A 69,710-nucleotide genomic window follows, 5' to 3' on the forward strand; every position below is an offset into this window, starting at 1 on the left:
TATCCCTGGATTCCCTTAACATTCAGAAATCTATCTATCTCAAAGCCTGAGCCTCCACAGCCCTCTGGGACAGTGAATTCCAGAGATTCACCATCCTCTGTTGAAGAAATTCCTCCTCATCTCTGACCCCTTATCCTGAGACTGTGACCCCTGGTTCTAGACTCCCCAGCCCGGGGGGAAACACTCTCCCTGCATCTACCCTGTCAAACCCTGTAAGAATTGTGTATGTTTCAATGAGATCACCTCTCATTCTTCTAACCTTCTTCTTCGGCAGTCCCTCGAAGCGAGGGTGACTTGTTTCCACGCCAGAAAGGGCTGAGTTCACAGGTGTTGCAATGAAGGACCTGACATTCCTGGTCCCGAACTACATGTTGTAAGAATTCCGCAAAAACATCGACAGCAAAAGCCTATTTTTTCGGACCTAAAGTTTTAGACATTGTTTTTAACTTGGTTGTTACTGCACAAGGGCAGGCAGCCTGAGTGGGACAGGTCCAAACATGTCCCACAGGAATACACGTCCGGTGGACATGGGGCAATGGCTGAAATGGCAGGAAGATGGTTGATGAGGGAGGGGTCCCTTTGTTATGTAATTGGTCGGTGCTCAGGACACATAGGGAGCTATTGGACCAGCCAGACTGGTTGGAGCCTTATCGAGGAAACAGCCAGTAACAAAGGACCAGGGCGAGGACATGAATTTTTGCTCTTTCAGTCGTCCTGCCTCAGGCGAAAGGACAGTTGAACTTTTGGCGTGAGAAGAAGCATTTTACAGGTATAAGTGTGGCAGGTTTCAGCCATCTCTCTCGCGCTCTCTTCCCCCTCTTCGCCGCTTACTCGTTTCGTTCAACACACAAAGACTGGGCACTCCGTCTGGGACAGAGAGAAGAAACACCATCTACGAGCAGAGAGAACCTCGCTACTTCATCTGGGAGGCTGATCCTGAGACTGGACTTGAATACCACAGAGTGGTACACAACCAGAAGATACGCCTCATCGGGAGAAGCAGCGAGTAAGCCAGAGGGGTAATTGATGAGCATTTATCCCAGCCCACACATCTTTAAGACCACCACATAGTGTGTGAAAGGGTGTCGTGTGTCCCAACCAAGCCTTAGGGGTTTAGTGGGGAGGTTTTCTGCACGGATCATAGGCGAACGCACAATTCTGTTGGATAGATTCGGTGGTGCACTTTTGAATCCGAGCGAGGGGTGTTTTAGACGTGGGTACTTTGCGTTAGGGACCTGTTCAGATGGGCCAGGGTTGTGTGTTGTACTGTGTGTGTTTGCTTTACACCATCAGGGTGTGTTTTACTGGGTGCATGCATGTGCTTTAACTTGAATAAAAGCATTGTGACGATTGAGACCGAAAGATCTGGCTATAACTGTATTTCTGTTCACCACTGTAATTCCGTTGTCTAGAACTGTTATAAGGGGGGTGATTCGAAACCACCAAGGGCAAAAAACACTTACAATGTTGAAGGGTGGAAGATGCCTGTGGGTGGATTGTTTTAATGTGGGGTGACCGTTGCACACCAGCCACCACACGGGCTTGACAGAGCGAGGTCTTGGTCCAGTGGCAAGGGTTAACCAGGACGACTGGAGACCAGCTCTGCTGCACAGACCTAGTGCGCTCACATATCGCAGTGTGGGCTGGTCCGTGCTGCCCCTGGGGCCCAAACTAGGAGCAGTACAGGTAAGAATCCCCCTTCTAATTTTCCAATGCTGAATTCTGATCCCTTTCCTTTCCTAAGGCTGGAATTACTGTTATAAATGTTGCACTGCTGCACAAAGTGTCTTTCCATCTCCCCAAACACACCAGAATTGGAGCAGTTCAGAGAAGGTTCACTCGGTTGATTCCAGAGATGAGGGGGTTGACTTATGAGGAAAGGTTGAGTAGGTTGGGCCTCTACTCATTGGAATTCAGAAGAATGAGAGGTGATCTTATTGAAACGTATAAGATTATGAGGGGGCTTGACAAGGTGGGATGCAGAGAGGATGTTTCCACTGATGGGGGGAGACTAGAACTAGGGGGCATGGTCTTAGAATAAGGGGCCGCCCATTTAAAACTGAGATGAAGAGAAATTTCTGTAAATCTGTGGAATTTGCTGAGTTGTGGAAGCTGGGACATTGAATAAATTTAAGACAGAAATAGACAGTTTCTTAACCGATAAGGGGATAAGGGGTTATGGGGAGCGGGCGGGGAAGTGGAGCTGAGTCCATAATCGGATCAGCCATGATCGTATTAAATGGCGGAGCAGGCTCGAGGGTCCGAATGGCCGACTCCTGCTCCTATTTCTTATGTTCTTAGCTGCCTGGCTTGTTCCATTCTCTCATGGAGCTAAGTGCCTGTGCTGGTATTATAGAATCATATTCAGTATCAGAAACATGTACAGCTACATTTTTACACATGATATTTTGACAAAATGTTTCTGTTTTGAAAACTGCAAAGGGTATTCAATACTCACTGGATTAAAATCAGGTTCTTGAAACACACGGTTCAAATGAAATGTAGCAGTGATCCAGGAACTAAAAGGTTTACTGCTATAATTTATTAAGCTTATACTGTTGTCATTTTAATAATTTCGTGCATGATGTAACCCTTGCATAAATGGAGAATGAGGTAATTTTACTGAGAGCCTACGGTTTGGCTCTTCAACATGTTCTTCAGTGACAAGCTTTCAGTTAATTGTGATATTCCTTCGTCAAGAAACACTCGTGCATTATTAATCAGGGTCATGCAGTACCACGAGCCGTACGCCTACTCAGGAGTTGCTGAAGTCTAGTGCAGTCTTTGCTTCTCTTAGTCTGCCACTGCCACATTTTGCCAGCCTCGCAGAAAAAGAGCAGACAGCAGAGTCCCAATGATATTTGTGTCTGTGCGTGTAAAAATGGCACAAGTTACAATTATGCTATTCCTTATTCGTGGGAAAAAGTTCATAGCGCATTGCACAGACCCACTGGTCATAAAGTGTTGCTAAATGGTCATCGTAGTCCTTGAGATCGATATGGATGTAACCTGGAACTGATTTACTGACAGGTACTTTGTACCTTTTCACCTGCTGCTAGTCATCATCATCTTCATCATCAGAGGTGGTCCCTCGAACGAGGATGACTTGCTTCCACAAGAGTTCACAGATGTTTCAATGACCTAATATTCCGGATCCCGAACTACATCCTGAAGGGTGGAAGATGCCTGTGGGTGGATTGTTTTAACGTGGGGTGACCGTTGCACACCAGCCACCACACGGGGCTTGACAGAGCGAGGTCTTGGTCCAGGGGTAAGGGTTAACCAGGACGACTGGAGACCTGCTCTGCTGCACGGACCCAGTGCGCTCACATATCGCAGTGTGGGCTGGGCCCGTGCTGCCCCTGGGCCCTCGCCTCTCCCGGGCCCCGATCACGTCCCTCTACGATCTCTCGCCGCTTCTTCGCCCCGACCTCACCGCTCCCGCTGTACCTGCCCGCGCTCCAATCACCGACCTGGACCTTGCTGACGTCGCTCTTTTCGCTGCCGTTGCTCTCCTGCTTCAGCACGTGCTGCTCCCTGGAGCGGTACGCTGTCACACGGCTCCCCCCACTCCCCGGCCTGTCCCAATGGTGCTCGCAGGCCGGGGGCCACTCAGCCTGCTGGGCTAGGCCGCCCCGCTGCTCACTCCACTCCCCGGCCTGTCCCAATGGTGTTCGCAGGCTGGGGGTCGCTCAGCCTGCTGGGCTAGGCCGCCCCACTGCTCCCCCCACTCTCCGACCTGTCCCAATGGTGTTCGCAGGCTGGGGGTCGCTCAGCCTGCTGGGCTAGGCCGCCCCACTGCTCCCCCCACTCTACGACCTGTCCCAATGGTGCTTGCAGGCCGGGGGTTGCTCAGCCTGCTGGGCTAGGCCGCCCCGCTGCTCACTCCACTCCCCGGCCTGTCCCAATGGTGCTTGCAGGCCGGGGGTTGCTCAGCCTGCTGGGCTAGGCCGCCCCGCTGCTCATCCCACTCTCCGGCCTGTCCCAATGGTGCTCGTAGGCCAGGGGTCGCTCAGCCTGCTGGGCTAGGCCGCCCCACTGCTCCCCCTGTTCCCCGACCTGCTCCGATAGGAACACATATACATGTCGCGGCCCAATGACACAATTGAGGCCTGACTGTAATTTTAACTCAGGCCTGAGTGGGGTAATCCACCTGGAGTTCAAATCAGGGTCGCATGCCAGTTTCAGGCTTTAGCTCATTAACGCCCAGCATTTTTTAGATTGTTTTGTATCTGTAGCAAGGTGCATCAATCTGCTTATGTTGATGTTCAACTACATTACTATTCCGTGATGTTCCATAAACCACAAATAGCCTACTAGCAAGTTTAGTATGCTATAGTTTATGTTTTAGAATATAAATGAAGCTGCCTTAGATAATAAGGCGTGTAGGTTTGCAGTAGGAGCAGGGCATCATTGTCAGTGCATTCTATTCCAGCAGAAACAAACAAACTATGGCCTATGGACCGTAGGAGCATAATGTGTGCACTGGGTCCGTGCAGCAGAGCAGGTCTCCAGCAGTCCTGGTTAACCCTTGCCCCTGGACCAAGACCTCGCTCTGTCAAGCCCGTGTGGTGGCTGGTGTGCAACGGTCACCCCACGTTAAAACAATCCACCCACAGGCATCTTCCACCCTTCAGGATGTAGTTCGGGATCTGGAATATCGGGTCCTTCATTAAAACACCTGTGAACTCATCCCTTTTTGATGTGGAAGCAAGTCACCCTCGATACGAGGGACGGCCTAATATAATTCTATTTCAGAAGCTTTTATTAAAATAATGAGCTCCTGGGGGGAAGAAATTAGTGTTGGTTTTGAATAAAATTGTATCTATATATACGTGCAGAACCCAACAATTATATGTTACATATAGGTTCATCCATTGTACACAACCCCATCAACTAACAGAACACTTCTGTCATCGTGTTATCTCTATATCTGATACCTGATATCTGGATCAGCACAATTAACTGGCCTATAAATAAAACATGATTTACACTCTGTTGATATAAAACGCTGTCATTAAAACGCATCAAAATTTAATCCTCAAGGAGCATGCGCTACAGATGTCACTGCCCTTGCTGTGCTAAGGTGTATTTATTTAGTTGTCACGGTTTAATTGTTCATTCTCAAGATTATCCGGGCAGCTCAGTTTCTGAAGTCTCCTTGAGATAACGAAGAATAACGAATGGAGAGTGTAGGGTACGTGCTGCATTAAATCAATCCTTCCACATCATCATTAACTGGAGAACAGCTCTCACAACTTTAATATTGTAGCGGGCACGGGTGCTTCTTTATGAATGTGGATATGTTAGAAACACCACAATAACAAAGTACGTTGGGAAACAAGTTGCCCACTCTCAGATTGCAATAAAGGCCTCTGCATCTCTTTCCCCATTTACCGCTCTCCTGATCTCTCACAACCTTATATGGGTATCATTTCCCGAGTCGCTAATGGAAACAAAAAAAGAAGTGTAAATATAAAGTGGGTTTCTTGGAAACTTGGAAGAAGGGACCGAGTGTAAGATTGCTGATGATACAAAGGTGGGAGGAAAAGCAATGTGTGAGGAGGACACAAAAAATCTGCAAAAGGACATAGACAGGCTAAGTGAGTGGGCAAAAATTTGTCAGATGGAGTATAATGTTGGAAAGTGTGAGGTCATGCACTTGGGCAGAAAAAAATCAAAGAGCCGAGTTATTATTTAAATGGAGAAAGATTGCAAAGTGCAGCGGGACCTGGGGGTATTTGTGCATGAAACACAAAAGGTTAGTATGCAGGTTGTAAGGAGAGCTTGGGGTGTGGGTTCGAATCCACACTCCCCTGGGGTTCTGTACGTGTGATTTATGAGGGTGGGTGAGTAACGAGGCACTAGACGCAGTGGGTAAGAGAACAAAATGGCTCATGTTGTTTATTTAGAATAGTAAACACAAAGATAGAGGGCATAGGAAGAGGTCGTAAATAGCAGCAATGGCACAATCTCACTCAACAACACGAAAAGTTCTCGCAACAGGGAAGGGGAAGATAAGAGGTTGAAACATTCCACTCACAGAACCTCCCACTTCCACCCTTCTTACCAATTCCTATCCTAAATTGAGTCTGTGAGGGGGTTTGGGCAATACTCACAATCCTATCCACTCCGGGGTTCTGGGGGCACTTATTTCAGCTCGGGGTCCCTCTGGGGTGGGTTTTACGTTGTTGGTCGGTTCGGTTTTCCTCCTCGATGTTGTGTCGGTTTCTTCTCTTTGCCTCTCGGTTGGCTCCTATGCAACATGCTGCTGGAGTTAAGCACACCTTCCCCAGAGCGAGGGCCCTGTGAAGAGCTGACTCAACTCCCCTTTAACTCAACTCAACCACAACGAAAACTGACTCCCACCTTCTTAACTCAACTCTGCAACTCATTGCAAAAAACTGACTCCAACCTCCAACCCCTTTGTGTGTTTTTGCAGCTTTTTCTTATAGTCCCTTCATTTTCGCACCAAAACTGCCTGCCATTGTCGTGGGTCTTCCTTGAATGAAATGGGGTGTGAATGGCAGTTCGATGTGTATCGATCTGTCTGGAATGAGAGATTAGCCACACCTCCTGTATCCTGTCGCTCGCTGATGGGGTGAATGAAGATGATTGTTCACTATCTCGACAGAGGTGCCACTCTGTCTGGCCTGGCCAAAATGATTGCATCAGACCTGTGGGCCTTTGTTTAATTATTCAAACTGATACCCTTTGTGTTGCCTTGTGTATTACTGGGGAGATTTTGCCTGGACATGTTGCCTCTTCTGTGAGGGTTTTACACGAAAAGCTGGAGAAATGTCCTTTTAAAAATATAAAGTTGCCTTGTATCCATTTTCCTGGAAGAACCAAATGTACACTCTTCCCCCTTACGGTAGCTGGCTCATCCCCCATCCGGTTCCGTGCCCCTGCAACACTGTCTGTTACAGTATAGGGTGGCCAGAGTCCCATCATCCTCTGCCGTTTACAGGCTGTTGGCTGCAGTTGGTCATTTTAAACATGGCATCTTCCATTCTCCCTGCCACATGTCTCCGTGGTTGGTTTGCAGAACCTTACAAGGTACAGCAAGTGATCAGGAAGGCCAATGGAATCTTGGCCTTTATTGCAAAGGGGATGGAGTATAAAAGCAGGGAAGTCTTGCTACAGCTATACAGGGTATTGGTGAGGCTACACCTGGAATACTGCGTGCAGTTTTGATTTCCATATTTACGAGAAGATATATTTGCTTTGGAGGCAGTTCAGAGAAAGTTCACTCGGTTGATTCCGGAGATGAGGGGATTGACTTATGAGGAAAGGTTGAGGAGGTTGGGCCTCTACTCATTGGAATTCAGAAGAATGAGAGGTGATCTTATCGAAATGTATAAGATTATGAGGGGGCTCGACAAGGTGGATGCAGAGAGGATGTTTCCACTGATGGGGGAGACTAGAACTAGGGGGCACGATCTTAGAATAAGGGGCTGCTCATTTAAAACAGAGATGAAGAGAAATTTCTTCTCTCTGAGGGTTGTAAATCTGTGGAATTTGCTGCCTCAGAGAGCTGTGGAGGCTGGGACATTGAATAAATTTAAGACAGAAATAGACAGTTTCTTAAATGATAAGGGGATAAGGGGTCATGGGGAGCGGGCGGGGAAGTGGAGCTGAGTCCATGATCGGATCAGCCATGATCTTATTAAATGGCGGAGCAGGCTCGAGGGGCCGTATGGCCGACTCCTGCTCCTGTTTCTTATGTTTTATGTTAATGTTCCCTATTTTATATTTAATTGCCATGTTATTAAAAAGGTACTACGAGGAGAGAGTGGGGCAGTGCGATTAGTTTGGGGATTGATACAGGGCTATAGGGTGAGAGTGGGGCAGTGGGATTAGTTTGGGATTGATACAGGTCGATGGGGAGAGAGCGGGGCAGTGGGATTAGTTTGGGATTGATACAGGGCTATGGGGAGAGTGGGGCAGTGGGATTAGTTTGGGATTGATACAGGAGTATGAGGAGAGAGTGGGGCAGTTGGATTAGTTTGGGGATTGATACAGGAGTACGAGGAGAGAGTGGGGCAGTGGGATTAGTTTGGTGATTGATACAGGGCTATGGGGAGAGAGCGGGGCAGTGGGATTAGTTTGGGATTGATACAGGGCTATGGGGAGAGTGGGGCAGTGGGATTAGTTTGGGATTGATACAGGGCTATGGGGAGAGAGTAGGGCAATGGGATTAGTTTGGGATTGATACAAGGCTATGGGGAGAGTGGGGCAGTGGGATTAGTTTGGGGATTGATACAGGGCTATGGGGAAAGAGCGGGGCAGTGGGATTGGTTTGGGTTTTGATACAGGGCTATGGGGAGAGAGCGGGGCAGTGGGATTGGTTTGGGATTAATACAGGGCTATAGGGAGAGAGTGGGGCAGTGGGATTAGTTTGGGGATTGATACAGGGCTATGGGGAGAGAGCGGGGCAGTGGGATTAGTTTGGGTATTGATACAGGGCTATGGGGAAAGAGCGGGGCAGTGGGATTGGTTTGGGTTTGATACAGGGCGATGGGGAGAGAGCAGGGCAATGGGATTAGTTTGGGATTGATACAGGGCTATGGGGAGAGAGCGGGACAGTGGGATTAGTTTGGGATTGATACAGGGCTATGGGGAGAGAGTGGGGCAGTGGGATTAGTTTGGGGATTGATACAGGGTTATGGGGAGAGAGCGGGGCTGTGGGATTTGTTTGGGATTGATACAGGGCTATGGGGAGAGAGTGGGGCAATGGGATTAGTTTGGGATTGATACAGGTCTATGGGGAGAGAGCGGGGCAGTGGGATTAGTTTGGGTTTGATACAGGGCTATGGGGAGAGAGCAGGGCAGTGGGATTAGTTTGGGATTGTTACAGGGCTATTGGGAGAGAGTGGGGCAGTGGGATTAGTTTGTGATTGATACAGGACTACGAGGAGAGAGTGGGGCAGTGGGATTAGTTTGTGGATTGATACAGGGCTATGGGGAGAGAGTGGGGCAGCGGGATTAGTTTGAGGATTGATATAGGGCTATGGGGAGAGCGGGGCAGTGGGATTAGTTTGGGATTAATACAGGGCTATGGGGAGAGAGTGGAGCAGTGGGATTAGTTTGGGATTAATACAGGGCTATGGGGAGAGAGCGGGGCAGTGGGATTAGTTTGGGATTAATACAGGGCTATGGGGAGAGAGTGGTGCAGTGGGATTAGTTTGGGATTAATACAGGGCTATGGGGAGAGAGTAGGGCAGTGGGATTAGTTTGGGATTGATACAGGGCTATGGGGAGAGAGTGGGGCAGTAGGATTAGTTTGGTGATTGATACAGGGCTATGGGGAGAGAGTGGGGCAGTGGGATTAGTTTGGGATTGATACAGAGCTATGGGGAGAGTGGGGCAGTGGGATTAGTTTGGGGATTGATACAGGGTTATGGGGAGAGAGCGGGGCTGTGGGATTTGTTTGGGATTGATACAGGGCTATGGGGAGAGAGTGGGGCAATGGGATTAGTTTGGGATTGATACAGGTCTATGGGGAGAGAGCGGGGCAGTGGGATTAGTTTGGGTTTGATACAGGGCTATGGGGAGAGAGCAGGGCAGTGGGATTAGTTTGGGATTGTTACAGGGCTATTGGGAGAGAGTGGGGCAGTGGGATTAGTTTGTGATTGATACAGGACTACGAGGAGAGAGTGGGGCAGTGGGATTGGTTTGGGATTGATACAGGGCTATGGGGAGAGAGTGGGGCAATGGGATTAGTTTGGGATCGATACAGGTCCATGGGGAGAGAGCGGGGCAGTGGGATTAGTTTGGGTTTGATACAGGGCTATGGGGAGAGAGCAGGGCAGTGGGATTAGTTTGGGATTGATACAGGGCTATGGGGAGAGAGTGGGGCAATGGGATTAGTTTGGGGATTGATACAGGGCTATGGGGAGAGAGCGGGGCAGTGGGATTAGTTTGGGGATTGATACAGGGCTATGGGGAAAGAGCGGGGCAGTGGGATTGGTTTGGGTTTGATACAGGGCGATGGGGAGAGAGCAGGGCAATGGGATTAGTTTGGGATTGATACAGGGCTATGGGGAGAGAGCGGGACAGTGGGATTAGTTTGGGATTGATACAGGGCTATGGGGAGAGAGTGGGGCAGTGGGATTAGTTTGGGGATTGATACAGGGTTATGGGGAGAGAGCGGGGCAGTGGGATTTGTTTGGGATTGATACAGGGCTATGGGGAGAGAGTGGGGCAATGGGATTAGTTTGGGATTGATACAGGTCTATGGGGAGAGAGCGGGGCAGTGGGATTAGTTTGGGTTTGATACAGGGCTATGGGGAGAGAGCAGGGCAGTGGGATTAGTTTGGGATTGTTACAGGGCTATTGGGAGAGAGTGGGGCAGTGGGATTAGTTTGTGATTGATACAGGACTACGAGGAGAGAGTGGGGCAGTGGGATTAGTTTGTGGATTGATATAGGGCTATGGGTAGAGCGGGGCAGTGGGATTAGTTTGGGATTAATACAGGGCTATGGGGAGAGAGTGGAGCAGTGGGATTAGTTTGGGATTAATACAGGGCTATGGGGAGAGAGCGGGGCAGTGGGATTAGTTTTGGATTAATACAGGGCTATGGGGAGAGAGTGGTGCAGTGGGATTAGTTTGGGATTAATACAGGGCTATGGGGAGAGAGTGGGGCAGTGGGATTAGTTTGGGATTGATACAGGGCTATGGGGAGAGAGTGGGGCAGTAGGACTAGTTTGGTGATTGATACAGGGCTATGGGGAGAGAGTGGGGCAGTGGGATTAGTTTGGGATTGATACAGAGCTATGGGGAGAGTGGGGCAGTGGGATTAGTTTGGGGATTGATACAGGGCTATGGGAAGAGAGCGAGGCAATGGGATCAGTTTTGGGATTGATACAGGACTATGGGGAGAGAGCGGGGCCGTGGGATTGGTTTGGGATTAATACAGGGCTATAGGGAGAGAGTGGGGCAGTGGGATTAGTTTGGGGATTGATACAGGGCTATGGGGAGAGAGCGGGGCAGTGGGATTAGTTTGGGGATTGATACAGGGCTATGGGGAGAGGGTGGGGCAGAGGGATTAGTTTGGGGATTGATACAGGGCTATGGGGCGAGAGCGGGGCAGTGGGATTGGTTTGGGATTGATACAGGGCTATGGGGAGAGAGTGGGGCAATGGGATTAGTTTGGGATCGATACAGGTCCATGGGGAGAGAGCGGGGCAGTGGGATTAGTTTGGGTTTGATACAGGGCTATGGGGAGAGAGCAGGGCAGTGGGATTAGTTTGGGATTGATACAGGGCTATGGGGAGAGAGTGGGGCAGTGGGATTAGTTTGGGGATTGATACAGGGCTATGGGGAGAGAGAAGGGCAGTGGGATTGGTTTGGGATTGTTACAGGGCTATTGGGAGAGAGTGGGGCAGTGGGATTAGTTTGGGGATTAATACAGGGCTATGGGGAAAGAGCGGGGCAGTGGGATTGGTTTGGGTTTGATACAGGGCGATGGGGAGAGAGCAGGGCAATGGGATTAGTTTGGGATTGATACAGGGCTATGGGGAGAGAGCGTGACAGTGGGATTAGTTTGGGATTGATACAGGGCTATGGGGAGAGAGTGGGGCAGTGGGATTAGTTTGGGGATTGATACAGGGTTATGGGGAGAGAGCGGGGCAGTGGGATTTGTTTGGGATTGATACAGGGCTATGGGGAGAGAGGGGGGCAATGGGATTAGTTTGGGATTGATACAGGTCTATGGGGAGAGAGCGGGGCAGTGGGATTAGTTTGGGTTTGATACAGGGCTATGGGGAGAGAGAAGGGCAGTGGGATTGGTTTGGGATTGTTACAGGGCTATTGGGAGAGAGTGGGGCAGTGGGATTAGTTTGTGATTGATACAGGACTACGAGGAGAGACTGGGTGCAGTGGGATTAGTTTGTGGATTGATACAGGGCTATGGGGAGAGAGTGGGGCAGCGGGATTAGTTTGGGGATTGATATAGGGCTATGGGGAGAGCGGGGCAGTGGGATTAGTTTGGAATTAATACAGGGCTATGGGGAGAGAGGGGAGCAGTGGGATTAGTTTGGGATTAATACAGGGCTATGGGGAGAGAGCGGGGCAGTGGGATTAGTTTGGGATTAATACAGGGCTATGGGGAGAGAGTGGTGCAGTGGGATTAGTTTGGGATTAATACAGGGCTATGGGGAGAGAGTGGGGCAGTTGGATTAGTTTGGGATTGATACAGGGCTATGTGGAGTGTGGGGCAGTGGGATTAGTTTGGGATTGATACAGGAGTACGAGGAGAGAGTGGGGCAGTTGGATTAGTTTGGGGATTGATACAGGGCTATGGGGAGAGAGTGGGGCAGTGGGATTAGTTTGGGATTGATACAGGGCTATGGGGAGAGAGTGGGGCAGTAGGATTAGTTTGGTGATTGATACAGGGCTATGGGGAGAGAGCGGGGCAGTGGGATTAGTTTGGGATTGATACAGGGCTATGGGGAGAGTGGGGCAGTGGGATTAGTTTGGGGATTGATACAGGGCTATGGGAAGAGAGCGGGGCAATGGGATTAGTTTTGGGATTGATACAGGACTATGGGGAGAGAGCGGGGCCGTGGGATTGGCTTGGGATTAATACAGGGCTATAGGGAGAGAGTGGGGCAGTGGGATTAGTTTGGGGATTGATACAGGGCTATGGGGAGAGAGCGGGGCAGTGTGATTAGTTTGGGGATTGATACAGGGCTATGGGGAGAGGGTGGGGCAGAGGGATTAGTTTGGGGATTGATACAGGGCTATGGGGAGAGAGCGGGGCAGTGGGATTGGTTTGGGATTGATACAGGGCTATGGGGAGAGAGTGGGGCATTGGGATTAGTTTGGGATCGATACAGGTCCATGGGGAGAGAGCGGGGCAGTGGGATTAGTTTGGGTTTGATACAGGGCTATGGGGAGAGAGCAGGGCAGTGGGATTAGTTTGGGATTGATACAGGGCTATGGGGAGAGAGTGGGGCAGTGGGATTAGTTTGGGGATTGATACAGGGCTATGCGGAGAGAGTGGGGCAGTGGGATTTCTTTGGGATTGATACAGGGCTATGGGGAGAGAGTAGGTCAATGGGATTAGTTTAGGATTGATACAAGGCTATGGGGAGAGTGGGGCAGTGGGATTAGTTTGGGGATTGATACATGGCTATGGGAAGAGAGTGGGGCAATGGGATTAGTTTTGGGATTGATACAGGACTATGGGGAGAGAGCGGGGCCATGGGATTGGTTTGGGATTAATACAGGGCTATAGGGAGAGAGCGGGGCAGTGGGATTAGTTTGAGATTGTTACAGGGCTATTGGGTGAGAGCGGGGCAGTGGGATTAGTTTGTGATTGATACAGGACTACGAGGAGAGAGTGGGGCAGTGGGATTAGTTTGTAGATTGATACAGGGCTATGGGGAGAGAGTGGGGCAGCGGGATTAGTTTGGGGATTGATACAGGGCTATGGGGAGAGCGGGGCAGTGGGATTAGTTTGGGATTAATACAGGGCTATGGGGAGAGAGTGGAGCAGTGGGATTAGTTTGGGATTAATACAGGGCTATGGGGAGAGAGCGGGGCAGTGGGATTAGTTTGGGATTAATACAGGGTTATGGGGAGAGAGTGGTGCAGTGGGATTAGTTTGGGATTAATACAGGGCTATGGGGAGAGAGTGGGGCAGCGGGATTAGTTTGGGGATTGATACAGGGCTATGGGGAGAGAGTGGGGCAGTGGGATTAGTTTGGGATTGATACAGTGCTATGGGGAGAGCGGGGCAGTGGGATTAGTTTGGGGATTGATAGAGGGCTATGGGGAGAGAGCGGGGCAGTGGGATTAGTTTGGGATCAATACAGGGCTATGGGGAGAGAGTGGGGCAGTGGGATTAGTTTGGGATTAATACAGGGCTATGGGGAGAGAGCGGGGCAGCGGGATTAGTTTGGGATCGATACAGGGCTATGGGGAGAGAGTTAGGCAGTGGGATTAGTTTGGGGATTGATACAGGACTATGGGGAGAGAGCGGGGCAGTGGGATTAGTTTGGGAATTGATAGAGGGCTATGGGGTGAGAGCGGGGCAGTGGGATTAGTTTTGGGATTGATACAGAGCTATGGGGTGAGAGTGGGGCAGTGGGATTAGTTTGGGGATTGATACAGGGCTATGGGGAGAGAGTGGGGCAGTGGGATTAGTTTGGGATTGATACAGGGCTATGGGGCGAGTGCGGGCAGTGGGATTAATTTGGGGATTGATACAGGGCTATGGGGTGAGAGCGGGGCAGTGGGATTAGTTTGGGATTGATGCAGGGCTGTGGGGAGAGAGTGGGGCAGTGGGATTAGTTTGGGGATTGATTCAGGGCTATGGGGAGAGAGCGAGGTGGTGGGATTAGTTTGTGGATTGATACAGGGCTATGGGGAGAGCGAGGCAGTGGGATTAGTTTGGGGATTGATACAGGACTATGGGGAGAGAGCGGGGCAGTGGGATTAGTTTGGGGATTGATATAGGGCTATGGGGAGAGAGTGGGGCAGTGGGATTAGTTTGGGGATTGATACAGGGCTATGGGGAGAGAGTGGGGCAATGGGATTGATACAGGGCTATGGGGAGAGCGCGGGGCAGTGGGATTAGTTTGGGGATTGATACAGAGCTATGGGGAGAGAGTGGGGCAGTGGGATTAGTTTGGGATTGTTACAGGGCTATGGGGAGAGCGCGGGGCAGTGGGATTAGTTTGGGATTGATACATGGCTATGGGGAGAGCGCGGGGCACTGGAATTGATACAGGGCTATGGGGAGAGCGCGGGGCAGTGGGATTAGTTTGGGGATTGATACAGGGCTATGGGGAGAGCGCGGGGCAGAAGGATTGATACAGGACTATGGGGAGAGCGCGGGGCAGTGGGATTAGTTTGGGATTGATACAGGGCTATGGGGAGAGCGCGGGTCAGTGGGATTGATACAGGGCTATGGGGAGACCGCGGGGCAGTGGGATTAGTTTGGGATTGATACAGGGCTATGGGGAGAGCGCGGGGCAGTGGGATTAGTTTGGGATTGATACAGGACTGTGGGGAGAGCGCGGGGCAGTGGGATTAGTTTTGGTTGGTTGTACAAAGAGCCTGTATGGACATGATGGGCTGAATGGCCTTACTGTGTGCTTAAATCTCCGGAGGCTCGGTGGTTTGAGTATCGTGTCTATTAAAGGGTTAAGTTGTGCGGTTTGAAGTTGGGCTGGCCGATTAACAGGCAGCCAATGGCAGTGTGAACGATCAGCTCCTTGGAGCCAGGAATTTCGCGAATTAATGGGCCTGACTCCGGTGAACCGTCCCAGTTTGCTTGTTGGCATTTCAGTTGTATCGGAACAAATTGCAGCTGTTTATGGAGCAGCAGGAGTTGCTGGGCGATGGTTGAGGAGCTGAAAGGCTTTAATGATATGGTAATTGGTACCTCCGGGGACTCAAGGCTCAAAGATGCAGAGTTTGAAGGGAGGATGTGTGGAGTGCTCCCGGGGACACACACACACACAGACCATCATGACCTTTTATGGCACTGCTCTGTGCTTCAAAGCCTACTGAGCGATCGACCAATTCACCTTCCCTGTTGAAACCTTGAAACCAAGTGGGCGGGTCGGAGGCTGAGAAATCAGTGAGAAACCTTCAACATAAAGTCTCGGAGCTCCTGCTATGGCCCTGCTCTTGGAGCAATTGATGTAGGAACAGGAGGGGCCATTCAGCCCCTCCAACCTCTTCCGCCTTTCAATTCGAGAAAGACTTGCATTTATATAGCGCCCTTCGCAACCTTCACAGCCAGCTTTATAGCCAATGAAGTGCCTTTGAAGTGTAGTCACTGTTGTAATGTGGGAAACGCAGCAGACAATTTGCGCACAGCAAGCTCCCACACACAGCAATTAGATCGCGGCGGATCTGTATCTTAACTCCATCTACCCGCCTTCTTTCTGTAAGTGTCCCCTGTGGCTCAGTGGGCAGCACTCTCGCCTCCGAGTCAGAAGGTTGTGGGTTCAAGTCCCACTCCAGACCACACAGACTCAAAGCTGACACTCCAGTGCCAGTACTGAGGGAGCCCCGCACTGTCAGAGGGGCAGTACTGAGGGAGCGCTGCACTGTCGGAGGGGCAGTACTGAGGGAGCGCTGCACTGTCGGAGGGGCAGTACTGAGGGAGCGCTGCACTGTCGGAGGGGCAGTACTGAGGGAGTACCGCACTGTCGGAGGGGCAATATCGAGGGAGCGCTGCACTGTCGGAGGGGCAGTGCTGATAGAGCGCTGCACTGAGGGAGTGCTGCACTGTCGGAGGGGCAGTACTGAGGGAGCGCTGCACTGTCGGAGAGGCAGTACTGAGGGAATACCACACTGTCAGAGGGGTAGTACTGAGGGAACGCTGCACTGTCGGAGGGGCAGTGCTGATAGAGCGCTGCACTGTCGGAGGGGCAGTACTGAGGGAGCGCTGCACTGTCGTAGGGGCAGTACTGAGGGAGTGCTGCACTGTCGGATGGGCAGTACTGAGGGAGCGCTGCCCTGTCGGAGGGGCAGTACTGAGGGAGTACCGCACTGTTGGAGGGGCAGTACTGAGGGAGTACCGCACTGTCGGAGGGGCAATACCGAGGGAGCGCTGCACTGTCGGAGGGGCAGTGCTGATAGAGCGCTGTACTGAGGGAGTGCTGCACTGTCGGAGGGGCAGTACTGAGGGAGCGCTGCACTGTCGGAGAGGCAGTACTGAGGGAGTACCGCACTGTCAGAGGGGTAGTACTGAGGGAACGCTGCACTGTCGGAGGGGCAGTGCTGATAGAGTGCTGCACTGTCGGAGGGGCAGTACTGAGGGAGCGCTGCACTGACGGAGGGGCAGTACTAAGGGAGTGCTGCACTGTCGAAGGGGGAGTGCTGCACTGTCGGAGGGGCAGTACTGAGGGAGCGCTGCCCTGTCGGAGGGGCAGTGCTGAGGGAGTGCCGCACTGTCAGAGGTGCCATCTTTTGGATGAAACGTTAAACCTAGGCCCTATCTGCTCTCTCAAGTGGACATAAAAGATCCTATTTCGAAGAAGAACAGGGGAGTTCTCCCCGGTGTCCTGGAAAATATTTATCCCTTAATCAACATAACAAAAAAAACAGATGATCTGGTCATTATCACATTGCTGTGATATGTTCTGATTTCCGCCAGGTTTATCCAGGCAAGATAATCGCCTACAAGATAGGCTAAAAGTGTTGTGACTCTACCATTTAGAGAAGCGTAGATTTAAGGGCTGATCTGATTGAGGTTTAGAAGATAATGAAAGGACGAGATTGTGTTCCTGTTGACAGTATGTTCCAATTAATTAGGTTCGGGAGGCCCAGGGTCACAAGATCTGGGTTAGATAGCAGGAGGTGGTACTTTTCCCAGAGAATAGTGGCCTTGTGGAACAGTCTGCGTCTCGTGCCGTGGATACTGATCCCTTCAGCAAGAGCTGGACCTGTTTCTGGCTGGGGCGGTGATCACCTTACAGAAGGGTAGGTACTGCAGGGATTGGAGCGTAGTCAGGTGAAGGAGCGGCGAGAGACCGTGGAGGGAATGTGATCGGGGCCCAGGGAAGGTGTGAGTTCGGGGCCAGGGGCCCAGGGGCAGCATGGGGCCAGCCCACACTGCGATATGTGGGTGCACTGGGTCCGTGCAGCAGAGCTGGTCTCCAGTCATCCTGGTTAACCCTTGCCCCTGGACCAAGACCTCGCTCTGTCAAGCCCGTGTGGTGGCTGGTGTACAACGGTCACCCCACGTTAAAACAATCCACCCACAGGCATCTTCCACCCTTCGTGATATAGTTCAGGATCCGGAATATTAGGTCCTTCATTGAAACACCTGTGAACTCATCCTTTTTTTGGCTTGAAGCAAGTCATCCTCGCTTCGAGGGACCACCTATGATGGAGAAGGATTGGACAAGAAAGTGGAAGGAACCTGACCTGGATAAATCACATGTACTCTTAAGGACTAGTTTATATTTTATTTGCATATACACAGCCCAAAAGCTGAGTTGAAAGATATAAATGGCCGTGAAACAGATTATTCCATATTTGCAATTGGGTCGTAGAAATCTTGACCCATGTTTCGGCCAACTAATCTTCCTAGTTTGTCCATGGTCATCAGAAGAAAGTGCATTTAGAAACTGATTGTAAATGGAACACGAGAATCAGCTGCTCTATGTGAGTGGATAATGATTTTGACATTTTTGATCTTGGTCAGACCTTTGCTGTGCCGTGTTCTGCCTTGCTGGTGAGCACAACTTGAATGGTGAAGGCCTAATTGTTCTTCTAAACTATGTAGGGTGTTCGTTTTACATTCTACCTTGGTTCGTAGACCTCGGGAATTACAGGAAAGGACCACGCAAGACACAAAGTTTAAGTTTAACCCAACTGTCAGTTTTATTACGCAAAAAACAGCTAAAAATTACAGAACAAGACTTCTGAGAGAATTGACTGAAGACATACAATCACCCATCCAGTTAGTTGCTGTAACCGCAGATTGTAGGTTCGTGGTCGTTGGTTCCATGACTGGTTATTCCTCTTTGATGTTCCTTCTTCTGGTGTTCTCTTCTTTTCCGTTCTGAGTTTGTCCGTCTCCATTCGTTCGCCCCGAGCTGCTCCCAGCTCGTGTATATATATATCCATTTTATCAATAAATCACCCCTTGAGCCACTTCCAGCTCGTGTATATATATCCATTGTTTAGATGCTGCTGTTAATCACATCCCAACTGAATCGTGTTCATTCTGTTAGTTTCCCTTTGTTTCTGCTGATGTTAATAACCCTGCAACTAGGCAGGAGTTTACTATTTTGATATTTCAAGTAGCAGTGTCGATATTTGATGTCTGTAAGATAAGAGGAGACGAATTGATGTCCTGTTTCTGACTGCTCCATTTTTGATCGGGGCGGAGGAGCGGCGAGAGTTCGGGGCCCAGGGGCAGCACGGGCCCAGCCCACACTGCGATATGTGAGCGCACTAGGTCCGTGCAGCACAGCAGGTCTCCAGTCGTCCTGGTTAACCCTTGCCACTGGACCAAGACCTCGCTCTGTCAAGCCCGTGTGGTGGCTGGTGTGCAACGGTCACCCCACGTTAAAAAAATCCACGCACAGGCATCTTCCACCCTTCAGGATGTCGTTCGGGATCTGGAATATTAGGTCCTTCACTGAAACATCTGTGAACTCGTCACTTTTTGGCGTGGAAGCAAGTCACCCTCGCTTCGAGGGACCGCCAAATACTATACTAATACTATAATACTATATATCCATTTGATGAATAAATATCCTGCTGGGCTGAGGTTCCCATTAATATGTCTGGATCGGTTTCATTGTTTGTGGGGATCTGTTTAACTGGCTGCGATGATGTGTCTGGATATCCACAATTTGCACACAGAGTCGACAGGGCAAAAGATGACACCTTATCTTAAGTGCCCTGTTCTCCAAAAATGCACGCCTTATGGGGTCCTTTGTTGTCCTGGTTTCTTGCAGACTTGTTGTTACGCTCATAATAAATGGTGAGACTGAGTACTGTGTGTAATGAGCGAATGTGAGCTTAGCTCCTTTATTGTAGTTCCAGAGAGCAGGTACCTTGTGGGTGACCTGCTTATATACTGTGCTCCCGAGGGATGCTGGGATCCCTTGGGACTCCAACAGGTGGGCCCTCTGGTGGCCAGGTGTGATGCAGGTTACAAGGGGTTAAATACAAAACACTTGTGGTTCTCAGAGGGAACCGTTTCCCCTCCGGCCAATCAATCCACGGGCTCCTGGTTTAGATTACATCAATGCCTTTCTTTTGAGGCATAAACAGATTTGGCTCTTGGTCGCAGAGATTGTTTTTAATCGGTGCCTTTTCCTCCTCCCCTGTCCAGTCAGTCCCAAAAGCTGGTTTTAAACCATGTTTCGTTCGTGGCCTCTTCCTGTGCCTTTTGTGAAAGTGTGCAACTGCGAGATACTGAAAATGCCTCGACTCTCAAAAGGTTTTGCAAGTGAAAGTAAGTGATGTGTTTTGATCAGGTTGGCTGTGACATTCCCCCCCTCCCCTCTCCCCAGGGTTTCTCGCAGCCTGGGGGGGTGATTCACCTTTAATCCGCAGAACTTCCAGGGGAGATTTGCAGTGCACAGGGCTGAGTCAGGAAGGGTGGAGTTTGGAAATCGAATGTGAGGTGTACACTGGTAATCCCCTGTGTAGCGGCTGGCCATTGGCTCAATGCACAAGTCTGATGCAAGTGAATGGAAACTGCTAGTGCCTGCCCCCCCGGTACAAAGGAACGGATCTGCCTCACTGTGTCTGCACTCTCTCGGCGCCGGGCTGTGCTGCAGTCGTTGACTTGTCTTTTATCCTGTCGGCTATGGAGACCCTGATTCTGTGCCTCTTCCTCGTCTGCTCGGGAGCGGGTGAGTTTGTAAAATCTCCGGTTCACGCAGCTTCCGGGGAGATGGGTGGGTGGGGTGGGGTGGGGTGGGGAGAGGATGCACCCCAGGGGGGCGAGGGGGTGAGGCTTTGGGGGGGTCCATGCAGACCCCTGGAGATGTGACCGGCGACCAGGGAGGACAGCGAGGCGGCGGCGGGGCGGGGGGGGGGAGAGACAGAGCGCAGTAAAAGGGTGGGACAGTCGGGGTCTGAGAGGGGCCAAGGTTCCTGGGCAAGACCCCCGCCCCCCCGCACAGCCCGCAAAACACTGAGAGCTTCCGCCAGTTGAGTGCGACCGACACAACGCCCCGCGACACAAATGAACGTTGAGTTCAGGAAAGTTAAGAGTTTTATACAAAATTCACCAAGATTGAAGGTGCTCCGAAGCATAGTCTCGTACCGGCCAGGAGTGGGCCCCCTGGCAATTCGACTGCGGCCGGCATCACACCCCCAACCCAAGCCGGGCGGCACAAGGCTTGGGTTTGGGGTGTGATGCCTGCCGCAGTCCAATTGCCCGCCCAGTCACTTGACGGGGCTGCATGGCTCCAGAGCAGCTCTCCCCGGGTACAGCGCCAGCTCCTTGGACTGGGGAGAGGAGGGAAGCTGGGCATATCCTTCCTTGTTGACAGGGGACATGGGGGGGTGGGGTACCTTGAAGACACTGCCACCTTTCAGTGATTGCTCCGAATGTGAAGTTGCTTGACTCCTCACACGATTTGCTCGTTCCATTACTTCGGCGCTAACAGGAAAGAAAGCTTTGGGTTGTCGTCCGAGGTTTTGCAAATCTCAAAAGCTGAGCGAATCAGTAAACTATCCCAGTATCAGCTGCTGCTTGGAAAGTGCTTTTCCTTGCACCGCAGGGCACACAGATCGAAGCCAGACTGACACATGTCTCTGTGTTTTATCCACAGTGTGCAGTGGGAGGCTCTCGGACAGTGCTGGCCGGTCATGCTGTGAACCCAAGTTACCGCAACTATTAAATATATCAGAATTCAACAAGCTGCAGAATTATGTGACCTTATCCGGTCAGGGAAGATGTCCCGAGTATCTAGTGTAAGTATTGGACTTTGTACCTAAATAACGCTCATCACAGTAAAGTACAGGTACTTCAGCCCTGGTTCAGTGGGGAGTCGGGCGGTTGTAGGTTCAAGTCCCACGCCGCAGATTTCAGCACAAAAATCCAGGCTGACACCCCAGTGCAGTGCTGAGGGAGCGCCGCACTGTCGGAGGGGCAGTACTGAGGGAGTGCCGCACTGTCGGAGGGGCAGTACTGAGGGAGCGCCGCACTGTCGGAGGGGCAGTACTGAGGGAGCGCCGCACTGTCGGAGGGGCAATACTGAGGGAGCGCTGCTCTGTCGGAGGGGCAGTACTGAAGGAGTGTTGCATGTCGGAGGGGCAGTGCTGAGGGAGCGCCGCACTGTCGGAGGGGCAGTAGTGAGGTATTCAATACCTCAATCAGATCACCCCTTCAATACAATACAATATTGACGAGTGCCCTTTCAGAATTGAGCTTGACGTATTTATTTCTGATTTACTGTCACAGATTTACCACAAACGCGAATCAGAGATTCTGTATATTATCGGGAAAGGCACAAGCCATGAAAGAGTTTGTTGATGCGAGATCCACAGGTAAGAATGGCATTGGTCCCAGTGCCAGGTTCCATCTGATTTGGAGCCTGGGTCACAAAGTATTCCACAAATCACGCCGTGGGAGAATTAAAAAAACAATCAAATGTTTTTTTCTTAATCACTTTTTTGAAATATCGGGGATGGGAAAACCAATCTGTGTGATTGACGGACAAGAGTCCAATCGCTTTCCAATTGGCCGTGGGACAGTTGGGGTGGGTGCACCGTGATGATTGACATGTTGGACGACCAATGGAGGGCGGGAGGGGCGAGTGGTCCTGGAATACGGTCCGACCAGAATTGGCGGTTCCCCCCAGACACCCACTCTCTGCAAGTCGGCCTCGAACGTGCGGCCATGCGTGAACAGGAAAGTGCCAGGCTGCGTGACCTGGGATAGGCCTCAGAGGCAGGGATTCTGCCATTGGCCTCGGGGGCCGGAGGGAGGGGAGGGGAGGGCTGGGGCTGGAGGTGCACGTTCGAGGGCCGGCTATCACTCGCTGTATAGGGCGACGGTGGTCACTGGGACTGCAGGAAGATGTCAATCAACTGGTCAGGTGGGCAGAACATTGGCCACAGGAATTCAATCTGGAGAAGTGTGAGGTAATGCATTTGGGGAGGGCTAACAAGACGAGGGAATACACATTAAATGGTAGGACACTGAGAAGTGTAGAGGAACAAAGGGACCTTGGAGTGCAGGTCCACAGATCCCTGAAGGTAGCAGACCAGGTGGTTAAGAAGACACACGGGATAGTTACCTTTATTGGCCGAGGCATAGAATACAAGAGCAGGGAGGTTATGCTTGAACTGTATAAAACACTGGTTAGGCCACAGCTGGAGTACTGCGTGCAGTTCTGATCACCACATTACAGGAAGGATGTGATTGCACTGAGAGGGTGCAGAAGAGGTTTACCAGGATGTTGCTGGGACTGTAAAATCTAAGCTATAAGGACAGATTGTATAGGCTGGGTTTGTTTTTCTTGGAACAGAGGGGGCTGAGGGGACTCCTGATTGAGGTGTATAAAATTATGAGGGGCGTGGATATAGTGGATAGAGGGGGTTGACTTATGAGGAAAGGTTGAGTAGGTTGGGCCTCTACTCATTGGAATTCAGAAGAATGAGAGGTGATCTTATCGAAACGTGTAAGATTATGAGGGGGCTTGTCAAGGTGGATGCAGAGAGGATGTTTCCACTGATGGGGGGAGACTAGAACTGGAGGGCATGGTCTTAGAATAAGGGGCCGCCCATTTAAAACTGAGATGAGGAGGAATTTCTTCTCTGAGGATTGTAAATCTGTGGAATTCGCTGCCTGAGAGCTGTGGAAGCTGGGACATTGAATAAATTTAAGACAGAGATAGACAGTTTCTTAACCGATAAGGGAATAAGGGGTTATGGCGAGCGGGTGGGGAAGTGGAGCTGAGTCCATGATCGGATCAGCCATGATCTTATTAAATGGCGGAGCAGGCTCGAGGGGCTGAATGGCCGACTCCTGCTCCTAATTCTTATGTTCTTCCCTTAAGAAGCTCCTTTAAAAACTACACTCTTTGACCAAGCTTTTGGTCACCTGCCGTAATCTCTTTGTTTTTTTGCGGAGAACACTTCTTTTACATAAACCACTTGACAAACGCAGAGTAATTTGGCTGTAATCCCACATTTCAGAATTGTATAAGTATTGGAATTCATTTATTAACCAATTTGTGAATGCAATGAGCAGTTTCCTTCTGTTGCTGGAGAATACAAGCCGTCGACTGTATCTGAATCCAAACGGTTTTTGACACAGTATCTAACGAAATGTTGGTTGATATTGTGACTGCAGGGTTGTATTTGGAACAGATTTTTTTTTTCAAACATGTCTGTCCCATTGAAAGGTTCAGCACATAACCACAAGTATTTAGCAGGCTTGTGTGCCGTTGTGGAAAAGCCACTTTGCCAGTAAAACGGGAGATTTCATCAGAGTTCAATTCTAAAAACTTACGTTACTAACAATTACAAACACCAGAACCGTGCTGTCTATTTGTTACCTGGCTCGGTCTCAAATTAATTTTATTTGTCTTGTAACCCGCCTGTGAAGCACCCTGGGACATTTTACTCAGCTAAAGGAGCTATATAAATGTAAGTTGTTCTATTCAAGGCTGAGAGGGACAGATTTTCACATACAAAGGGAACCGTAGTGTTTGAGTTTGTAGAGTCACTGTATGCTCCGGGGTTGAAAGGACTCGATTGGGTCCGTCAATGCTCACTCAAGAGACAATGTGAAAATTGTGACGTCCTGTTTTGCTGCCTCAGATCCTGGTGAGGTGGGCGCCCGAACTGGTGGGATAGAGCAGACGGAGACCGGGGAAGGAACTCCTCATCCTGCACCTCCCACTGCAGGTCCAACCATTCCAATATCCAGCTCCTCCACCACGGCCGTCCCTGGGCTACACGGGCAAGAGAGAACCTTCACCCTTCAGCCAACACCGAACCCCCCCACCCGAGCCCACTGGCTTCAACGTGTGGCTGTCACAACAAGAAACACAGCTGGAGAAACATCCGGGACAAGTCTCCATCCCAGGAATATTGTCGACATGACACTGACATCTCCTCCAAACAAACACGAGGCGGGAGAAGACAGGACTATGGAGGGCACTTACAGTCCCGGTAAGCATCATCATTCCCCTGTGTGTACTATAGAGAATAAAAGTCCCTATTATAGGGAATAACAGCCCCTGTGTATATTGTACGCATTATAGAATCCAGGGACGAGCACATAGATCGTGGCTGACACTCCAGTGAAGTACTGAGGGAGTGCCGCACTTTCGGAGGGGCGGTACTGAGGGAGTGTCGGAGGGGCGGTACTGAGGGAGTGCCGCACTGTCGGAGGGGCGGTACTGAGGGAGTGCCGCACTGCCGGAGGGGCGGTACTGAGGGAGCGCCGCACTGTCGGAGGGGCAGTACTGAGGGAGTGCCGCACTGTCGGAGGGGCAGTACTGAGGTGGGGCAGGACTGAGGGAGCCCCGCACTGTTGGAGGGGCAGTACTGAGGGGAGCTGAGTCCATGATCGGATCAGCCATGATCGTGATAAATGGCGGAGCAGGCTCGAGGGACCGTATGGCCTACTCCTGTTCCTATTGGTTATGTTCTTATGACCTATTTCCCTCAGCAGAGGGGTCAACAACCAGGGGGCATAAATTTAAAGTAATTAGGGGGAGGTTTAGAGGAAATTTGAGGGAAAATTTCTTCACCCAGAGGGTGGTGGGGGTCTGGAACTCACGGCCTGAAAGGGTGGTAGAGGCAGAAACCCTCACCACATTTAAAAAGTACTTGGATGTGCACTTGAAGTGCCGTAACCCACAGGGCTACGGACCCAGAGCTGGAAAATGGGATTAGGCTGGGTAGCCCTTGGTCGGCTGGCCCGGACACGATGGGCCGAATGGCCTCCTTGTGTCCTGTAAATTTCTCTGATTCTATGAGGGAGGGGCGCAGGGGATCTCTCTGCTGCCTGTGGGAATCTTAATCTGGGATAAGGGGATTGTCCTGTGAGGAGAGATTGAGTAGACAAGGCCCAGATTTTCTCGAGTTTAGAAGAATGAGAGGTGATCTCATTGAAACATAGAAAATTCTTACAGGGATTGACAGGGTAGATGCAGGCTGGGGAGTCGAGAACCGGGGGTCACAGTCTCAGGATAAGGGGTCGTCCATTTAGGGCGGAGATGAGGAGGAATTTCTTCACTCAGAGGGTGGTGAATCTTTGGAATTCTCTGCCCCAGAGGGCTGTGGAGACTCAGTCGTTGAGTATATTCAAGGCTGAGATCGATAGATTTTTGGATATTACGGGAATCGAGGGATATGGGGATCGAGGGGGAAAGTGGAGTTGAGATCGAAGATCAGCCATGATCGTATTGAATGGCGGAGCAGGCTCGAGGGGCCGAATGGCCGACACCTGCTCCTAATTCTTATGTTCCTCCCTTAAGAAGCTCCTTTAAAAACTGACCTCTTTGACCAAGCTTTTGGTCACCTGCCGTAATCTCTTACCTGGCTCGGTCTCAAATTAATTTCATTTGTCTTGTAACCCGCTTGTGAAGCACCCTGGGACAATTTACTAAGCTAAAGGCTCTATATAAATGTAAGTTCTATTCAAGGCTGAGAGGGACAGATTTTCACATACTAAGGGAACCGGAGTGTTTGAGTTTGTAGAGTCACTGTATGCTCCGGGGTTGAAAGGACTCGATTGGATCCGTCAATGCTCACTCAAGAGACAATGTGAAAATCGTGACGTCCTGTTTTGCTGCCTCAGATCCTGGTGAGGTGGGCGCTCGAACTGGTGGGATAGAGCAGACGGAGACCGGGGAAGGAACTCCTCATCCTGCACCTCCCACTGCAGGTCCAACCATTCCAGTATCCAGCTCCTCCATCACGGCCGTCCCTGGGCTACACGGGCAAGAGAGAACCTTCACCCTTCAGCCAACACCGAACCCCCCCACCCGAGCCCACTGGCTTCAACGTGTGGCTGTCACAACAAGAAACACAGCTGGAGAAACATCCGGGACAAGTCTCCATCCCAGGAATATTGTCACCACGACACTGACATCTCCTCCAAACAAACACGAGGCGGGAGAAGACAGGACTATGGAGGGCACTTACAGTTCCGGTAAGCATCATCATTCCCCTGTGTGTACTATAGAGAATAAAAGTCCCTATTATAGGGAATAACAGCCCCTGTGTATATTGTACGGATTATAGAATCCAGGGACGAGCACATAGATCGTGGCTGACTCTCCAGTGACGTACTGAGGGAGTGCCGCACTGTCGGAGGGGCGGTACTGAGGGAGTGCCGCACTGTCGGAGGGGCGGTACTGAGGGAGTGCCGCACTGTCGGAGGGGCGGTACTGAGGGAGTGCCGCACTGTCGGAGGGGCGGTACTGAGGGAGTGCCGCACTGTCGGAGGGGCGGTACTGAGGGAGTGCCGCACTGTCGGAGGGGCGGTACTGAGAGAGTGACGCACTGTCGGAGGGGCGGTACTGAGGGAGTGCCGCACTGTCGGAGGGGCGGTACTGAGGGTAGTGCCGCAATGTCGGAGGGGCGGTACTGAGGGAGTGCCGCACTGTCGGAGGGGCGGTACTGAGGGAGTGCCGCGGTACCGAGGGAGTGCCGCACTGTCGGAGGGGCGGTACCGAGGGAGTGCCGCACTGTCGGAGGGGCGGTACCGAGGGAGTGCCGCACTGTCGGAGGGGCGGTACCGAGGGAGTGCCGCACTGTCGGAGGGGCAGTACTGAGGGAGTGCCGCACTGTCGGAGGGGCAGTACTGAGGGAGCGCTGCACTGTCGGTTGGAACATTAAACAGAGGCCCTGTCTGCTCTCTCAGATGGACACAAAAGATCCCAGGGCCCCTATTTCAAAGAAGAGTAGGGGAATTCTCCTCGGTGTCCTGGGGCCAATATTTATCCCTCGACCAACATCGCAAAAACAGATTATCTGGGTCATTATCACATTGCTGTGTGTGGGAGCTTGCTGTGCGCAAATTGGCTGCCGCGTTTCCCACATTACAACAGTGACTACACTTTTGGAGCATTTTGAGATGTGCGGTGGTTGTGAACGGTGCTATATAAATGTACAGGAGGAGGCCATTGGGCCCATCGAGCCTGTGCCGGCTCTGTGAGCGAGCGATCCCAGCAGTCCCATCCCCCCGCTCTCTCCCCACAGCCCGGTGAATGTTTCCCCGTCAAGTATTGATCCAATTCCCGGTTTGAAAGTTACTATTGAATCTGCTCCCACCGCCCTTTCAGGCAGCGTGTTCCCGATCACAACAACTCGCTGCGTGAACACATTCTCCCCATCTCCCCCTCTGGTTCCATCGCCGATTATCGTCAATCTGTGTCCCCCTGGTTACCGACCCTCCTGCCCCCGGGAACAGTCTCTCCCGATCGATTCTATCGCGTTATGGTATGCGTGAAGCACTGTTAGAATCCCACTTGCAAAGCAAGTTCCCGGCAGGATGCTGGCTGTTGACGTGAAAACTTTGGACTGACGGTCGTGTTGCTGACTTGGGTCGATAATCAGTGCTGTTTTTACAGGCTCCACAACGTCAGGACGCGGAGGGGCGAGAATGGGCCACGGAGTCGGGCCTGGGGTTGGAGGTTTGCTGCATTGCAAGGATTGCGACGAGCAACACAGATACTCGGCCGGTGAGGTCACAGCAGGTCAATGGTTGGCACTGGGCCTGTTGGCGTCTGCCATCGCGCTGCTCCTCACTGCTGCCATCCTCTTCGCCAGCATCAAGTTTAAGTGCACACAACAGATGCCAGGTGAGCTAACCGAGAGATGGAGGCAGACTGTCCTGCCCTCCGCCTCGCTGTGAATGGAGGGCAGTGCACGAGTTGGTGAGGCCAACCTTCTGGTCGTGAGGGGGGGGTGAATTAACGACGTTCAGCGGACCCCGGGACACTGGGGATGGTCAGGGCTGACTTGGGAGCAGGGATGGTCTCCGATCGATTGGGAATTGAGATTTGGGCTTGTCACAAACCACCTCCTTGTGGACCTGGCTCCACAGTACAGGAGGGGCGAGGGGTCCACAGACATGCTGGGCCCACTGCCCTCCCTCGATGCTGTATCCTGCTCTCGCTCAGCTTGACTGGCCTCCTGCACATTTCCCCCGCTCCCCAGGCTCCACCATCAGCGGCTGTGTCTTCAGCTACCAGGGCCCTCAGCTCTGGGACCCTTTCCCTAAATCTCTCCGCCTCTCTCTCTGACCAAACCTCTGGTGGCTCGGTGCCTGTTCTTGTCTGACCACGCTCCTGTGAAGTGCCTTCGGACCAAGGAACACAGGAACAGGAGGAGGCCCATACAGCCCCTCGAGCCTGTTACACAGGAACAGGAGGTGGCCCATTCAGCCCCTCGAGCCTGTTACACAGGAACATGAGGTGGCCCATTCAGCCCCTCGAGCCTGTTACACAGGAACAGGAGGTGGCCCATTCAGCCCCTCGAGCCTGTTACACAGGAACAGGAGGAGGCCCATTCAGCCCCTCGAGCCTGTTACACAGGAACAGGAGGAGGCCCATTCAGCCCCTCGAGCCTGTTACACAGGAACAGGAGGAGGCCCATTCAGCCCCTCGAGCCTGTTACACAGGAACAGGAGGAGGCCCATTCAGCCCCTCGAGCCTGTTACACAGGAACAGGAGGAGGCCATTCAGCCCCGCGAGCCTGCTCCGCCACTCAATGAGATCGCGGCTGATCTGTGACCTAACTCCATCCACCCGTTGTAATGTATTTGCTCCGTGTGTTCTTTGCTTTAGAATCTATAGCAACACATTGCTATTAAGAATTAGTTGGTTTATTAGCAAAGGTTTAACAATCACGCTACACATTAACGGTTCATCCACCAGGCTCACAACCACCTGCCCCATCGTGGATCCCCCGAACCCAACTGGCTGGGGTTTTATTGAGTCTTGTGAACATCATGTGACTGGCTAAGCCCCTCCCAATGCAACAGTGCCACCAGCCTGTGACCATACTCTCGGTGCGTACACTACACCCACCTTTGACGCGTATCCCTTAATAAATTTGATTAACAAAAATATATCGATCTCTGATTTAAAATTAACAATTGACCCAGCATCAATTGCCGTTTGCAGGAGTGAGTTCCAAACCTCTCCCACCCTGTGTGTGTCGGAGTGTTCCCTAATTACACTCCTGAAAGGTCTGGCTCTAATCTTTAGACTGTGCCCCTAGTCCCAGACTCCCCAACCAGCGGCAATAGTCTCTCTATCTACCCTCTCCGCTCCCCGTAATATCCTGAAACCTTCGATCAGAGCCCCCCTTAACCTTCTATAGTACGGGGAATACAGCCCTAGTTTGTGTAATCTCTCCTCGTAACTTAACCCTTGGGGTCCAGGTAGCGTTCTGCTGACTTTTACTACGTGAAGGGTGGCTATATAAATGTAGGTTGTTGGTGCAGTGTTGAAAGTCTGACTGATTTTGTGGGCTGAGGGCGGGGGAGGGGAAACGACTCTGGGACGTTTGGTTTATTTGAGGCCTTATCTACCATTGCTGAAGCCCTCATCCATGCCCCTGTTACCTCTAGACTTGACTATTCCAACACACTCCTGGCCGGCCTCCCACATTCTACCCGACGTACTGGAGGTGATCCAAAACTCGACTGCCCCGTGTCCTAACTCGCACCCAGTCCCGCTCAACCATCACCCCCTGTGCTCACTGCCCCGTGTCCCAACTCGCACCCAGTCCCGCTCACCCATCACCCTCTGTGCTCGCTGACCCGTGTCCTAACTCGCACCCAGTCCCGCTCACCCATCACCCTCTGTGCTCGCTGACCCGTGTCCTAACTCGCATCGAGTCCCACTCACACATCACCCCCTGTGCTCACTGCCTCGTGTCCTAACTCTCATCGAGTCCCACTCACCCATCACCCCTGTGCTCGCTGCCCCGTGTCCTAACTCGCACTGAGTCCCGCTCACCCATCACCCCCTGTGCTCGAATGGCCTACTCCTGCACCTATTTTCCATGTTTCTATGTTTCTCTGCTCCAAGGAGAACAACCCCAGCTTCTCCAGTCTCTCCACATAACGGAAGTCCCTCGTCCCTAGAACCATTCTGGTCAATCTCCTCTCCCCTCCCCCAAGCCTTCACATCCTTCCTAAAGTGCGGTGCCTAGAATTGAACCCAATGCTCCAGCTGAGGGATGACCTTGTTCTATCAAGGTTTACCAGAACTTCCTTGGGTTCTGTACTCTATTCCCCAATTTATAACCGCTTGCAATTTCAAAATAGCTGCCGGGGTCAGAGAGACAGGCAAGCTTGGGAAGGTGAAAGGTCAGAGAGGGTAAAATGGCGGCAACAATCGGTAAGGCAGGATCTAAATTTAAAGTTTTAAAAAAATATTGAGAAAGAGAGAGAGAATAGGAGGGAAAACAAAGAGCCGGAGAGAGTAAGCACGGGTTAAAGTGTTTACAGTTTTATATCAATTTGTCTTTTGGCGGACGTTTGAGTCAGTCATTTACCGTTAACCTTGTGACACGAGCACCGGTTTTATTGCTTTGTGTTTAGTGTTTGTCACAGCCTGAGAGCCAGAAACAGCCAGATGTTTCTCAAGGGCCTGCCAGTAGTGTTGAGGGTTAAACCGCTGACTTTTAACCCCCGCCCTTTGTGTTTTGTACAGATGTTATGGTGCGAGGTGTGAGATACAGCAGGATTTGCGGCCTTCGCACCGACACAGTGTGAGCAGAGCTGGGGTGATGTACGGCAGGAAGTTTGAACGGCAGAGCTGTGTGAAGTGGTGCCTGGACGTGCGAGGGGGGAGGGGGAACGGCGGATCCCTTCTCGTGCTCCACCGTTACCCGCTGAGCAAAGCTGGCGATGGGCCTGGAGAGCAGGGGGCCTTTCGAAGGGGCCCAGCCATTCCGGGACATCTTCGGCTAACGTAATCCAGGGAAGGCTTTGCGGAGCTGGAGGCGATGGGCCGAGCTCGGACCGTTCAAATGTGTCGCGCCTTCAGCTCTTCGCATCTTGGCCTCTTCCCAAGATGCACCGCTTCCGGACAAGGATTGGTAAAGCCCATCGGTCAGACACAGGCCGAGAAGGATGACTGTGGGCCGAGATGGCATTGTATTGTCCGTCTTTTGCGATGTGTGTTTTTCCGCTTAATTTTGTTCGTTTTACCCGGGGCGGGCGGGCGGGGGTGGGGGAGTGGGGGGGGTGGCCTTTGTGACCCATTGAGCCAATGGGGCCGTTCCCCACCACCACTCCCCACCCACCCAGTGGTTTCAACCACCGCCATTCACAAAACTCCGTGCTGGGAAATACCATGTTGTGAGGCGGGGGGGGGGGGGTAGATCCCGTCAGGAGGGAAAGAGTTCCCTCGAGAGCGACGGAGGAGCCAGAGGGTGCAGTGCAACCAAAGGTTTGGTATTGTGGGGGGGGGGGGTTCTGACGTGCTGGACTCGAGCATGCATGTGTGCACACGGAGCTGGACACAGAGACCCACAGAGGTGGGCACACCGACAGATACGTACGCACAGGACACACCCCAGGGCTCAGTGGGCAGCACTCTCTCTCTCTCTCTCTCTCTCTCTCTCTGTCTCTCTCTCTGTCTCACAGTCAGGAGGTTGAGAGTTCGAGCCCCACTCCCGAGACTTGAGCAGATCACGCGACACGGTGATGCCACTGGACATAGCAGGCACCTGATTAGGGACTATCCACAAATAGCGGGTGCTTTTCAGAAGAGTACAATTCACACAGCTGCTCCCGGCCACATGACCGGTGATCGACTGCTCCTCACTGGCTGGAAATAACTCTGTGCGCGTTCATCGATAACGTTCTCTGCCCTCAGCACCTCTTTGCTCAGTCTCGGCTGTGGCTCAGTGCGTAGCCTCTGAGGCCCAAGGTCATGGGTTCAAGTCCCACTCCAGAGACTCCAGCACAAAAATCCAGGCTGTCACTCCCAGTGCAGTGCTGAGGGAGCGCCGCACTGTCGGAGGCGCAGTACTGAGGGAGCCCCGCACTGTCGGAGGGGCAGTACTGAGGGAGCCCCGCACTGCCGGAGGGGCAGTACTGAGGGAGCCCCGCACTGTCGGAGGGGCAGTACTGAGAGAGCCCCGCACTGTCGGAGGGGCAGTACTGAGAGAACCCCGCACTGTTGGAGGGGCAGTGCTGAGGGAGCGCCGCACTGTCGGAGGGGCAGTACTGAGGGAGTGCTACACTGTCGGAGGGGCAGTACTGAGGGAATGCTACACTGTCGGAGGGGCAGCAATGAGAGAGCGCCGCACTGTCGGAGGGGCAGTACTGAGGGAGCCCCGCACTGTCGGAGGGGCAGTGCTGAGGGAACCCCGCACTGTCGGAGGGGCAGTACTGAGAGAACCCCGCACTGTCGGAGGGGCAGTGCTGAGGGAGCGCCGCACTGTTGGAGGGGCAGTACTGAGGGAGTGCTACACTGTCGGAGGGGCAGTACTGAGGGAGTGCCGCACTGTCGGAGGGGCAGTACTGAGGGAGCGCCGCACTGTCTGAGGGGCGGTACTGAGGGAGCGCTCTTGTGGCCAATATTAACCCCCAATAATTGTGATCAGCCCCTCCCTCTCTGGTTCATCCTCCCAAATTATATCTCCTTCTTTAATGGTCACGTTACCGGGGTCACTGTATTTATGTATTTAACAAAAAGACGTTTATTTTTATGAATTTATTTAATGCATTTCTAAAAAATCATATTAAAAATAAAATTCTATCTCAACGCGTCCGTTGTGTGTATATTAAACCTGCGATAAAGGTGTGTGTTCAACAGCCCAAACCTATATCGCCCTCCGCTCTGAACATATGTTCCTTTCTCAACCGGTCCCAACATTAACGAGGGGGCGGTGGGTGCGGGGAGGGAGGGAGTGAGGGAGGGGGAGAGTGTCAGAGAGGGGAGTGGGAGAGTGACAGAGAGGTGAGTGGGAGGGGGGAGGGGAGGGGGAGTGAGTGAGGGAAGGGAGTGGGGGAGAGAGGAGGGAAGGGTGGGAGTAGGGAAGGGAGTGGGGGAGAGAGGAGGGAAGGGTGGGAGTAGGGAAGGGAGAGAGGAGAGGAAGCGAAGGGAGTGGGGAGAGGGGAGGGAAGGGAGGAAGTAGGAGAGGGGGAGTGGAGAGAGGGGGGGAGGTAGGAGGGAGGGGAGGGTGAGAGCGGGAGGGTGAGAGGGGGGGGGGGCCATGATCTTATTGAATGGTGGACAAGGCCCTCGCTCCAATCCTTATGGCCCATTGCAGGAGGGAGACAAGAACGGCCAGGACTGGGTACATCAGTCCTGCACAGAACTCCCCTCCAATCAAACACAACACCACATTAAACACGTCCTTTATTGAAGCTGCAATGTATGAGTTTGGAATGTAAGCTTTGGTATGGAGATGGGAATGAGCGGAGCGATGCAGTCCGTGTTCCTTGGGCTCCCAGGCTGGGCGGGGCTGGGGGTGGAGCTTTCCCTCCGGAATGTTTGGGAGGGAGAGGACGCGGAGCCAATCATTAACATTCAATCAGACAGCTTGATTCCCCGGGGACTGCCCCCTCTGTGATCCTGGGGCTGGGGAGGGCAGTGAATAACAACAAGACCAACCTTGGACACGAAGCCCACTGCAGTCGAATAACCCACCAGCTCTCGACGCTCTCACCTCACATGGGAGGCCTGCACTCTTGGCTGGGGTGCCGGAGGACTGTCAGCACGTGTGGACTTAGAAACATTAGGCACAGGAGGAGTCCATTGAGCCTCAGGACCCTGCCCCGCCGGGCAGTTAGATTGTGGCTGATTACCTCAATTCTGTCCATCTTTGATCCGTATCCGTGTTACCCTCGGCCAACAAAATACATCGATCCCCTGCACCCACAGCTCTTTGGGAGTGATCGAGTTCCAGATTCCCGCGGCCCTGTGTGTGTCACGTGCTTCCTGACGTCACCCCCCCGAACGGCCTGGCTCTAATTTTAAGCCTCTGCCCCTTGATCCAGACTCGAGTCACCCCCCCCGACCCCCCGACCCCCGACCCCACCAGAAGACACAGTTTCTCGCGATCGATCCTGTCAAAGCCTTTAATCCCCCTCGATCAGATCCCTGCTTCAACCTTCCAAACTCAAACAAATATAAGCTAAGTTTATGCAACCTGTCCTTATCATTTAACGCTTTAAAGAGAGACAGGCTTGCATTTATATAGCGCCTTTCACGACCTCAGGATGTCCCAAAGCGCTTTACAGCCAATGAAGCACTTTTGGAGTGTAGTCACTGTTGTAATGTGGGAAACGCGGCAGGCAATCTGCGCACAGCAAGCTCCCACACACAGCAATGTGATAATGACCCAGATCATCGACAGTACGGCGCTCCCTCAGTACTGCCCCTCCGACAGTGCGGCGCTCCCTCAGTACTGCCCCTCCGACAGTATGGCGCTCCCTCAGTACTGCCCCTCCGACAGTGCGGCGCTCCCTCAGTACTGCCCCTCCGACAGTGCGGCACTCCCTCAGTACTGCCCCTCCGACAGTGCGGCGCTCCCTCAGTACTGCCCCTCCGACAGTGTGGCGCTCCCTCAGTACTGCCCCTCCGACAGTGCGGCGCTCCCTCAGCACTGCCCCTCCAACAGTGCGGTGTTCCCTCAGTACTGCCCCTCCGACAGTGCGGCGCTCCCTCAGTACTGCCCCTCCGACAGTGCGGCTCTTCCTCAGCACTGCCCCTCCGACAGTGCGGCGCTCCGTCAGTACTGCCCCTCCGACAGTGCGGCTCTCCCTCAGCACTGCCCCTCCGACAGTGCGGCACTCCCTCAGTACTGCCCCTCCGACAGTGCGGGGCTCCATCAGCACTGCCCCTCTGACAGTGCGGCACTCCCTCAGTACTGCCCCTCCGACAGTGCGGGGCTCCCTCAGCACTGCCCCTCCGACAGTGCGGCACTCCCTCAGTACTGCCCCTCCGACAGTGCGGGGCTCCCTCAGCACTGCCCCTCTGACAGTGCGGCACTCCCTCAGCACTGCCCCTCCGACAGTGCGGGGCTCCATCAGCACTGCCCCTCCGACAGTGCGGCGCTCCATCAGCACTGCCCCTCCGACAGTGCGGCACTCCATCAGTACTGCCCCTCCGACAGTGCGGTGCTCCCTCAGTACTGCCCCTCCGATAATGCGCCGCTCCCTCAGTACTGCCCCTCCCACAGTGCGGCACTCCCTCAGTACTGCCCCTCCGACAGAGCGGCGCTCCCTCAGTACTGCCCCTCCGACAGTGGGGCGCTCCCTCAGTACTGCCCCTCCGACAGTGCGGGGCTCCCTCAGTACTGCCGCTCCGACAGTGCGGAGCTCCCTCAGTACTGCCGCTCCGACAGTGCGGCGCTCCCTCAGTACTGCCCCTCCGACAGTGCGGCGCTCCCTCAGTACTGCCCCTCCGACAGTGCGGAGCTCCCTCAGTACTGCCGCTCCGACAGTGCGGCGCTCCCTCAGTACTGCCCCTCCGACAGTGCGGCGCTCCCTCAGTACTGCCGCTCCGACAGTGCGGCCTGGGTTGTGGGCTCAAGTCTCTGGAGTGGGAGACTGAAGCCATGACCTTCTGGTTCGGAGTGCACGCCTGCGAGCCACGGCTGAATAAGTCGAAGTTCGGATCTGATTCTGGTGAACCTGCCCTGCACTCCCTCCAGGGCCGCTGTCTCCTTGCTGGGGTGCAGTGCCCAGACTGAGAGCAGTGCTCCCGATGGGGTCTGACTGAGGTTCTGTATGACAACAGGCGCCCGAGCGCGAGTCATAGAAGTTTCATCGAATCAGAGAACGGTTACAGCACGGGAGGCCATTCGGCCCATCGAGCCCGCGGCGGCTCTCTGCAAGAGCCCCTCAGCCAGTCCCACTCCCCCGCCCTTTCCCCGGAGCCCCGCTAATTCTATTCCTGCAGGTATTTATCCAACTCCCTTTTGAAAGCCACGATGGAGTCTGCCTCCACCGCCAGATCCTAACCACTCGCTGTGTAAAAACGTTCCCCTCGAGTCACCTTTGGTTCTTCTGCCAATCGCCTTAAATCTGTGTCCCTCTGGTTCCCGACCCTTCCACCAATGGGAACAGTTTCTCTCGATCTCTGTCCAGACCCTGTTATGTGTTGTCCAGGTACATTAAATGTATAAATACAATGGTGCACCACAAGGGGCGCTGTGGTGGGAGACCCGAAAGTACCTGCGAGACAAAGTATAAAAGGCACACCTGAGGGGCACTCTGGAGTTACACAATAAAGGACGAAGGTCACAGCAGTTACTACAACACCAGACGGTGTTTGAGTGCTACATACATCACAGACCCCTCCTGAGAGAATCAAGTGAAGCATACTGCAAGCAGCAATAGGAACACAGTGCTCTGCAAAATTCCACAATTCCCTCCAGGATTCTCTCAGTAGGCAGACACATTTCTTGCATCCGTCAATTATGATTCATAATCAGAATCCCCAGGAGCTTCCACGGGAAAGGCATTCGGCAGGAGTTTTTTTGAAAAATAAACAGGCCGTTTATATAAATATAGTGTTTCAATCATAGGGGAAAGGGACAGAGAGAGGGAGAGAGAGGGACAGAGAGAGATGGAGAGAGAGACAGCGAGGGAGAGAGAGAGAGGGAGAGAGAGGGACAGAGAGAGATGAAGAGAGAGACAGAGAGGGAGAGAGAGAGAGGGAGAGAGAGGGACAGAGAGAGATGGAGAGAGAGGGACAGAGAGAGAGAGAGAGAGACAGAGACAGAGAGAGATGGAGAGAGAGAGAGAGGGGGACAGAGAGAGAGACAGAGAGGGACAGAGAGAGAGAGAGGGACAGAAACAGAGAGAGAGAGAGAGACAGAGAGACAGAGAGAGAGAGAGAGACAGAGAGATAGAGAGCGAAAGAGAGAGAAACAAAGAAGAGAAACAGAGGGAGAGAGAAACAGAATCAGAGAGAGAGAGAAACAGAGGGAGAGAGAGCTAAACTGAAACACAGAGAGAGAAACTGAAAGAGGGAGACAGAGAGAGGGAGAAACAGAATCAGAGAGAGAGAAACAGAATCAGAGAGAGAGAGAGACAGAGAGAGAGAGAAACAGAATCAGAGAGAGAGAGAAACAGAGAGAGAGAGAGAGAAACAGAATCAGAGAGAGAGAGAAACAGAGGGAGAGAGAGAGAAACTGAAACAGAGAGAGAGAAACTGAAAGAGAGAGAGAGAGAAAAAAGGAGAGACAGAGAGACATCGACAGACAGAGTGAGCGAGACAGAGAAACACTAAGTGAGAGGGAAAGAGACATAAAGAGACAGAGAGAGAGTGATCGCGAGACAGAGAGACAGACAGGATGAGAAACAGCGAGACAGTAATATGACTGAGCTTCAACTACATTTATTACCATTTGAAACCACTGAGACTACACAGAGAGCAGTGCACACAGCCCTAGTGTGGAGACTCAGGCGTGGAGAGCTCCCCGGGGATAGTGAGCGAGGACAACCCAGGCCTCCCACACCTCCCCTGGAAGTAGCTAAAGCTCCGAACTGAGCTTTGCTGCGTCATTCTCATTCATACCCGTTATTGCAAAAAACAACCAAACATTGTCTAATTCTTGCCGAGCAGGGGGAGTTCTCCCCGGTGTCCTGGGCCAAGATTGATCCTTCACACACAACCCCTAAATATAGATGATCTGGGTCATTATCGCATCGCTGTTTGTGGGATCTTGCTGTGCGCACACTGGGCTGCCGCCTTACCCACATTACAGCAGTGGCTACACTCCAAAACCTGTTCATCGGCTGGGCAGCGCTTTTGGGATGTGATGAGGTCGTGAAAGGTGCTATAGAAATGCACGTTCTGACTTTGTTGGGCATTTTATGGCCTTCTGTCCATTGCTGAACAAACACAGCCGAGAATCAAAGAATGGTCACAGCACAGAAGGAGGCCACTGGGCCCCTCGAGCCCGTGCCGGCTCTCTGCAAGAGCCCCTCAGCCAGTCCCACTCCTGTTCCATTGTCCAGAGGTTCATCCTCCTCCAGAATACCTCACGTCTTTGCAATCGAAAGATGAGGTCAGCACGGCTACAATTAGAAGCAATCCAGCTTACGTGAGTTGGTCTGGCTTTATTCTGTATTACAACAATATTTTTACAGTTGCCGGAGCGTGGCCTCCAGCTAAAGGGGCGCGCCGAGCGAGCACACACTCAAGCGTGTCCTGAGATGAAAGTGTTTGGGGTGTACCTCGGTGAGGAGGGACCCTGGGACCACCCCCCCAGTGCCCCAGCAACTCCCGTGTCTGTAAGAGTGCCCGACCATCGGGCCTGCCCACGTGTGTCTGGCGGACGCTGGCACTGGGCAGGGCGGTCCTCGGCCGGTCTCACCGCTCAGTATAGCCGCTTCACCGCGTTGTGTCTCAGTCCGTCCTCTGTCGTCCGCTTCTCCCAGTTACGCCGCTCGCACCCTGAAAGCAGAATGTCACACGTGGCGGCTCGGTCAGTTTGGCTGCTACGCTCCGCGTGCAAAGCCTCGCAATAGGCCACAAATCCTTACCTTCGGAGACAGCAGGCCAGCTTCCAACATACCTGTTCTACGTAGCAGGAACAATGTCAGTACAGCCTCAAGAATTGAGACCATTCGGCTCAACTGGTCCATGCTGGCTTGTCCGCTCTCTCAGACGGACATAAAAGGTCCCACGGACACTATTCCGAAAAAGAGCAGGGGACATCTCCCCAGTGACCCAAGTCAAAATGTATCCCACACTCAAAATCACCAAAACAAATGATCTGGTTACTGCTGTTTGTGGGAGCTTGCTGTGCACACTGCGCTGAGGGAGTGCCGCACTGTCGGAGGGGCAGTACTGGGGGAGCGCTGTCGGAGGGGCAGTACTGGGGGAGTGCCGCACTGTTGGAGGGGCAGTACTGAGGGAGTGCCGCACTGTCGGAGGGGCAGTACTGGGGGAGCGCTGTCGGAGGGGCAGTACTGGGGGAGTGCCGCACTGTCGGAGGGGCAGTGCTGAGGGAGCGCCGCACTGTCGGAGGGGCAGTGCTGAGGGAGTGCCGCACTGTCGGAGGGGCAGTACTGAGGGAGTGTCGCACTGTCGGAGGGGCAGTACTGAGGGAGCGTCGCACTGTCGGAGGGGCAGTACTGAGGGAGTGCCGCACTGTTGGAGGTGCCGTCATTTGGATGAGATGTTAAACCGAGGCCCCATCTGCCCTCTCACACGATTCTGAGGAAGAGCAGGGGAGATCTGCCGGTTCCCTGGGACAAAATTCCTGCTTCAACAACATCACTAAAAAAAATGATCCGGTTTATTCCTGTTGGTGGGATCTTGCTGTGCACATGATGCCTGTCGCGTTTTATACATTACAACAGTGACTACACTCGGAAAAGGCTTGATTGGCTGCGAAGTGGTTTGGGACGTCCTGAGACTGCGAAAGGTGTTGTCAAAATTCAAGTGTTCTCTTTTCTTTTGAGGGGACGCTGGAGAAACACACAAGGGAAGGAATAGAGGGAGATGCTGATAGGGTGAGGCGGAGCGGGGTGGGAGGGGCTGGTGTACGGCTTATAACTGTACGGCTAAATCCGTCTGTTTCCACCTCCGTAACATCGCCCGTCTCCACCCTGCCTCAGCTCATCCGCTGCTGAAACCCTCACCCCCGCCTTTGTTACCTCTCGGCTTGACTATTCCAAGTCACCCCAGGCTGGCCTCCCACATTCTACCCGACGTAAACTGGAGCTGATCCAAAACTCGGCTGCCCCGTGTCCTAACTCGCACCGAGTCCCGCTCACCCATCACCCCCTGTGCTCACTGCCCTGTGTCCTAACTCGTACCGAGTGCCGCTCACCCATCACCCCCTGTGCTCAGTGCCCCCTGTCCTAACACGCACCGAGTCCCGCTCACCCATCACCCCCTGTGCTCACTGCCCCCTGTCCTAACACGCACCGAGTCCCGCTCACCCATCACCCTCTGTGCTCACTGCCCCGTGTCCTAACTCACACCCAGTCCCACTCACCCATCACCCCCTGTGCTCACTGCCCCCTGTCCTAACTCGCACCGAGTCCCGCTCACCCATCACCCTCTGTGCTCACTGCCCCGTGTCCTAACTTGCACTCAGTCCCGCTCACCCATCACCCCCTGTGCTCACTGACCTACATTGGCTTCCGGTTAAGCAACACGTCGATTTCAAAACCCTCATCCTCGTTTACAAATCCCTCCGTGGCCCTCACCCCTCCCTATCTCTGTAATCTCCTCCAGCCCCACAACCCCCCGAGATATCTGCACTCCTCAAATTCTGCCCTCCTGACCATCCCTGATTATAATCGCTCCACCATCGGTGGCCGTGCCTTCTGTTGCCTGGGCCCCAAGCTCTGGAACTCCCTCCCTAAACCTCTCCGCCTCTCTCTCCTCCTTCAAGACGCTCCTTAAAACCCACCTCTGTGACCCAGCTTTTGTTCACCTGCCCTAATGTCTCCTTATGTGGTTCGGTGTCATGTTTATTTGTTTTGTCTTAAAACAACTCCTGTGAATCGCCTTGGGACGTTTCACTACATTAAAGGCGCTATATAAATGCGTTGTTGTTGTACATTCGATGCTGTTCTGTCAAGGGACGGAACGTTGGAACTTGAATCGAGGAGAATCTTACCTCTTCGTTTCAAGGCGAAATAAATAGCGACCGACATCATCGTCATCACCAGCCCCACAAAAACCACAGCCACAATAATGTTGGTGCTCCCGCCTTCTCCTGCGGACTCCGAGAGATTAGTCGTTCCTCCGTCTCCGAGTGTCACGTTCCCCCAGGGGTTCTGAGTAGGTCTGGAGGAATTCCAAGTCACTGACACCTCGCTCCCTGAAATTGCAAGTCACATCGTTGCCGCGGAGCTTATTTTCGCGCCCCGCCCTCCTCTCCGTTCCGCTGCCCCCCCAGACGCAGACTCGCGGAGGGCATTGGCCGTGTGTGTGAGTGTCTCGGTGGGGCGAGCTGGCAGAGAGTTAGAGCTTGGGTTTGGGGTGGGACGGTGGGGGTTGCAAGACACTGAAGACACGCTCTGTGATCTGTCCACCCCGACATGGACAGTGCACCATGGCAGGGTATTTCTCCAGCCCTCATTCAATCCTACCCCACGTTATCAGCCCCAACCCTGGCCTCGAGCTGTTCCCGGGAGAGAAGGACAGACAGAGAGAACGAGAGAGAGAACGAGAGAGAGAGAGAGAAAGCGAGAGAGACAGAACAGTGCACATGGTCAGCTGTATCTCAGCGTGTAGGACTCTATACTCACTGAGCCACAGCTGATACGTCTGACCATGTGCACAATGCAGTCTTTGTCTTTCTTTTTGTACAGAGTCAGAGGTCGTGGGTTCAGGTCACACTCCAGGGACTTGAGCACATAGAGCTAGGCTGACACTTCCCGTGCAGTACTGAGGGAGCTCCGTACTGTCGGAGGGGCAGTACTGAGGGAGTGCCGCACTGTCGGAGGGGCAGTACTGAGGGAGCTCCGCACTGTCGGAGGGGCAGTACTGAGGGAGCGCCGCACTGTCGGAAGGGCAGTGCTGAGGGAGCGCCGCACTGTCAGAGGGGCAGTACTGAGGGAGTGCCGCACTGTCGGAGGGGCAGTACTGAGGGAGTGCCACACTGTCGAAGGGGCAGTACTGAGGGAGTGCCGCACTGTAGGATGGGCAGTACTGAGGGAGTCCCGTACTGTCGGAGGGGCAGTACTGAGGGAGTGCCACACTGTCGGAGGGGCAGTACTGAGGGAGCCCCGCACTGTCGGAGGGGCAGTACTGAGGGAGCCCCGCACTGTCGGAGGGGCAGTACTGAGGGAGCGCCGCACTGTCGAAGGGGCAGTACTGAGGGAGCCCCGCACTGTCGGAGGGGCAGTACTGAGAGAGCGCTGCACTGTCGGAGGGGCAGTACTGAGGGAGCCCCGCACTGTCGGAGGGGCAGTACTGAGGGAGTGCCGCACTGTCGGAGGTGCCATCTTTTGGATGAGACATTAAACCGATGCCCTATCTGCTCTCTTAAGTGGACATAAAAGATCCTATTTCGAAGAAGAGCAGGGGAGTTCTCCCCGGTGTCCTGGAAAATATTTATCCCTCAATCAACATCACAAAAAAAACAGATGATCTGGTCATTATCACATTGCTGTGACATGTTCTGATTTCCGCCAGGTTTATCCAGGCAAGATAATCGCCTGCAAGATAGGCTAAAAGTGTTGTGACTCTACCATTTAGAGAAGCGTAGATTTAAGGGCTGATCTGATTGAGGTTTAGAAGATAATGAAAGGACGAGATTGTGTTCCTGTTGACAGTATGTTCCAATTAATTAGGTTCGGGAGGCCCAGGGTCACAAGATCTGGGTTAGATAGCAGGAGGTGGTACTTTTCCCAGAGAATAGTGGCCTTGTGGAACAGTCTGCGTCTCGTGCCGTGGATACTGATCCCTTCAGCAAGAGCTGGACCTGTTTCTGGCTGGGGCGGTGATCACCTTACAGAAGGGTAGGTACTGCAGGGATTGGAGCGTAGTCAGGTGAAGGAGCGGCGAGAGACCGTGGGGGGAATGTGATCGGGGCCCAGCGGAGGTGTGAGTTCAGGGCCAGGGGCCCAGGGGCAGCAAGGGCCCAGCCCACACTGCGATATGTGAGCGCACTGGTTCCGTGCAGCAGAGCTGGTCTCCAGTCGTCCTGGTTAACCCTTGTCCCTGGACCAAGACCTCGCTCTGTCAAGCCCGTGTGGTGGCTGGTGTACAACGGTCACCCCACGTTAAAACAATCCACGCACAGGCATCTTCCACCCTTCGTGATATAGTTCAGGATCCGGAATATTAGGTCCTTCATTGAAACACCTGTGAACTCATCCTTTTTTTGGCTTGAAGCAAGTCATCCTCGCTTCGAGGGACCGCCTATGATGGAGAAGGATTGGACAAGAAAGAGTAAGGAACCTGACCTGGATAAATCACATGTACTCTTCAGGACTAGTTTATATTTTATTTGCATATACACAGCCCAAAAGCTGAGTTGAAAGATATAAAAGGCCGTGAAACAGATTATTCCATATTTGCAATTGGGTCGTAGAAATCTTGACCCATGTTTAGGCCAACTAATCTTCCTAGTTTGTCCATGGTCATCAGAAGAAAGTGCATTTAGAAACTGATTGTAAATGGAACACGAGAATCAGCTGCTCTATGTGAGTGGATAATGATTTTGACATTTTTGATCTTGGTCAGACCTTTGCTGTGCCGTGTTCTGCCTTGCTGGTGAGCACAACTTGAATGGTGAAGGCCTAATTGTTCTTCTAAACTATGTAGGGTGTTCGTTTTACATTCTACCTTGGTTCGTAGACCTCGGGAATTACAGGAAAGGACCACGCAAGACACAAAGTTTAAGTTTAACCCAACTGTCAGTTTTATTACGCAAAAAACAGCTAAAAATTACAGAACAAGACTTCTGAGAGAATTGACCGAAGACATACAATCACCCATCCAGTTAGTTGCTGTAACCGCAGATTGTAGGTTCGTGGTCGTTGGTTCCATGACTGGTTATTCCTCTTTGATGTTCCCTCTTCTGGTGTTCTCTTCTTTTCCGTTCTGAGTTTGTCCGTCTCCATTCGTTCGCCCCGAGCTGCTCCCAGCTCGTGTATATATATATCCATTTTATCAATAAATCACCCCTTGAGCCACTTCCAGCTCGTGTATATATATCCATTGTTTAGATGCTGCTGTTAATCACATCCCAACTGAATCGTGTTCATTCTGTTAGTTTCCCTTTGTTTCTGCTGATGTTAATAACCCTGCAACTAGGCAGGAGTTTACTATTTTGATATTTCAAGTAGCAGTGTCGATATTTGATGTCTGTAAGATAAGAGGAGACGAATTGATGTCCTGTTTCTGACTGCTCCATTTTTGATCGGGGCGGAGGAGCGGCGAGAGTTCGGGGCCCAGGGGCAGCACGGGCCCAGCCCACACTGCGATATGTGAGCGCACTAGGTCCGTGCAGCACAGCAGGTCTCCAGTCGTCCTGGTTAACCCTTGCCACTGGACCAAGACCTCGCTCTGTCAAGCCCGTGTGGTGGCTGGTGTGCAACGGTCACCCCACGTTAAAAAAATCCACGCACAGGCATCTTCCACCCTTCAGGATGTCGTTCGGGATCTGGAATATTAGGTCCTTCACTGAAACATCTGTGAACTCGTCACTTTTTGGCGTGGAAGCAAGTCACCCTCGCTTCGAGGGACCGCCAAATACTATACTAATACTATAATACTATATATCCATTTGATGAATAAATATCCTGCTGGGCTGAGGTTCCCATTAATATGTCTGGATCGGTTTCATTGTTTGTGGGGATCTGTTTAACTGGCTGCGATGATGTGTCTGGATATCCACAATTTGCACACAGAGTCGACAGGGCAAAAGATGACACCTTATCTTAAGTGCCCTGTTCTCCAAAAATGCACGCCTTATGGGGTCCTTTGTTGTCCTGGTTTCTTGCAGACTTGTTGTTACGCTCATAATAAATGGTGAGACTGAGTACTGTGTGTAATGAGCGAATGTGAGCTTAGCTCCTTTATTGTAGTTCCAGAGAGCAGGTACCTTGTGGGTGACCTGCTTATATACTGTGCTCCCGAGGGATGCTGGGATCCCTTGGGACACCAACAGGTGGGCCCTCTGGTGGCCAGGTGTGATGCAGGTTACAAGGGGTTAAATACAAAACACTTGTGGTTCTCAGAGGGAACCGTTTCCCCTCCGGCCAATCAATCCACGGGCTCCTGGTTTAGATTACATCAATGCCTTTCTTTTGAGGCATAAACAGATTTGGCTCTTGGTCGCAGAGATTGTTTTTAATCGGTGCCTTTTCCTCCTCCCCTGTCCAGTCAGTCCCAAAAGCTGGTTTTAAACCATGTTTCGTTCGTGGCCTCTTCCTGTGCCTTTTGTGAAAGTGTGCAACTGCGAGATACTGAAAATGCCTCGACTCTCAAAAGGTTTTGCAAGTGAAAGTAAGTGATGTGTTTTGATCAGGTTGGCTGTGACATTCCCCCCCTCCCCTCTCCCCAGGGTTTCTCGCAGCCTGGGGGGGGTGATTCACCTTTAATCCGCAGAACTTCCAGGGGAGATTTGCAGTGCACAGGGCTGAGTTTGGAAATCGAATGTGAGGTGTACACTGGTAATCCCCTGTGTAGCGGCTGGCCATTGGCTCAATGCACAAGTCTGATGCAAGTGAATGGAAACTGCTAGTGCCTGCCCCCCCCCGGTACAAAGGAACGGATCTGCCTCACTGTGTCTGCACTCTCTCGGCGCCGGGCTGTGCTGCAGTCGTTGACTTGTCTTTTATCCTGTCGGCTATGGAGACCCTGATTCTGTGCCTCTTCCTCGTCTGCTCGGGAGCGGGTGAGTTTGTAAAATCTCCGGTTCACGCAGCTTCCGGGGAGATGGGTGGGTGGGGTGGGGAGAGGATGCACCCCAGGGGGGCGAGGGGATGAGGCTTTGCGGGGGGTCCATGCAGACCCCTGGAGATGTGACCGGCGACCAGGGAGGACAGCGAGGCGGCGGCGGGGGGGGGGAGGAGAGACAGAGCGCAGTAAAAGGGTGGGACAGTCGGGGTCTGAGAGGGGCCAAGGTTCCTGGGCAAGACCCCCGCCCCCCGCACTCCCCTGCACAGCCCGCAAAACAACGCCCCGCGACACAAATTAACGTTGAGTTCAGGAAAGTTAAGAGTTTTATACAAAATTCACCAAGATTGAAGGTGCTCCGAAGCATAGTCTCATACCGGCCAGGAGTGTGCCCCCTGGCAATTCGACTGCGGCCGGCATCACACCCCCAACCCAAGCCGGGCGGCACAAGGCTTGGGTTTGGGGTGTGATGCCTGCCGCAGTAAAATTGCCCGCCCAGTCACTTGACGGGGCTGCATGGCTCCAGAGCAGCTCTCCCCGGGTACAGCGCCAGCTCCTTGGACTGGGGAGAGGAGGGAAGCTGGGCATATCCTTCCTTGTTGACAGGGGACATGGGGGGGTGGGGTACCTTGAAGACACTGCCACCTTTCAGTGATTGTTCCGAATGTGAAGTTGCTTGACTCCACACACGATTTGCTCGTTCCATTACTTCGGCGCTAACAGGAAAGAAAGCTTTGGGTTGTCGGCCGAGGTTTTGCAAATCTCAAAAGCTGAGCGAATCAGTAAACTATCTCAGGATCAGCTGCTGCTTGGAAAGTGCTTTTCCTTGCACCGCAGCATCCGGTCCAGGGTGTCCTTGGAGATGGAGCACGCGGTGTCCACCGGTACGCTCGCGGCCTTCCGCGAGAGGTGGGCACCGGAGGGACTGGAGTGCATCATCACGCCCGGCAACCAAATTTTAATTTGATTTTACGTTTTAAAGTTAATTTGTTTTAATTGCCGGTGCTTTTAGTGTCCCCTTCCCTTTTATAGGGGGCACTGGGGAAAAATGGTGATTTTAGTGCCCCAAAAAAAAAAAAGAAAAAAACACAAAAAAAAACAAAAAAGGTGGGAAAAAAAAAAGGGCCTTGTAAATGTCTGGAGTGTCACCCAGGTCGGGTGGCACCGTTTAATGTTTTTATGTTTTGCAGGTAAACTCCAAAAAGAGTTTCCTTGCACCGCAGGGCACACAGATCGAAGCCAGACTGACACATGTCTCTGTGTTTTATCCACAGTGTGCGGTGGGAGGCTCTCGGACAGTGCTGGCCGGTCATGCTGTGAACCCAAGTTACCGCAACCATTAAATATATCAGAATTCAACAAGCTGCAGAATTATGTGACCTTATCCGGTCAGGGAAGATGTCCCGAGTATCTAGTGTAAGTATTGGGCTTTGTACCTAAATAACGCTCATCACAGTAAAGTACAGGTACTTCAGCGCTGGTTCAGTGGGGAGTCGGGCGGTTGGAGGTTCAAGTCCCACGCCGCAGATTTCAGCACAAAAATCCAGGCTGACACCCCAGTGCAGTGCTGAGGGAGCGCCGCACTGTCGGAGGGGCAGTACTGAGGGAGCCCCGCACTGTTGGAGGGGCAGTACTGAGAGAGCGCCGCACTGTCGGAGGGGCGGTACTGAGGGAGTGCCGCACTGTCGGAGGGGCAGTACTGAGGGAGCGCCGCACTGTCGGAGGGGCAATACTGAGGGAGTGCCGCACTGTCGGAGGGGCAGTACTGAGGGAGCGCCGCACTGTCGGAGGGGCAGTGCTGAGGGAGCGCCGCACTGTCGGAGGGGCGGTACTGAGAGAGCGCCGTACTGTCGGAGGGGCAGTACTGAGGGAGCGCTGCTCTGTCGGAGGGGCAGTACTGAAGGAGTGTTGCATGTCGGAGGGGCAGTACTGAGGGAGTGCCGCACTGTCGGAAGGGCAGTAGTGAGGTATTCAATACCTCAATCAGATCACCCCTTCAATACAAGCCAAGTTTATTGACGAGTGCCCTTTCAGAATTGAGCTTGACGTATTTATTTCTGATTTACTGTCACAGATTTACCACAAACGCGAATCAGAGATTCTGTATATTATCGGGAAAGGCACAAGCCATGAAAGAGTTTGTTGATGCGAGATCCACAGGTAAGAATGGCATTGGTCCCAGTGCCAGGTTCCATCTGATTTGGAGCCTGGGTCACAAAGTATTCCACAAATCACGCCGTGGGAGAATTAAAAAAACAATCAAATGTTTTTTTCTTAATCACTTTTTTGAAATATCGGGGATGGGAAAACCAATCTGTGTGATTGACGGACAAGAGTCCAATCGCTTTCCAATTGGCCGTGGGAAAGTTGGGGTGGGTGCACCGTGATGATTGACATGTTGGACGACCAATGGAGGGCGGGAGGGGCGAGTGGTCCTGGAATACGGTCCGACCAGAATTGGCGGTTCCCCCCAGACACCCACTCTCTGCAAGTTGGCCTCGAACGTGCGGCCATGCGTGAACAGGAAAGTGCCAGGCTGCGTGACCTGGGATAGGCCTCAGAGGCAGGGATTCTGCCATTGGCCTCGGGGGCCGGAGGGAGGGGAGGGCTGGGGCTGGAGGTGCACGTTCGAGGGCCGGCTATCACTCGCTGTATAGGGCGACGGTGGTCACTGGGACTGCAGGAAGATGTCAATCAACTGGTCAGGTGGGCAGAACATTGGCCACAGGAATTCAATCTGGAGAAGTGTGAGGTAATGCATTTGGGGAGGGCTAACAAGACGAGGGAATACACATTAAATGGTAGGACACTGAGAAGTGTAGAGGAACAAAGGGACCTTGGAGTGCAGGTCCACAGATCCCTGAAGGTAGCAGACCAGGTGGTTAAGAAGACACACGGGATAGTTACCTTTATTGGCCGAGGCATAGAATACAAGAGCAGGGAGGTTATGCTTGAACTGTATAAAACACTGGTTAGGCCACAGCTGGAGTACTGCGTGCAGTTCTGGTCACCACATTACAGGAAGGATGTGATTGCACTGAGAGGGTGCAGAAGAGGTTTACCAGGATGTTGCTGGGACTGTAAAATCTAAGCTATAAGGACAGATTGTATAGGCTGGGTTTGTTTTTCTTGGAACAGAGGGGGCTGAGGGGACTCCTGATTGAGGTGTATAAAATTATGAGGGGCGTGGATATAGTGGATAGAGGGGGTTGACTTATGAGGAAAGGTTGAGTAGGTTGGGCCTCTACTCATTGGAATTCAGAAGAATGAGAGGTGATCTTATCGAAACGTGTAAGATTATGAGGGGGCTTGTCAAGGTGGATGCAGAGAGGATGTTTCCACTGATGGGGGGAGACTAGAACTGGAGGGCATGGTCTTAGAATAAGGGGCCGCCCATTTAAAACTGAGATGAGGAGGAATTTCTTCTCTGAGGATTGTAAATCTGTGGAATTCGCTGCCTGAGAGCTGTGGAAGCTGGGACATTGAATAAATTTAAGACAGAGATAGACAGTTTCTTAACCGATAAGGGAATAAGGGGTTATGGCGAGCGGGTGGGGAAGTGGAGCTGAGTCCATGATCGGATCAGCCATGATCTTATTAAATGGCGGAGCAGGCTCGAGGGGCTGAATGGCCGACTCCTGCTCCTAATTCTTATGTTCTTCCCTTAAGAAGCTCCTTTAAAAACTACACTCTTTGACCAAGCTTTTGGTCACCTGCCGTAATCTCTTTGTTTTTTTGCGGAGAACACTTTTTTTACATAAACCACTTGACAAACGCAGAGTAATTTGGCTGTAATCCCACATTTCAGAATTGTATAAGTATTGGAATTCATTTATTAACCAATTTGTGAATGCAATGAGCAGTTTCCTTCTGTTGCTGGAGAATACAAGCCGTCGACTGTATCTGAATCCAAACGGTTTTTGACACAGTATCTAACGAAATGTTGGTTGATATTGTGACTGCAGGGTTGTATTTGGAACAGATTTTTTTTTTCAAACATGTGTGTCCCATTGAAAGGTTCAGCACATAACCACAAGTATTTAGCAGGCTTGTGTGCCGTTGTGGAAAAGCCACTTTGCCAGTAAAACGGGAGATTTCATCAGAGTTCAATTCTAAAAACTTACGTTACTAACAATTACAAACACCAGAACCGTGCTGTCTATTTGTTACCTGGCTCGGTCTCAAATTAATTTTATTTGTCTTGTAACCCGCCTGTGAAGCACCCTGGGACATTTTACTCAGCTAAAGGAGCTATATAAATGTAAGTTGTTCTATTCAAGGCTGAGAGGGACAGATTTTCACATACTAAGGGAACCGGAGTGTTTGAGTTTGTAGAGTCACTGTATGCTCCGGGGTTGAAAGGACTCGATTGGGTCCGTCAATGCTCACTCAAGAGACAATGTGAAAATTGTGACGTCCTGTTTTGCTGCCTCAGATCCTGGTGAGGTGGGCGCCCGAACTGGTGGGATAGAGCAGACGGAGACCGGGGAAGGAACTCCTCATCCTGCACCTCCCACTGCAGGTCCAACCATTCCAATATCCAGCTCCTCCACCACGGCCGTCCCTGGGCTACACGGGCAAGAGAGAACCTTCACCCTTCAGCCAACACCGAACCCCCCCACCCGAGCCCACTGGCTTCAACGTGTGGCTGTCACAACAAGAAACACAGCTGGAGAAACATCCGGGACAAGTCTCCATCCCAGGAATATTGTTGACATGACACTGACATCTCCTCCAAACAAACACGAGGCGGGAGAAGACAGGACTATGGAGGGCACTTACAGTCCCGGTAAGCATCATCATTCCCCTGTGTGTACTATAGAGAATAAAAGTCCCTATTATAGGGAATAACAGCCCCTGTGTATATTGTACGCATTATAGAATCCAGGGACGAGCACATAGATCGTGGCTGACACTCCAGTGAAGTACTGAGGGAGTGCCGCACTTTCGGAGGGGCGGTACTGAGGGAGTGTCGGAGGGGCGGTACTGAGGGAGTGCCGCACTGTCGGAGGGGCGGTACTGAGGGAGTGCCGCACTGCCGGAGGGGCGGTACTGAGGGAGCGCCGCACTGTCGGAGGGGCAGTACTGAGGGAGTGCCGCACTGTCGGAGGGGCAGTACTGAGGTGGGGCAGGACTGAGGGAGCCCCGCACTGTTGGAGGGGCAGTACTGAGGGGAGCTGAGTCCATGATCGAATCAGCCATGATCGTGATAAATGGCGGAGCAGGCTCGAGGGACCGTATGGCCTACTCCTGTTCCTATTGGTTATGTTCTTATGACCTATTTCCCTCAGCAGAGGGGTCAACAAGCAGGGGGCATAAATTTAAAGTAATTAGGGGGAGGTTTAGAGGAAATTTGAGGGAAAATTTCTTCACCCAGAGGGTGGTGGGGGTCTGGAACTCACGGCCTGAAAGGGTGGTAGAGGCAGAAACCCTCACCACATTTAAAAAGTACTTGGATGTGCACTTGAAGTGCCGTAACCCACAGGGCTACGGACCCAGAGCTGGAAAATGGGATTAGGCTGGGTAGCCCTTGGTCGGCTGGCCCGGACACGATGGGCCGAATGGCCTCCTTGTGTCCTGTAAATTTCTCTCATTCTATGAGGGAGGGGCGCAGGGGATCTCTCTGCTGCCTGTGGGAATCTTAATCTGGGATAAGGGGATTGTCCTGTGAGGAGAGATTGAGTAGACAAGGCCCAGATTTTCTCGAGTTTAGAAGAATGAGAGGTGATCTCATTGAAACATAGAAAATTCTTACAGGGATTGACAGGGTAGATGCAGGCTGGGGAGTCGAGAACCGGGGGTCACAGTCTCAGGATAAGGGGTCGTCCATTTAGGACGGAGATGAGGAGGAATTTCTTCACTCAGAGGGTGGTGAATCTTTGGAATTCTCTGCCCCAGAGGGCTGTGGAGACTCAGTCGTTGAGTATATTCAAGGCTGAGATCGATAGATTTTTGGATATTACGGGAATCGAGGGATATGGGGATCGAGGGGGAAAGTGGAGTTGAGATCGAAGATCAGCCATGATCGTATTGAATGGCGGAGCAGGCTCGAGGGGCCGAATGGCCGACACCTGCTCCTAATTCTTATGTTCCTCCCTTAAGAAGCTCCTTTAAAAACTGACCTCTTTGACCAAGCTTTTGGTCACCTGCCGTAATCTCTTACCTGGCTCGGTCTCAAATTAATTTCATTTGTCTTGTAACCCGCTTGTGAAGCACCCTGGGACAATTTACTAAGCTAAAGGCTCTATATAAATGTAAGTTCTATTCAAGGCTGAGCGGGACAGATTTTCATATACTAAGGGAACCGGAGTGTTTGAGTTTGTAGAGTCACTGTATGCTCCGGGGTTGAAAGGACTCGATTGGGTCCGTCAATGCTCACTCAAGAGACAATGTGAAAATCGTGACGTCCTGTTTTGCTGCCTCAGATCCTGGTGAGGTGGGCGCTCGAACTGGTGGGATAGAGCAGACGGAGACCGGGGAAGGAACTCCTCATCCTGCACCTCCCACTGCAGGTCCGACCATTCCAGTATCCAGCTCCTCCATCACGGCCGTCCCTGGGCTACACGGGCAAGAGAGAACCTTCACCCTTCAGCCAACACCGAACCCCCCCACCCGAGCCCACTGGCTTCAACGTGTGGCTGTCACAACAAGAAACACAGCTGGAGAAACATCCGGGACAAGTCTCCATCCCAGGAATATTGTCACCACGACACTGACATCTCCTCCAAACAAACACGAGGCGGGAGAAGACAGGACTATGGAGGGCACTTACAGTTCCGGTAAGCATCATCATTCCCCTGTGTGTACTATAGAGAATAAAAGTCCCTATTATAGGGAATAACAGCCCCTGTGTATATTGTACGGATTATAGAATCCAGGGACGAGCACATAGATCGTGGCTGACTCTCCAGTGAAGTACTGAGGGAGTGCCGCACTGTCGGAGGGGCGGTACTGAGGGAGTGCCGCACTGTCGGAGGGGCGGTACTGAGGGAGTGCCGCACTGTCGGAGGGGCGGTACTGAGGGAGTGCCGCACTGTCGGAGGGGCGGTACTGAGGGAGTGCCGCACTGTCGGAGGGGCGGTACTGAGAGAGTGACGCACTGTCGGAGGGGCGGTACTGAGGGAGTGCCGCACTGTCGGAGGGGCGGTACTGAGGGTAGTGCCGCAATGTCGGAGGGGCGGTACTGAGGGAGTGCCGCACTGTCGGAGGGGCGGTACCGAGGGAGTGCCGCACTGTCGGAGGGGCAGTACCGAGGGAGTGCCGCACTGTCGGAGGGGCAGTACTGAGGGAGCGCTGCACTGTCGGTTGGAACATTAAACAGAGGCCCTGTCTGCTCTCTCAGATGGACACAAAAGATCCCAGGGCCCCTATTTCAAAGAAGAGTAGGGGAATTCTCCTCGGTGTCCTGGGGCCAATATTTATCCCTCGACCAACATCGCAAAAACAGATTATCTGGGTCATTATCACATTGCTGTGTGTGGGAGCTTGCTGTGCGCAAATTGGCTGCCGCGTTTCCCACATTACAACAGTGACTACACTTTTGGAGCATTTTGAGATGTGCGGTGGTTGTGAACGGTGCTATATAAATGTACAGGAGGAGGCCATTGGGCCCATCGAGCCTGTGCCGGCTCTGTGAGCGAGCGATCCCATCAGTCCCATCCCCCCGCTCTCTCCCCACAGCCCGGTGAATGTTTCCCCGTCAAGTATTGATCCAATTCCCGGTTTGAAAGTTACTATTGAATCTGCTCCCACCGCCCTTTCAGGCAGCGTGTTCCCGATCACAACAACTCGCTGCGTGAACACATTCTCCCCATCTCCCCCTCTGGTTCCATCGCCGATTATCGTCAATCTGTGTCCCCCTGGTTACCGACCCTCCTGCCCCCGGGAACAGGCTCTTCCGATCGATTCTATCGCGTTATGGTATGCGTGAAGCACTGTTAGAATCCCACTTGCAAAGCAAGTTCCCGGCAGGATGCTGGCCGTTGACGTGAAAATTTTGGACTGACGGTCGTGTTGCTGACTTGGGTCGATAATCAGTGCTGTTTTTACAGGCTCCACAACGTCAGGACGCGGAGGGGCGAGAATGGGCCACGGAGTCGGGCCTGGGGTTGGAGGTTTGCTGCATTGCAAGGATTGCGACGAGCAACACAGATACTCGGCCGGTGAGGTCACAGCAGGTCAATGGTTGGCACTGGGCCTGTTGGCGTCTGCCATCGCGCTGCTCCTCACTGCTGCCATCCTCTTCGCCAGCATCAAGTTTAAGTGCACACAACAGATGCCAGGTGAGCTAACCGAGAGATGGAGGCAGACTGTCCTGCCCTCCGCCTCGCTGTGAATGGAGGGCAGTGCACGAGTTGGTGAGGCCAACCTTCTGGTCGTGAGGGGGGGGTGAATTAACGACGTTCAGCGGACCCCGGGACACTGGGGATGGTCAGGGCTGACTTGGGAGCAGGGATGGTCTCCGATCGATTGGGAATTGAGATTTGGGCTTGTCACAAACCACCTCCTTGTGGACCTGGCTCCACAGTACAGGAGGGGCGAGGGGTCCACAGACATGCTGGGCCCACTGCCCTCCCTCGATGCTGTATCCTGCTCTCGCTCAGCTTGACTGGCCTCCTGCACATTTCCCCCGCTCCCCAGGCTCCACCATCAGCGGCTGTGTCTTCAGCTACCAGGGCCCTCAGCTCTGGGACCCTTTCCCTAAATCTCTCCGCCTCTCTCTCTGACCAAACCTCTGGTGGCTCGGTGCCTGTTCTTGTCTGACCACGCTCCTGTGAAGTGCCTTCGGACCAAGGAACACAGGAACAGGAGGAGGCCCATACAGCCCCTCGAGCCTGTTACACAGGAACAGGAGGTGGCCCATTCAGCCCCTCGAGCCTGTTACACAGGAACATGAGGTGGCCCATTCAGCCCCTCGAGCCTGTTACACAGGAACAGGAGGAGGCCCATTCAGCCCCTCGAGCCTGTTACACAGGAACAGGAGGAGGCCCATTCAGCCCCTCGAGCCTGTTACACAGGAACAGGAGGAGGCCCATTCAGCCCCGCGAGCCTGCTCCGCCACTCAATGAGATCGCGGCTGATCTGTGACCTAACTCCATCCACCCGTTGTAATGTATTTGCTCCGTGTGTTCTTTGCTTTAGAATCTATAGCAACACATTGCTATTAAGAATTAGTTGGTTTATTAGCAAAGGTTTAACAATCACGCTACACATTAACGGTTCATCCACCAGGCTCACAACCACCTGCCCCATCGTGGATCCTCCGAACCCAACTGGCTGGGGTTTTATTGAGTCTTGTGAACATCATGTGACTGGCTAAGCCCCTCCCAATGCAACAGTGCCACCAGCCTGTGACCATACTCTCGGTGCGTACACTACACCCACCTTTGACGCGTATCCCTTAATAAATTTGATTAACAAAAATATATCGATCTCTGATTTAAAATTAACAATTGACCCAGCATCAATTGCCGTTTGCAGGAGTGAGTTCCAAACCTCTCCCACCCTGTGTGTGTCGGAGTGTTCCCTAATTACACTCCTGAAAGGTCTGGCTCTAATCTTTAGACTGTGCCCCTAGTCCCAGACTCCCCAACCAGCGGCAATAGTCTCTCTATCTACCCTCTCCGCTCCCCGTAATATCCTGAAACCTTCGATCAGAGCCCCCCTTAACCTTCTATAGTACGGGGAATACAGCCCTAGTTTGTGTAATCTCTCCTCGTAACTTAACCCTTGGGGTCCAGGTAGCGTTCTGCTGACTTTTACTACATGAAGGGTGGCTATATAAATGTAGGTTGTTGGTGCAGTGTTGAAAGTCTGACTGATTTTGTGGGCTGAGGGCGGGGGAGGGGAAACGACTCTGGGACGTTTGGTTTATTTGAGGCCTTATCTACCATTGCTGAAGCCCTCATCCATGCCCCTGTTACCTCTAGACTTGACTATTCCAACACACTCCTGGCCGGCCTCCCACATTCTACCCGACGTACTGGAGGTGATCCAAAACTCGACTGCCCCGTGTCCTAACTCGCACCCAGTCCCGCTCAACCATCACCCCCTGTGCTCACTGCCCCGTGTCCCAACTCGCACCCAGTCCCGCTCACCCATCACCCTCTGTGCTCGCTGACCCGTGTCCTAACTCGCACCCAGTCCCGCTCACCCATCACCCTCTGTGCTCGCTGACCCGTGTCCTAACTCGCATCGAGTCCCACTCACACATCACCCCCTGTGCTCACTGCCTCGTGTCCTAACTCGCATCGAGTCCCGCTCACCCATCACCCCCTGTGCTCGAATGGCCTACTCCTGCACCTATTTTCCATGTTTCTATGTTTCTCTGCTCCAAGGAGAACAACCCCAGCTTCTCCAGTCTCTCCACATAACGGAAGTCCCTCGTCCCTAGAACCATTCTGGTCAATCTCCTCTCCCCTCCCCCAAGCCTTCACATCCTTCCTAAAGTGCGGTGCCTAGAATTGAACCCAATTCTCCAGCTGAGGGATGACCTTGTTCTATAAAGGTTTACCAGAACTTCCTTGGGTTCTGTACTCTATTCCCCAATTTATAACCGCTTGCAATTTCAAAATAGCTGCCGGGGTCAGAGAGACAGGCAAGCTTGGGAAGGTGAAAGGTCAGAATAGGTAAAATGGCGGCAACAATCGGTAAGGCAGGATCTAAATTTAAAGTTTTAAAAAAATATTGAGAAAGAGAGAGAGAATAGGAGGGAAAACAAAGAGCCGGAGAGAGTAAGCACGGGTTAAAGTGTTTACAGTTTTATATCAATTTGTCTTTTGGCGGACGTTTGAGCCAGTCATTTACCGTTAACCTTGTGACACGAGCACCGGTTTTATTGCTTTGTGTTTAGTGTTTGTCACAGCCTGAGAGCCAGAAACAGCCAGATGTTTCTCAAGGGCCTGCCAGTAGTGTTGAGGGTTAAACCGCTGACTTTTAACCCCCGCCCTTTGTGTTTTGTACAGATGTTATGGTGCGAGGTGTGAGATACAGCAGGATTTGCGGCCTTCGCACCGACACAGTGTGAGCAGAGCTGGGGTGATGTACGGCAGGAAGTTTGAACGGCAGAGCTGTGTGAAGTGGTGCCTGGACGTGCGAGGGGGGAGGGGGAACGGCGGATCCCTTCTCGGGGTCCACCGTTACCCGCTGAGCAAAGCTGGCGATGGGCCTGGAGAGCAGGGGGCCTTTCGAAGTGGCCCAGCCATTCCGGGACATCTTCGGCTAACGTAATCCAGGGAAGGCTTTGCGGAGCTGGAGGCGATGGGCCGAGCTCGGACCGTTCAAATGTGTCGCGCCTTCAGCTCTTCGCATCTTGGCCTCTTCCCAAGATGCACCGCTTCCGGACAAGGATTGGTAAAGCCCATCGGTCAGACACAGGCCGAGAAGGATGACTGTGGGCCGAGATGGCATTGTATTGTCCGTCTTTTGCGATGTGTGTTTTTCCGCTTAATTTTGTTCGTTTTACCCGGGGCGGGCGGGCGGGGGTGGGGGAGTGGGGGGGCCTTTGTGACCCATTGAGCCAATGGGGCCGTTCCCCACCCACCCAGTGGTTTCAACCACCGCCATTCACAAAACTCTGTGCTGGGAAATACCATGTTGTGAGGCGGGGGGGGGGGGTAGATCCCGTCAGGAGGGAAAGAGTTCCCTCGAGAGCGACGGAGGAGCCAGAGGGTGCAGTGCAACCAAAGGTTTGGTATTGTGGGGGGGGGGGTTCTGACGTGCTGGACTCGAGCATGCATGTGTGCACACGGAGCTGGACACAGAGACCCACAGAGGTGGGCACACCGACAGATACGTACGCACAGGACACACCCCAGGTCTCAGTGGGCAGCACTCTCTCTCTCTCTCTCTCTCTCTCGTCTCACAGTCAGGAGGTTGAGAGTTCGAGCCCCACTCCCGAGACTTGAGCAGATCACGCGACACGGTGATGCCACTGGACATAGCAGGCACCTGATTAGGGACTATCCACAAATAGCGGGTGCTTTTCAGAAGAGTACAATTCACACAGCTGCTCCCGGCCACATGACCGGTGATCGACTGCTCCTCACTGGCTGGAAATAACTCTGTGCACGTTCATCGATAACGTTCTCTGCCCTCAGCACCTCTTTGCTCAGTCTCGGCTGTGGCTCAGTGCGTAGCATCTGAGGCCCAAGGTCATGGGTTCAAGTCCCACTCCAGAGACTCCAGCACAAAAATCCAGGCTGTCACTCCCAGTGCAGTGCTGAGGGAGCGCCGCACTGTCGGAGGGGCAGTACTGAGGGAGTGCTACACTGTCGGAGGGGCAGTACTGAGGGAATGCTACACTGTCGGAGGGGCAGCAATGAGAGAGCGCCGCACTGTCGGAGGGGCAGTACTGAGGGAGCCCCGCACTGTCGGAGGGGCAGTGCTGAGGGAACCCCGCACTGTCGGAGGGGCAGTACTGAGAGAACCCCGCACTGTTGGAGGGGCAGTGCTGAGGGAGCGCCGCACTGTTGGAGGGGCAGTACTGAGGGAGTGCTACACTGTCGGAGGGGCAGTACTGAGGGAGTGCCGCACTGTCGGAGGGGCAGTACTGAGGGAGCGCCGCACTGTCGGAGGGACAGCACTGAGGGAGTGCTACACTGTCGGAGGGGCAGTACTGAGGGAGTGCTACACTGTCGGAGGGGCGGTACTGAGGGAGCGCTCTTGTGGCCAATATTAACCCCCAATAATTGTGATCAGCCCCTCCCTCTCTGGTTCATCCTCCCAAATTATATCTCCTTCTTTAATGGTCACGTTACCGGGGTCACTGTATTTATGTATTTAACAAAAAGACGTTTATTTTTATGAATTTATTTAATGCATTTCTAAAAAATCATATTAAAAATAAAATTCTATCTCAACGCGTCCGTTGTGTGTATATTAAACCTGCGATAAAGGTGTGTGTTCAACAGCCCAAACCTATATCGCCCTCCGCTCTGAACATATGTTCCTTTCTCAACCGGTCCCAACATTAATGAGGGGGCGGTGGGTGCGGGGAGGGAGGGAGTGAGGGAGGGGGAGAGTGTCAGAGAGGGGAGTGGGAGAGTGACAGAGAGGTGAGTGGGAGGGGGGAGGGGGAGTGAGTGGGAGAGGGGAGGGGGAGTGAGTGAGGGAAGGGAGTGGGGGAGAGAGGAGGGAAGGGTGGGAGTAGGGAAGGGAGTGGGGGAGAGAGGAGGGAAGGGTGGGAGTAGGGAAGGGAGAGAGGAGAGGAAGCGAAGGGAGTGGGGAAAGGGGAGGGAAGGGAGGAAGTAGGAGAGGGGGAGTGGAGAGAGGGGGGGAGGTAGGAGGGAGGGGAGGGTGAGAGCGGGAGGGTGAGAGGGGGGGGGCCATGATCTTATTGAATGGTGGACAAGGCCCTCGCTCCAATCCTTATGGCCCATTGCAGGAGGGAGACAAGAACGGCCAGGACTGGGTACATCAGTCCTGCACAGAACTCCCCTCCAATCAAACACAACACCACATTAAACACGTCCTTTATTGAAGCTGCAATGTATGAGTTTGGAATGTAAGCTTTGGTATGGAGATGGGAATGAGCGGAGCGATGCAGTCCGTGTTCCTTGGGCTCCCGGGCTGGGCGGGGCTGGGGGTGGAGCTTTCCCTCCGGAATGTTTGGGAGGGAGAGGAGGCGGAGCCAATCATTAACCTTCAATCAGACAGCATGATTCCCCGAGGACTGCCCCCTCTGTGTTCCTGGGGCTGGGGAGGGCACTGAATAACAACAAGACCAACCTTGGACATGAAGCCCACTGCAGCCGAATAACCCACCAGCTCTCGACGCTCTCACCTCACATGGGAGGCCTGCACTCTTGGCTGGGGTGCCGGAGGACTGTCAGCACGTGTGGACTTAGAAACATTAGGCACAGGAGGAGTCCATTGAGCCTCAGGACCCTGCCCCGCCGGGCAGTTAGATTGTGGTTGATTACCTCAATTCTGTCCGTCTTTGATCCGTATCCGTGTTACCCTCGGCCAACAAAATACATCGATCCCCTGCACCCACAGCTTTTTGGGAGTGATCGAGTTCCAGATTCCCGCGGCCCTGTGTGTGTCACGTGCTTCCTGACGTCACCCCCCCGAACGGCCTGGCTCTAATTTTAAGCCTCTGCCCCTTGATCCAGACTCGAGTCACCCCCCCCCCGACCCCCCGACCCCCGACCCCACCAGAAGACACAGTTTCTCGCGATCGATCCTGTCAAAGCCTTTAATCCCCCTCGATCAGATCCCTGCTTCAACCTTCCAAACTCAAACAAATATAAGCTAAGTTTATGCAACCTGTCCTTATCATTTAACGCTTTAAAGAGAAAGAGGCTTGCATTTATATAGCGCCTTTCACGACCTCAGGATGTCCCAAAGCGCTTTACAGCCAATGAAGCACTTTTGGAGTGTAGTCACTGTTGTAATGTGGGAAACGCGGCAGGCAATCTGCACACAGCAAGCTCCCACACACAGCAATGTGATAATGACCCAGATCATCGACAGTACGGCGCTCCCTCAGTACTGCCCCTCCGACAGTGCGGCGCTCCCTCAGTACTGCCCCTCCGACAGTATGGCGCTCCCTCAGTACTGCCCCTCCGACAGTGCGGCGCTCCCTCAGTACTGCCCCTCCGACAGTGTGGCGCTCCCTCAGTACTGCCCCTCCGACAGTGCGGCGCTCCCTCAGCACTGCCCCTCCAACAGTGCGGTGTTCCCTCAGTACTGCCCCTCCGACAGTGCGGCGCTCCCTCAGTACTGCCCCTCCAACAGTGCGGCTCTTCCTCAGCACTGCCCCTCCGACAGTGCGGCGCTCCGTCAGTACTGCCCCTCCGACAGTGCGGCTCTCCCTCAGCACTGCCCCTCCGACAGTGCGGCACTCCCTCAGTACTGCCCCTCCGACAGTGCGGGGCTCCATCAGCACTGCCCCTCTGACAGTGCGGCACTCCCTCAGTACTGCCCCTCCGACAGTGCGGGTCTCCCTCAGCACTGCCCCTCCGACAGTGCGGCACTCCCTCAGTACTGCCCCTCCGACAGTGCGGGGCTCCCTCAGCACTGCCCCTCTGACAGTGCGGCACTCCCTCAGCACTGCCCCTCCGACAGTGCGGGGCTCCATCAGCACTGCCCCTCCGACAGTGCGGGGCTCCATCAGCACTGCCCCTCCGACAGTGCGGCACTCCATCAGTACTGCCCCTCCGACAGTGCGGTGCTCCCTCAGTACTGCCCCTCCGATAATGCGGCGCTCCCTCAGTACTGCCCCTCCCACAGTGCGGCACTCCCTCAGTACTGCCCCTCCGACAGAGCGGCGCTCCCTCAGTACTGCCCCTCCGACAGTGGGGCGCTCCCTCAGTACTGCCCCTCCGACAGTGCGGGGCTCCCTCAGTACTGCCGCTCCGACAGTGCGGAGCTCCCTCAGTACTGCCGCTCCGACAGTGCGGCGCTCCCTCAGTACTGCCCCTCCGACAGTGCGGCGCTCCCTCAGTACTGCCGCTCCGACAGTGCGGCCTGGGTTGTGGGCTCAAGTCTCTGGAGTGGGAGACTGAAGCCATGACCTTCTGGTTCGGAGTGCACGCCTGCGAGCCACGGCTGAATAAGTCGAAGTTCGGATCTGATTCTGGTGAACCTGCCCTGCACTCCCTCCAGGGCCGCTGTCTCCTTGCTGGGGTGCAGTGCCCAGACTGAGAGCAGTGCTCCCGATGGGGTCTGACTGAGGTTCTGTATGACAACAGGCGCCCGAGCGCGAGTCATAGAAGTTTCATCGAATCAGAGAACGGTTACAGCACGGGAGGCCATTCAGCCCATCGAGCCCGTGGCGGCTCTCTGCAAGAGCCCCTCAGCCAGTCCCACTCCCCCGCCCTTTCCCCGGAGCCCCGCTAATTCTATTCCTGCAGGTATTTATCCAACTCCCTTTTGAAAGCCACGATGGAGTCTGCCTCCACCGCCAGATCCTAACCACTCGCTGTGTAAAAACGTTCCCCTCGAGTCACCTTTGGTTCTTCTGCCAATCGCCTTAAATCTGTGTCCCTCTGGTTCCCGACCCTTCCACCAATGGGAACAGTTTCTCTCGATCTCTGTCCAGACCCTGTTATGTGTTGTCCAGGTACATTAAATGTATAAATACAATGGTGCACCACAAGGGGCGCTGTGGTGGGAGACCCGAAAGTACCTGCGAGACAAAGTATAAAAGGCACACCTGAGGGGCACTCTGGAGTTACACAATAAAGGACGAAGGTCACAGCAGTTACTACAACACCAGACGGTGTTTGAGTGCTACATACATCACAGACCCCTCCTGAGAGAATCAAGTGAAGCATACTGCAAGCAGCAATAGGAACACAGTGCTCTGCAAAATTCCACAATTCCCTCCAGGATTCTCTCAGTAGGCAGACACATTTCTTGCATCCGTCAATTATGATTCATAATCAGAATCCCCAGGAGCTTCCACGGGAAAGGCATTCGGCAGGAGTTTTTTTGAAAAATAAACAGGCCGTTTATATAAATATAGTGTTTCAATCATAGGGGAAAGGGACAGAGAGAGGGAGAGAGAGAGACAGAGAGAGATGGAGAGAGAGACAGCGAGGGAGAGAGAGAGAGGGAGAGAGAGGGACAGAGAGAGATGAAGAGAGAGACAGAGAGGGAGAGAGAGAGAGGGAGAGAGAGGAACAGAGAGAGATGGAGAGAGAGGGACAGAGAGAGAGAGAGAGAGACAGAGACAGAGAGAGGGACAGAGAGAGATGGAGAGAGAGAGAGAGGGGGACAGAGAGAGAGACAGAGAGGGACAGAGAGAGAGAGAGGGACAGAAACAGAGAGAGAGAGAGAGACAGAGAGACAGAGAGAGAGAGAGAGACAGAGAGATAGAGAGCGAAAGAGAGAGAAACAAAGAAGAGAAACAGAGGGAGAGAGAAACAGAATCAGAGAGAGAGAGAAACAGAGGGAGAGAGAGCTAAACTGAAACACAGAGAGAGAAACTGAAAGAGGGAGACAGAGAGAGGGAGAAACAGAATCAGAGAGAGAGAAACAGAATCAGAGAGAGGGAGAGACAGAGAGAGAGAGAAACAGAATCAGAGAGAGAGAGAGAAACAGAATCAGAGAGAGAGAGAAACAGAGGGAGAGAGAGAGAAACTGAAACAGAGAGAGAGAAACTGAAAGAGAGAGAGAGAGAAAAAAGGAGAGACAGAGAGACATCGACAGACAGAGTGAGCGAGACAGAGAAACACTAAGTGAGAGGGAAAGAGACATAAAGAGACAGAGAGAGAGTGATCGCGAGACAGAGAGACAGACAGGATGAGAAACAGCGAGACAGTAATATGACTGAGCTTCAACTACATTTATTACCATTTGAAACCACTGAGACTACACAGAGAGCAGTGCACACAGCCCTAGTGTGGAGACTCAGGCGTGGAGAGCTCCCCGGGGATAGTGAGCGAGGACAACCCAGGCCTCCCACACCTCCCCTGGAAGTAGCTAAAGCTCCGAACTGAGCTTTGCTGCGTCATTCTCATTCATACCCGTTATTGCAAAAAACAACCAAACATTGTCTAATTCTTGCCGAGCAGGGGGAGTTCTCCCCGGTGTCCTGGGCCAAGATTGATCCTTCACACACAACCCCTAAATATAGATGATCTGGGTCATTATCGCATCGCTGTTTGTGGGATCTTGCTGTGCGCACACTGGGCTGCCGCCTTACCCACATTACAGCAGTGGCTACACTCCAAAACCTGTTCATCGGCTGGGCAGCGCTTTTGGGATGTGATGAGGTCGTGAAAGGTGCTATAGAAATGCACGTTCTGACTTTGTTGGGCATTTTATGGCCTTCTGTCCATTGCTGAACAAACACAGCCGAGAATCAGAGAATGGTCACAGCACAGAAGGAGGCCACTGGGCCCCTCGAGCCCGTGCCGGCTCTCTGCAAGAGCCCCTCAGCCAGTCCCACTCCTGTTCCATTGTCCAGAGGTTCATCCTCCTCCAGAATACCTCACGTCTTTGCAATCGAAAGATGAGGTCAGCACGGCTACAATTAGAAGCAATCCAGCTTACGTGAGTTGGTCTGGCTTTATTCTGTATTACAACAATATTTTTACAGTTGCCGGAGCGTGGCCTCCAGCTAAAGGGGCGCGCCGAGCGAGCACACACTCAAGCGTGTCCTGAGATGAAAGTGTTTGGGGTGTACCTCGGTGAGGAGGGACCCTAGGACCCCCCAACCCCAGTGCCCCAGCAACTCCCGTGTCTGTAAGAGTGCCCGACCATCGGGCCTGCCCACGTGTGCCTGGCGGACGCTGGCACTGGGCAGGGCGGTCCTCGGCCGGTCTCACCGCTCAGTATAGCCGCTTCACCGCGTTGTGTCTCAGTCCGTCCTCTGTCGTCCGCTTCTCCCAGTTACGCCGCTCGCACCCTGAAAGCAGAATGTCACACGTGGCGGTTCGGTCAGTTTGGCTGCAACGCTCCGCGTGCAAAGCCTCGCAATAGGCCACAAATCCTTACCTTCGGAGACAGCAGGCCAGCTTCCAACATACCTGTTCTACGTAGCAGGAACAATGTCAGTACAGCCTCAAGAATTGAGACCATTCGGCTCAACTGGTCCATGCTGGCTTGTCCGCTCTCTCAGCCGGACATAAAAGGTCCCACGGACACTATTCCGAAAAAGAGCAGGGGACATCTCCCCAGTGACCCAAGTCAAAATGTATCCCACACTCAAAATCACCAAAACAAATGATCTGGTTACTGCTGTTTGTGGGAGCTTGCTGTGCACACTGCGCTGAGGGAGTGCCGCACTGTCGGAGGGGCAGTACTGGGGGAGCACTGTCGGAGGGGCAGTACTGGGGGAGTGCTGCACTGTTGGAGGGGCAGTACTGAGGGAGTGCCGCACTGTCGGAGGGGCAGTACTGGGGGAGCGCTGTCGGAGGGGCAGTACTGGGGGAGTGCCGCACTGTCGGAGGGTCGGTACTGAGGGAGTGCCGCACTGTCGGAGGGGCAGTGCTGAGGGAGCGCCGCACTGTCGGAGGGGCAGTGCTGAGGGAGTGCCGCACTGTCGGAGGGGCAGTACTGAGGGAGTGTCGCACTGTCGGAGGGGCAGTACTGAGGGAGTGCCGCACTGTTGGAGGTGCCGTCATTTGGATGAGATGTTAAACCGAGGCCCCATCTGCCCTCTCACACGATTCTGAGGAAGAGCAGGGGAGATCTGCCGGTTCCCTGGGACAAAATTCCTGCTTCAACAACATCACTAAAAAAAATGATCCGGTTTATTCCTGTTGGTGGGATCTTGCTGTGCACATGATGCCTGTCGCGTTTTATACATTACAACAGTGACTACACTCGGAAAAGGCTTGATTGGCTGCGAAGTGGTTTGGGACGTCCTGAGACTGCGAAAGGTGTTGTCAAAATTCAAGTGTTCTCTTTTCTTTTGAGGGGACGCTGGAGAAACACACAAGGGAAGGAATAGAGGGAGATGCTGATAGGGTGAGGCGGAGCGGGGTGGGAGGGGCTGGTGTACGGCTTATAACTGTACGGCTAAATCCGTCTGTTTCCACCTCCGTAACATCGCCCGTCTCCACCCTGCCTCAGCTCATCCGCTGCTGAAACCCTCACCCCCGCCTTTGTTACCTCTCGGCTTGACTATTCCAAGTCACCCCAGGCTGGCCTCCCACATTCTACCCGATGTAAACTGGAGCTGATCCAAAACTCGGCTGCCCCGTGTCCTAACTCGCACCGAGTCCCGCTCACCCATCACCCCCTGTGCTCACTGCCCTGTGTCCTAACTCGTACCGAGTGCCGCTCACCCATCACCCCCTGTGCTCAGTGACCCCTGTCCTAACACGCACCGAGTCCCGCTCACCCATCACCCCCTGTGCTCACTGCCCCCTGTCCTAACACGCACCGAGTCCCGCTCACCCATCACCCTCTGTGCTCACTGCCCCGTGTCCTAACTCACACCCAGTCCCACTCACCCATCACCCCCTGTGCTCACTGCCCCCTGTCCTAACTCGCACCGAGTCCCGCTCACCCATCACCCTCTGTGCTCACTGCCCCGTGTCCTAACTTGCACTCAGTCCCGCTCACCCATCACTGTGCTCACTGACCTACATTGGCTTCCGGTTAAGCAACACGTCGATTTCAAAACCCTCATCCTCGTTTACAAATCCCTCCGTGGCCCTCACCCCTCCCTATCTCTGTAATCTCCTCCAGCCCCACAACCCCCCGAGATATCTGCACTCCTCAAATTCTGCCCTCCTGACCATCCCTGATTATAATTGCTCCACCATCGGTGGCCGTGCCTTCTGTTGCCTGGGCCCCAAGCTCTGGAACTCCCTCCCTAAACCTCTCCGCCTCTCTCTCCTCCTTCAAGACGCTCCTTAAAACCCACCTCTGTGACCCAGCTTTTGTTCACCTGCCCTAATGTCTCCTTATGTGGTTCGGTGTCATGTTTATTTGTTTTGTCTTAAAACAACTCCTGTGAATCGCCTTGGGACGTTTCACTACATTAAAGGCGCTATATAAATGCGTTGTTGTTGTACATTCAATGCTGTTCTGTCAAGGGACGGAACGTTGGAACTTGAATCGAGGAGAATCTTACCTCTTCGTTTCAAGGCGAAATAAATAGCGACCGACATCATCGTCATCACCAGCCCCACAAAAACCACAGCCACAATAATGTTGGTGCTCCCGCCTTCTCCTGCGGACTCCGAGAGATTAGTCGTTCCTCCGTCTCCGAGTGTCACGTTCCCCCAGGGGTTCTGAGTAGGTCCGGAGGAATTCCAAGTCACTGACACCTCGCTCCCTGAAATTGCAAGTCACATCGTTGTCGCGGAGCTTATTTTCGCGCCCCGCCCTCCTCTCCGTTCCGCTGCCCCTCCAGACGCAGACTCGCGGAGGGCATTGGCCGTGTGTGTGAGTGTCTTGGTGGGGCGAGCTGGCAGAGAGTTAGAGCTTGGGTTTGGGGTGGGACGGTGGGGGTTGCAAGACACTGAAGACACGCTCTGTGATCTGTCCACCCCGACATGGACAGTGCACCATGGCAGGGTATTTCTCCAGCCCTCATTCAATCCTACCCCACGTTATCAGCCCCAACCCTGGCCTCGAGCTGTTCCCGGGAGAGAAGGACAGACAGAGAGAACAAGAGAGAGAACGAGAGAGAGAGAGAGAAAGCGAGAGAGACAGAACAGTGCACATGGTCAGCTGTATCTCAGCGTGTAGGACTCGCTACTCACTGAGCCACAGCTGATACGTCTGACCATGTGCACAATGCAGTCTTTGTCTTTCTTTTTGTACAGAGTCAGAGGTCGTGGGTTCAGGTCACACTCCAGGGACTTGAGCACATAGAGCTAGGCTGACACTTCCCGTGCAGTACTGAGGGAGCTCCGTACTGTCGGAGGGGCAGTACTGAGGGAGTGCCGCACTGTCGGAGGGGCAGTACTGAGGGAGCTCCGCACTGTCGGAGGGGCAGTACTGAGGGAGCGCCGCACTGTCGGAAGGGCAGTGCTGAGGGAGCGCCGCACTGTCAGAGGGGCAGTACTGAGGGAGTGCCGCACTGTCGGAGGGGCAGTACTGAGGGAGTGCCACACTGTCGAAAGGGCAGTACTGAGGGAGTGCCGCACTGTAGGATGGGCAGTACTGAGGGAGTCCCGTACTGTCGGAGGGGCAGTACTGAGGGAGTGCCACACTGTCGGAGGGGCAGTACTGAGGGAGCCCCGCACTGTCGGAGGGGCAGTACTGAGGGAGCCCCGCACTGTCGGAGGGGCAGTACTGAGGGAGCGCCGCACTGTCGAAGGGGCAGTACTGAGGGAGCCCTGCACTGTCGGAGGGGCAGTACAGAGAGAGCGCTGCACTGTCGGAGGGGCAGTACTGAGGGAGCCCCGCACTGTCGGAGGGGCAGTACTGAGGGAGTGCCATCTTTTGGATGAGACATTAAACCGAGGCCCTATCTGCTCTCTCAAGTGGACATAAAAGATCCTATTTCGAAGAAGAGCAGGGGAGTTCTCCCCGGTGTCCTGGAAAATATTTATCCCTCAATCAACATCACAAAAAAAACAGATGATCTGGTCATTATCACATTGCTGTGATATGTTCTGATTTCCGCCAGGTTTATCCAGGCAAGATAATCGCCTGCAAGATAGGCTAAAAGTGTTGTGACTCTACCATTTAGAGAAGCGTAGATTTAAGGGCTGATCTGATTGAGGTTTAGAAGATAATGAAAGGACGAGATTGTGTTCCTGTTGACAGTATGTTCCAATTAATTAGGTTCGGGAGGCCCAGGGTCACAAGATCTGGGTTAGATAGTAGGAGGTGGTACTTTTCCCAGAGAATAGTGGCCTTGTGGAACAGTCTGCGTCTCGTGCCGTGGATACTGATCCCTTCAGCAAGAGCTGGACCTGTTTCTGGCTGGGGCGGTGATCACCTTACAGAAGGGTAGGTACTGCAGGGATTGGAGCGTAGTCAGGTGAAGGAGCGGCGAGAGACCGTGGGGGGAATGTGATCGGGGCCCTTTGGAGGTGTGAGTTCGGGGCCAGGGGCCCAGGGGCAGCAAGGGCCCAGCCCACACTGCGATATGTGAGCGCACTGGTTCCGTGCAGCAGAGCTGGTCTCCAGTCGTCCTGGTTAACCCTTGTCCCTGGACCAAGACCTCGCTCTGTCAAGCCCGTGTGGTGGCTGGTGTACAACGGTCACCCCACGTTAAAACAATCCACGCACAGGCATCTTCCACCCTTCGTGATATAGTTCAGGATCCGGAATATTAGGTCCTTCATTGAAACACCTGTGAACTCATCCTTTTTTTGGCTTGAAGCAAGTCATCCTCGCTTCGAGGGACCGCCTATGATGGAGAAGGATTGGACAAGAAAGAGTAAGGAACCTGACCTGGATAAATCACATGTACTCTTCAGGACTAGTTTATATTTTATTTGCATATACACAGCCCAAAAGCTGAGTTGAAAGATATAAAAGGCCGTGAAACAGATTATTCCATATTTGCAATTGGGTCGTAGAAATCTTGACCCATGTTTAGGCCAACTAATCTTCGTCGTTTGTCCATGGTCATCAGAAGAAAGTGCATTTAGAAACTGATTGTAAATGGAACACGAGAATCAGCTGCTCTATGTGAGTGGATAATGATTTTGACATTTTTGATCTTGGTCAGACCTTTGCTGTGCCGTGTTCTGCCTTGCTGGTGAGCACAACTTGAATGGTGAAGGCCTAATTGTTCTTCTAAACTATGTAGGGTGTTCGTTTTACATTCTACCTTGGTTCGTAGACCTCGGGAATTACAGGAAAGGACCACGCAAGACACAAAGTTTAAGTTTAACCCAACTGTCAGTTTTATTACGCAAAAAACAGCTAAAAATTACAGAACAAGACTTCTGAGAGAATTGACCGAAGACATACAATCACCCATCCAGTTAGTTGCTGTAACCGCAGATTGTAGGTTCGTGGTCGTTGGTTCCATGACTGGTTATTCCTCTTTGATGTTCCCTCTTCTGGTGTTCTCTTCTTTTCCGTTCTGAGTTTGTCCGTCTCCATTCGTTCGCCCCGAGCTGCTCCCAGCTCGTGTATATATATATCCATTTTATCAATAAATCACCCCTTGAGCCACTTCCAGCTCGTGTATATATATCCATTGTTTAGATGCTGCTGTTAATCACATCCCAACTGAATCGTGTTCATTCTGTTAGTTTCCCTTTGTTTCTGCTGATGTTAATAACCCTGCAACTAGGCAGGAGTTTACTATTTTGATATTTCAAGTAGCAGTGTCGATATTTGATGTCTGTAAGATAAGAGGAGACGAATTGATGTCCTGTTTCTGACTGCTCCATTTTTGATCGGGGCGGAGGAGCGGCGAGAGTTCGGGGCCCAGGGGCAGCACGGGCCCAGCCCACACTGCGATATGTGAGCGCACTAGGTCTGTGCAGCACAGCAGGTCTCCAGTCGTCCTGGTTAACCCTTGCCACTGGACCAAGACCTCGCTCTGTCAAGCCCGTGTGGTGGCTGGTG

The 69,710-nt window shown here is 53.0% G+C and overlaps 2 protein-coding genes and 1 long non-coding RNA gene across 9 annotated transcripts; 2 read left to right on the top strand and 1 right to left on the bottom strand.

Moving 5' to 3' along the window:
• Nucleotides 1–20,238: 20,238 nt before the first annotated feature.
• LOC139249530 (cadherin-related family member 5-like) lies at nucleotides 20,239–31,644 on the top strand. Of its 4 annotated transcripts, XM_070872460.1 has the most exons (7): nucleotides 20,239–20,345; nucleotides 21,273–21,414; nucleotides 21,905–21,990; nucleotides 24,271–24,624; nucleotides 26,261–26,614; nucleotides 28,038–28,268; nucleotides 31,134–31,644. In XM_070872460.1, the coding sequence occupies exons 1-7, from the start codon at nucleotides 20,300–20,302 to the stop codon at nucleotides 31,193–31,195; spliced, it is 1,275 nt and encodes a 424-aa protein (XP_070728561.1). In that variant the 5' UTR covers nucleotides 20,239–20,299; the 3' UTR covers nucleotides 31,196–31,644. The 4 variants fall into 4 exon arrangements, with proteins under 4 accessions (XP_070728561.1, XP_070728562.1, XP_070728564.1 ...); XM_070872461.1 differs by lacking the exon at nucleotides 28,038–28,268; XM_070872463.1 differs by lacking the exon at nucleotides 26,261–26,614.
• A 6,845-nt stretch (nucleotides 31,645–38,489) lies between these two features.
• Nucleotides 38,490–41,247, bottom strand: LOC139249539 (uncharacterized). The gene is made up of 2 exons (XR_011591198.1): nucleotides 41,029–41,247; nucleotides 38,490–38,846 (listed from the first exon to the last, which is right to left on the bottom strand). It is a non-coding gene; the product is annotated as an uncharacterized lncRNA (long non-coding RNA).
• A 4,408-nt stretch (nucleotides 41,248–45,655) lies between these two features.
• LOC139249537 (cadherin-related family member 5-like) lies at nucleotides 45,656–57,237 on the top strand. Of its 4 annotated transcripts, XM_070872474.1 has the most exons (7): nucleotides 45,656–45,762; nucleotides 47,039–47,180; nucleotides 47,839–47,924; nucleotides 50,200–50,553; nucleotides 52,190–52,543; nucleotides 53,816–54,046; nucleotides 56,729–57,237. In XM_070872474.1, the coding sequence occupies exons 1-7, from the start codon at nucleotides 45,717–45,719 to the stop codon at nucleotides 56,788–56,790; spliced, it is 1,275 nt and encodes a 424-aa protein (XP_070728575.1). In that variant the 5' UTR covers nucleotides 45,656–45,716; the 3' UTR covers nucleotides 56,791–57,237. The 4 variants fall into 4 exon arrangements, with proteins under 4 accessions (XP_070728575.1, XP_070728576.1, XP_070728579.1 ...); XM_070872475.1 differs by lacking the exon at nucleotides 53,816–54,046; XM_070872478.1 differs by lacking the exon at nucleotides 52,190–52,543.
• Nucleotides 57,238–69,710: the final 12,473 nt, after the last annotated feature.

The sequence above is a fragment of the Pristiophorus japonicus genome, unplaced genomic scaffold (assembly GCF_044704955.1).
Source record: "Pristiophorus japonicus isolate sPriJap1 unplaced genomic scaffold, sPriJap1.hap1 HAP1_SCAFFOLD_317, whole genome shotgun sequence".
NCBI classification, from domain to species: domain Eukaryota; kingdom Metazoa; phylum Chordata; class Chondrichthyes; family Pristiophoridae; genus Pristiophorus; species Pristiophorus japonicus.

Coding starts and splice junctions, on each gene's coding strand:
- LOC139249530 (XM_070872460.1), top strand. CDS start 20,300: ATGGAGACCCTGATTCTGTGCCTCTTCCTCGTCTGCTCGGGAGCGG. Junction 24,625..26,260: donor GGAGGGCACTTACAGTCCCG/GTAAGCATCATC, acceptor TTGCTGCCTCAG/ATCCTGGTGAGGTGGGCGCT. Junction 28,269..31,133: donor GTGCACACAACAGATGCCAG/GTGAGCTAACCG, acceptor TGTTTTGTACAG/ATGTTATGGTGCGAGGTGTG.
- LOC139249537 (XM_070872474.1), top strand. CDS start 45,717: ATGGAGACCCTGATTCTGTGCCTCTTCCTCGTCTGCTCGGGAGCGG. Junction 45,763..47,038: donor CCTCGTCTGCTCGGGAGCGG/GTGAGTTTGTAA, acceptor TTTTATCCACAG/TGTGCGGTGGGAGGCTCTCG. Junction 47,925..50,199: donor TGTTGATGCGAGATCCACAG/GTAAGAATGGCA, acceptor TTGCTGCCTCAG/ATCCTGGTGAGGTGGGCGCC.